The following is a 72,089-nucleotide window of genomic DNA, read 5'->3' on the forward strand; positions in this document are numbered from 1 at the left end:
ATCATTAGCCATCAGGGAAATCCAAATCAAAACCACACTGAGATACCACCTTACACCAGTTAGAATGGCAAAAATGGACAGGGAAAGAAACAACAAATGTTGGAGAGGTTGTGGAGAAAGGGGAACCTTCTTACACTGTTGGTGGGAATGCAAGTTGGTACAGCCACTTTGGAAAACAGTGTGGAGGTGCCTCAAAAAGTTGAAAGTAGAGCTACCCTATGACCCAGCAATTGCACTCCTGGGTATTTACCCCAAAGACACAGATGTAGTGAAAAGAAGGGCCACATGCACCCCAATGCTCATAGCTTCAATATCCACAATAGCCAAACTGTGGAAGGAGCTGAGATGCCCTTCAACAGATGAATGGATAAAGAAGATGTGATCCATATATGAAATGGAATAGTATTCAGCCATCAGAAAGGATGAATACCCAACTTTTGCATCAACACAGACAGAACTGGAGCGGATTATGCAAGTGAAATGAGTCCAGCAGAGAAAGACAATTATCATATGGTTTCACCCATATGTGGAACATAAGGAATAACATGGAGGACATTAGGAGAAGGAAGGGAAAAATGAAGGGGGGTGGGACTCAGAGGGAGAGATGAACCATGAGAGACTATGGACTCCAGGAAACAAACTGAGGGTTTTAGAGGGGAGGGGGTAGGGAGGATGGGTTAGTCTGTTGATGGAAATGAAGGAGGGCAAGTATTGCATGGAGCACTGGGTGTTATACGCAAACAATGAATCATGGAACACTACCTCAAAAACTAATGATGTAATGTATGGTGACTAACATAACATAATCATAATGAAAAAAAAGCTCTGGCATTCAATGTCCTCCATCAAAGGGTCTCCCCCCGCCCAGTCATCTAGAGTCATGGACCCTCCAAAACTTCTTCATTGCTCCCGTCACATCCTTGTTCCTCAGTGTATATATGACAGGGTTGACCATGGGGGTGACGATGGTGTAGAACAGAGAAATGATCTTGCCCTGATCCTGGGAGTAGTTGTTCCTGGGCTGGAGGTAAGCATAGATGGCCATACCATAGAACAGGGAGACCACTGTGATGTGGGACCCACATGTCCCAAATGCTTTCCTCTGCCCTGCAGATGACTTTATTCTTAAGACTGCCCTGACAATCTGACCATAGAAGATGATTAATGTCACAGGTATGAAGAAAATGATCACACTGACAAAGAAGAGCTCAGACTCATTCACAGTGGTGTCAACACAGGCAAGCTTGAGCAGTGGGGGGACCTCACAAAAGAAATGGTCTATTTTATTTCTCCCACAAAGTGGTAAAATGAAGATGAGCACTGTCTGTAATGAAGAGTTGGCAAAACCAATGAACCACGATGCAGAAGCCATGAGGGCACAGAGACAGGGGTGCATGATCACTGTGTACTGCAGGGGCCTGCAGACGGCTGCATAGCGGTCCAATGCCATGACCCCTAAGAGAATGCATTCTGTGGATCCCAACCCTAGAGAAATGAAGAGCTGAGCCACACAGCCACCAAAGGAGATAGACTTGTCAGCTCCCCTGAGATGAACCAGGAGCTGTGGGACAGTGCTGGTCATGTAACACAGGTCCAGAAAGCTTAGGTTGGAGAGGAAAAAGTACATGGGAGTGTGAAGATGTGGGTCCAGGTGGGACAAGGCAATGATGGTGGTGTTTCCCAGCAGAGTGAACAGATAGAAGATCAGAAGAACCACAAAGAGGACTAGCTCCAGTTGAGGCCGGTCAGAGAAACCCAGCAGGATAAACCCAGTGAAAGAACTGCCATTTTTCTGTTCCATCCTCTGTTAGCACATGTTTCCTGCTGTCAGGACCAAGCATTTAGCAATTTTTAAAAATTGCTAAATTTTTTGCTAAAAATTTGAAGAAAACTTAACAAAAAAGTTGGCATGGGGTGGATCTATCATGTTTTAAAGTAATGGCCATGGGATTTTACCAGTAACTATTTCAATAAATGATGTACTCATTGAAATTACATAGTTTATACAAATATAGGTCCACATTATCACAAAAAGTAAATCATTATTATTTAATATAAGAAAAATCACATAAAGGACCTTGTATTGACATCAGTTATAGGTACAAAAGGTCTTTCAGTCTGAGCTAATAATAAAGTACTGTAAATACATAGGTACATTTTTAAATTTTTTATTATGTATTTAAATTCAATTTAGTTAGCATATACTGTATTATTACTTTCAGGGGTAGAATTTAGTGATCATTTGCATATAACATCATCCCATAATGCATCCTCCTTAATGTCCATCATCCATTTACCAATCCTCCAGCTACCCTCAGTTTATTTCCTAGAGTTAAGAGTCTCTTATGGTTTGCCCCCTCTCTATTTTCATCTTATTTTATTTTTCCTTCCCTACTCCTATGTTCATCTGTTTTTTTTCTTAAATCCCACATATGAGTGAAATCATATGGTATTTGTCTTTCTCTGACTTATTTCGTTTAGCATAATACCCTCTAGTTCCATCCATGTTGTTGCAAATGTCAAGATTTCATTGTTTTTGATGGCTGAGTAATATTCATATCTATATCTATATCTATATATCTATATCTGAGCCCCATCTTCTTTATGATTCATTTGTCAATGGACGTCTGGGTCTTTCTATATTTTGGCTACTGTGGACATTGCTGTTATAAACATTGGGGTGCACTGCTCCTTCAAATCACTATGTTTCTATTCCTCAGATAAATCCCTAGTAGTGTAATTGCCAGGTTTTAGGGTAGCTCTACTTTTAACTTTTTGAGGAACCTCCATACTGTTTTCTAGAGTGGCTGCACCAGTTTGCATTCTGACCAACAGTGTAAGAGGGTACCTCTTTCTCTGCATCCTCGCCAACATCTGTTGTTAATTTTATCCATTCTGACCAGTGTGAGGTGGTATCTCATTGTGGTTGATTTGTATTTCCCTGATGCTAAGTGATATTGAGCAAATGGGAATATTTTCCATACTCAGGGATTGAAAGATTAATATTGTTAAAATGTCTACACTACCCAAGACAATCGACACATTAAATGCAATCCTATCAACATACCACCAGCATCTTTCACAGAGCTGCAACAAACACTCCTAAAATTTGTATGGATCCATAAAGACCCCAAATAGCCAATGGACTGTTGGAAAAAAAACAAAAACCAAAACCCAAAGCTGGAGGGATCACAATTCTGGACTTCAAGTTATATTACAAAGCTGTGATCATCAAGACAGCATGATATTGTCACAAAAACAGACACATAGATTAATAGAACAGAATAGAGAACCCAGAAATGGACTCTCAACTCTACGGTCAACTAATCTTTGACAAAGCAGGGAAGAATATTCAATGGAAAAAAGGCCGTCTCTTCAACAAATGGTGTTGGGAAAATTGGACAGCCACATGCAGGAGAATGAAACTGAACCATTTTCTTACACCATACACAAAGATAAACTCAAAATGGATGAAAGACCTCAATGTGAGACAGGAATCCATCAAAATCCTAGAGGGGAACCTGGGCAGCAAGCTTTTTGACCTCTGCTGTAACAACTTCTTACTAGATGTGTCTCCTTGGGCAAGGGAAACAAAAGTAAAAATTAACTATTGGGACTTCATCAACATAGAAAGCTTCTGCACAGGGAAGGAAACAACAAAACTAAAATTCAACCTATAGAATGGGAGAAGACATTTGCAAATGGCATATGTGATAAAGGGTTAGTATCCAAAATCTATAAAGAATTTATCAAACTCAACATCCAACAAGTAAATAATCCAGTTAGAAAAGGGCAGGAGACATGAACAGACATTTCTCCAAAGAAGACATCCAGATGGCTGACAGACACATGAAAATATACTCAACATCACTCATCATCAGGGAAATACAAATCAAAACCTCAATGAGATATCACCTCGCACCTGTCAGAATGGCTAATACTGACAACATAGGAAACATCAAGATGTTGGCAGGGATGTGGAGAAAGGGGAACCCTCTTACACTGTTGGTGGGATAGCAAGCTGGTACAGCCCCTCTGGAAAACAGTATGGGGTTCCCTCAAAAAGTTAATACTAGAACTCCCCTACAACCTAGCAATTGCACTACTATTGATTTACCCAAAGTTACAAAAAAACTGATTCGAAGGTTGTTTGTAGCAACATCATCAACAATAGCCAAATTATGGAAAAAGCCCAAATATCCATTGAATGGCAAATGCATAAAGAAGATGTGGTATATATATACAATGTAATATGATCGGTCATCAAAAAGAATGAAATCTTGCCATTTGCAATGATGTGGATGGAGCTAGAGTGTATTATGTTAAGTGAAATAAGTCAGTCAGAGAAAGACAGATACCATATGATTTCACTCATATGTAGAATTTAAGAAACAAAACAGATGAACATAGGGGATGGAGAAAAAAAAGAGAGATTGGGATGGGCTAGATGGGTGGTGGGTATTAAGGAGGGACTTGTGATAAGCACTGGGTGTTATATGTAAGTGATGAATCACTAAATTCTGAACTTGAAACCAAATTTACAATGTATGTTAACTAACTAGAATTTAAATAAAAACTTGAAATCAAAAAAGAAAAAGAAAAAATGAGTGTTCCATTTCCATCACATGTCACTGGTTAGACACACAGTACATTTGTAATTCTTCTAAGACTTCTCAAAACTGACTTGGTTTTGGGGGTAGAAACACTGTTGTGTGGGAGAAATTGGTGCAATGTTCATAAAATGTTCATGAAATCTGAATAGAGGATGTAGCATTTCACACTATTTTATACCGCCTTTGATTTCCTATAAAGATGTGATCAGTAGTATCCGCACATAAGAATCTATGCAGAAAAAATTTCTTAATGGAAATGATTATAAAGGTATTTGAGACAGTCTAAATGTGCTCAGAAGACCAAATAAAACAAACCATGGTTCAGTCTCATGCACACACACACAAATACAGATACTTATCTGAAATAAATGGCTACAAATTTTTAATGTGCCTCATATACCCAAACAATGAATCATGGAACACTACATCAAAAACTAATGATATTCTGTATGGTGACTAACATAACATAATAAAAAAATTATTTTAAAATGTGCCTCATAAAGGACACACTCAAAGGAGAGCAAACATAAAATGCTAACTCATCCACGGAAAACACTAATATAATAATGCACCATAGAAAAAAATAATGATATATTTTAACATTATCCTATCCTATCAATAAGGACTAAGAAGGCAGTTGAGCAAAGATAAAACTCTGGTGAGATAAACTTGTAAATATGATTTCCTGCTTTACAGGATTGTATATGTATGTGTGTGCGTATACATAAAGAACGCCGAATGACTGCCTATCTGACGGATATAAAAATGTATTGATTTTAAGTTGAAAAATAAAATATCAGGCGAAGAACATGCCCACCAAAAGAGAAAAAGGATGTGATTGCGTCTCTATGTTAGGATTGCTTCCATTGCCTTCCTGGACAGCACACTAGGGGGGAGCTAGAATTTGAATATCATACCTTTATTTTTTTTACATTGCATTCAGGAAAATTATTATCTTTTGGTAAGACTGGATATGGGAAAGATCAGGCTGCATAATTCATTCTCCCATCGATTCTCGAGTATGTTCTGCTGATCTGGGTCACTTTGTTCTCTTCCTCCTCCCCTCCTCGGCATCCATCCATCTTAAAGCTGTGTGCACCACCACGGAAGGAAATCTTTCCTGAGAAAGGTATGTTTAGACTAAGGTTAGGGAGGAAATTTCCTTTCACTTCCTTCTTACAAAATAAAAAGAATTGTATAATGAGACTAAGCATCAACATCTATGTGTAGGTAAGCGTCAAATGAGTAAATGCAGTAAGAGACATTGATTCCTTTTAGACAAACTATGTAAATAATACTGGCTGGAAATATTGAACACATCCATCCTAGGTCTAGAGCAAAGAATGGTGTCTCTAGTAACTATCATGATACAATAAGATACAGGAAAATGCAGTTATAAAAATAACACACAAATTATTCCTTTACATACAAAAAAATAAATCCTTGAAAAAAGCACAGGTTATATCAACAGAGAAAAACTTTTATTAGGTAAAATAAAAATAGATTCCACAAAACAAAAAAAAAAAGATAGCATTCTATATATTAATTACCATCCAAAAAAATAGAATGGGAAATGACACATTTTTACAGAATTTTACAATAATAATTAAGAGAACAGGTATCAAATGAAAAAGGTTAAATGCTTAGTACCAGCACATGAAAGCTGATAGAGCAATTAAAATAACTGTTCAATGCTGACATATAACCCTAAAAGTTTAAGTGGAAGAATACATCTTTCCACAAAACTAGAGGCTCAGTATGCAATTTTTACCTTTTAAAGACCAAAGATCTCAAGATAATGTCTGTATTGAAGATAGTTCAAATATATAACAGTCACTGATAAAGCTGACATACAAACCCTGCCCTATCCAGTTCCTGAATGAATCCTGAAATAATGTTGGCAGTGGTAGGAATTAATCACTACTGCTTTAATAATGCATCTGTCTCCTACGTCTGAGCTGACCCCAGATATACTAGAACAAGCCCCTGAGGGCAATGCAGGATGAGCTAATGAGGGGGAATGCAGCTATCCTAACACTGGAAATGACAGGTCTAATGAACATGGACAGTGTTTTCAGCCAGGTTCCATGGGAGAGGAGGATCAAGTAGGAATTGCACTCCATGTTGTTTGTTCAGGGAATGCTCTCAGGATAAAGGGGATGAGGGAAGCAAAACAGAGCAGAGAACATTGCTAAGCAAGAATGTGGTCTTAAGTGGAATATGGCATGAGCCTGATCCCATAAGAAGCTAGAGCACAACTCTCCCATGCACATATCTATCTGTGCTGGTAGAAATACTCAGTCCTCACTGTCTAATACAGTAGCTGCTATCCACATGTCACTACCTGAGCATTTAAAATGGTCTAGCTGAGAATGGATAAAGATGTGGTCCATATATACAATGGAATATTACTCAGCCATCAGAAAAGATGAATACCCAACTTTTGTATCAACATGGGTGGGACTGGAGGAGATTATGCTAAGTGAAATAAGTCAAGCAGAAAAAGTTAATTATCATATGGTTTCTCTTATTTGTGGAACATAAGGAATAGCATGGAGGACATTAGGAGAAGGAAGGGAAAAATGAAGGGGGGAAATCAGAGGGGGAGATGAACCATGAGAGATTATGGACTCTGAGAAGCAAACTGAGGGTTTTAGAGGGGAGGGGAGTGGGGGGGATGGGTTAGCCCCGTGACAGGTACTAAGGAGGGCAAGTATTGCATGAGCACTGGGTGTTACACGCAAACAATGAATCATGGAACTCTACATTAAAAACTAATGATGTGCTGTATCATGACTAACATAACATAACAAAAAATAAATAAAATAAAATGGTCTAGCTGAGAAACTGAATTTTGTATTTTATTTAATTTTAATTAATTTAAATTTAAATGACTTCCTGTGGCTACTTACTTCTGTATTGGACAGCACAGCTCTGGAGCATGAATTGCATCGGATTTTGTCCTGCCTTGGCATTGGCAGCCTTTTGTCTATCCCATGAGTCTGTCACTGGCTGTGAGCTGCCCCCACCCTGTTCCTGAGACCACCTGGCAAAGTGGCTCTCTTTCACTTGAGGGCAAATCTCTGAAGAAGGAAATGGCTGTGAACCTTGCAGCCCATATTCCTAACACATAGGGAGTGGATTGGATCAGCAGCCGGGTAGAGAGCATCTGAGCAGGTCATCAACACCATTCATACAAGAGTCCATTCAGGATCCTGGGCAAGGATAGAAGGATGAAACCCAGTGTACCTTACACATCACCTCAGTGCAATTACACACACACACACACACAACTTGTCATTTGCCTAATTCATCAATTAAACACTCAGGATTCTTCCTACCTTTTGTCTTCAGATTGGTATTTGTACTCACTTGAATGATCATCATTTCTTATTAAAATAATGTCAAAATAGAGAAGCACTGACACAATATTCACAAAATGGAACGTCTGTTGTAAATGTCAACCTAGCATTTTTAAAACTCTATACATATTTTAGATATTTTGGTAATGCATAAGGGAGAAACTGAACATTTAGAAACAATAAATAGTGACAATGAGTTAAATGCATAGAGAACAAATATTATCTAATGTCACAGACAATAAGGACAAATGGGAAAGCATGGAAGCATATAGTCTAATACTTTTACACATATGCATACTCTTATTCTACTACTGAAGGGCATATTTTATTACCATTAAATATGCATATTTAAAATTTTTTTCCACATGTGCATACTGAATGTACTACAGTAGAATGAAATGTCTGGGAACGACATCAGTGGAGTCTATAATGAACAACTAAATTTAGTTCTTATATTTGGTGAATTTCCATGGTCTGTTCCTTTAGACAATGGACCATATATGCAAACCAATACAGCTCTTCTGTTTCAAGAACAGTTGCAACTGAAAAGAAACTAACTTCCAATTCCTAAAGCAACACAGCAACCAAGTTCCATTTCACTCACCTTTGTTCACCCTCTTTGTGGGCTAAGCTATTTCCCTACCTCCTTTCCAAGTCACTGCCTAAAGACAGTCCTGGGGATTGGCACTTGGACATGTAGAATCAGTTGTATGCAGTAAATGCAAAGGTTGACTATACCAGCACTGGGTTATCCATAGATTTTTCCTAATCAAAAGGATGCTCTCTCATGATGATTTCATGAGTCTTCAGGTGGTACAGAGATCTCACTTTACCTCTAGGAGGTACAAAGGGAAGTCCATTGCAAACTCTCACTGTGGTTTCCTGAATACGATGACCTGCCTGTATGACAGGGAGACCCTTATGAGCACAGGAGAGGGTGCTGTGACGCTCAGCTGTGGCTGGGCTGGCACTGAGAACCAAATGTATTTCCCTGGCTGACGTCTCTGGGGTGCAGATGCCCACACTGTTAATGAGCTCCTGTCCCTGAGCTGTCCAGAGATGGCAGTCCTCAGGGAGAAGGATGATCAAGGACAAAGCCAGAGGAGACCTCATCTGTCTCTTTTATTATTTCACATATTTCACACAGGACAAATAACCCCCTAGAACTCCCCGGCTACCCATCTGTGAATGACCCAGATGTTTTACAAAACACTTAAGACTATTTTGTCACAATTACCCAAATATTTACATATAAATATATAAGTAAGAGTCCACTCAATTACTTAATTTTTAATGTAAATAAATTCTTAATTTCATTCATAACCATCGTGTATGGGATCACAGAGCTAATAATTAGGTACATTCTTATCTTTACCATGAATATAAAGGAAGGCAACCAAATTCTACTGAACTTCTAACACAACAAAGGGAAAACAAAATCTCAAATTCTCTAGAACACTGTTCAGTTTATATTGATAGGTTTTAATGATGTACTCAAACAATTTAAAAAATTATCTTTTTAAATTAAAACATACATGATTTATTTAATTTCAACTAGTCTTTGCATTTAAGTTCCAAATGGTTTTGACTTTACCAGGATAGTTAAAATAATCACTACAGAAAAATGGAAGGAAGTTTTTGGGTGGTTTGTAGCTGTTTCTCTTATACCTGTATGTTCCAGCTTCATTAATCACGTTCAGCCTAAAGAGATAAACTACTTCCTGCTACATTCTTAATTTGAAATTTCTCACTTATTCCCACACCAGTTAGATTCCATCCTGAGAGTTAGAGGGAGAACTGGCAAGGACACTACACATCCCTTGAAAGAATGATTAGGAGGAGGAACTCTCAACAAAGAAATGAACCTAAGACAATGTCCTTTGCCACAGAAGTAATGGATATGGATATAAGCAAGATGTCAGGGATAGAATTCACGATAGCAAGCATAAAGTCAATAGCTAGGCTTCAAAAAAGCCTTAGTGACAATATAGAATCTCTAAGAGCTGGAATGAGATCTAATCAGGCAGAACTAAAAAATGCTATGAACGAGAAGCTGTCCAAACTGGATACTCCAGAGTAAATGAGGCAGAAGAGAAAATCAGTGATCTAGAAGAAAAGCAGATTTAAAGGAAGGAAGGTGAGGAAAAGAGAGACAGGGGAAGTAGTAGCCCATGAAAATAGACTTAGATTAATGATGCCATGAAATGTTCCAACGTCAGAATTATTAGGATTCCCGACGGGATAGAGAGAGAGAGAGAGAGGACTAGAAGGTATATTTGAACAAATCAGAGCTAAGAACTTCCCTAATCTGGGGAAGGAAACAAGTGTTTGTGTCCAAGAGGCAGAGAGGACCCCTCCCAAAATCAATAAAAACAGATCAACACCCTGACATATAATAGTGAAGCTTGCAAATCTTACAGCCAAAGAATCTATCCTGAGAGTAGCTAGGGAGAAGAGGTTCCTTACATATGGAAGGAAAACATCAGACGTATCCACAGAGACCTGGCAAGCCAGAAAGCGCTGGCAAGACATATTCAGGTACTAAATGAGAAGAACTTGCAGCCAAGAATACTTTATCCAGCAAGGCTCTCATTCAGAACAGATGAAGACATAAAGAGCTTCCAGGACAGGCAGGAAATGAAAGAATATGTGACCACCAAGTCAGCCCTGCAAGAAAGATTAAGGGGGATTCTGTAAGCGAAGAGAGACCCCAAGAGTAATACAGAGCAGAAATTAACAGAGACAATCTACAGATACAGGGACCTTACAGGCAATACAATGGCACTAAATTCATATCTTTCAATAGTTACTCTGAATGTAGATGGGCTGAATGCTCCCATGAAAAGACACAGGGTTTCAGATTGGATAAAAAAGCAGGAGCCATCCATATGCTGTCCACAAGAGACTCATTTTGAACCTAACGACACCTCCAGATTGAAAGTGAGGGGTTGGAGAACAATTTACCATGTCAAAGAACCTCAAAATAAGGCTGGGGTATCAATCCTCATATCAGACAAATTAGATTTCAAACCAAAGACCATAGTAAGAGATGTAGAGGGACACTATATTATATTTAAAGGATCTATCCAACAAGAAGATCTTACAAATGTAAATACCCTTGCCCCCAACATGTCATCTGTGAAGATTATGTATAAACCAATTAATAACCAATTATATAAACCAATTATATAAGCCAATTAATAACCAAAATAAACATATTGATAGTAATACATTAATAGTGGGACACCTCAACACTCCACTTACAGTAATGGACAGATCATTTAAGCCAAAAATCAATAAGAGTTTTGAATGACACATTGGACTAGATGGACTTTGTAGATATATACAGAACATTCCATCCTAAAACAAAAGAATACTCATTCTTCTCGAGTGTGCATGGAACTTTCTCCAGAAGAGATCACATACTGGGTCACAAATCAGGTCTCAACCTATACCAAAAGATTGAGATTATTCCATGCATATCTTGAGACCACAATGCTTTGAAACTGGAATTCAACTACAAGAAAAATTTGGAAGGAACTCAAACATTTGGAGGTTAAAGAGCACCCTGCTAAAAAATGAATGGGTCAACCAGGAAATTAAAGAAGAACTTAAACAATTCATGCAAACCAATGAAAATGAAAACACATCAGCTCAAAACCTATGGGATACGCAAAGGCGGTCCTAAGAGGGAAGTACATAGCCATCCAAGCCTCTTTCAAAATAAAAGAAAAATCCCAAATGCACAAGCTAACCATATACCTAAAGGACCTGGAGAAAGAACAGCAAATAAAGCCTAACCAAGCAGGAGAAGAGAAATAATAAAGATTAGAGCAGAGATCAATGAAATAGAAACCAGAAAAACAGTAGAACAGATCAATGAAACTAGAAGCTAGTTCTTTGAAAGAATTAATAAGATCAAAGAGAGAGAGAGAGAGAGAGAGAAAGGACCAAAATTAATAAAATCATGAATGAAAGGGGAGAGATCACGACCAATACCAAGGCAATAGAGACAATTATTAGAACTTATTACCAGCAGCTATATGCCAAAAAACTAGGCAATCTGGAAGAGATGGATACATTCCTGGACTTATAAACTACCATGACTGAAACAGGAAGAAATAGACAATCTGAACAGACCAATAACCAGCAAGGAAATTGAAACAGTAATCAAAAATCTCCCAAAAAAACAAGAGTCCAGGGCCAGATGGCTTCCAGCAGAATTCTACCAAATATTTAAAGAAGAAATAATACCTATTCTACTGAAGCTGTTTCAAAACATAGAAACGGAAGGAAAACTTCCAAACTCATTCTATAAGGCTAGCATTACCCTGATCCCAAAACCAGACAAAGACCCCATCAAAAAGGAGAATTATAGATCAATATCCCTGATGAACATGGATGCCAAAATACTCAACAAGATCCTAGCCAATAGGATCCAACAGTACATTAAAAGGATTATCCACCATGACCAGGTGGGATTTATTCCTGGGATGCAAGGGTGGTTCAACATTCACAAATCAATCAACGTGATAGAGCACATTAACAAAAGCAGAGAAAAGAACCATATGATCCTCTCAATTGATGCAGAAAAAGCATTTGACAAAATAGCATCTTTTCCTGTTTAAAACTCTTCAAAGTATAGGGATAGAAGAAACATACTTCAATATCATAAAAGCCATCTGTGAAAAGCCCATAGCGAATATCATTCTCAATGGGGAAAAACTGAGAGCTTTTCCCTTAAGGTCAGGAACACGACAAGGATGCCCACTCTCACCATTTTTGTTCAATATAGTACTAGAAGTCCTAGCCTCAGCAATCAGATAACAAAAAGAAATAAAAGACATTCAAATTGGCAAAGAAAAAGTCAAACTCTCTCCCTTCGCAGATGACATGATACTTTATGTGGAAAACCCAAAAGACTCCACCCCAACTGTTAGAACTCATACAGCAATTCAGCAACGTGTCAGGATACAAAATCAATGCACAGAAATCAGTTGCTTTTCTATACACTAACAATGTAACAGAAGAAAGAGAAATTAGGGGATCGATTCCATTTACAATAACACCAAAAACCATAGGCTACCTAGGAATAAACCTAACCAAAGAGGAAAAGGATATATACTCTAGAAACTATAGAACACTTATGGAAGAAATTCAGGAAGACACAAAGAGTTGGGAAAACATTCCATGCTCATGGATTGGAAGAATAAACATTGTGAAAATGTCTATGCTGCCCAGAGCGATCTACACTTTCAATGTAATCCCTATCAAAATACCATCAACATTTTTCATGGAGCTGGAACAAACAACCCTAAAATTTATATGGAACCAGAAAAGACCCCGAATCACCAGGGGAATGTTGAAAATGAAAACCAAAGCTGGGGGCATCACAATGCCTGACTTCAAGCCCTAGTACAGAGCGGTGATCATCAAGACAGCATGGTATTGGCACAAAAACAGACACATGGATCAATGGAACAGAATAGAGAGTCCAGAAATGGACCCTCAACTCTGCGGTCAACTAATCTTTGACAAAGCAGGAAAGAATATCCAATGGAAAAAAGACAGTCTCTTCAATAAATGGTGATGGGAAAATTGGAGAGCCACATGCAGAAGAATGAAACTGGACCATTCTGTTACACTATACAAAAAGATAAACTCAAAGTGGATGAAAGACTTCAATGTGAGACAGGAATCCATCAAAATCTTAGAGGAGAACAGAGGCAATAACTGCTTTGACATCGGCCACAGCAACTTCTTTCAAGACACGTCTCTAAAGGCAGGGAAACAAAAGCAAAAATGAACTATTGGGACTTCATCAAGATAAAAAGCTTCTACACAGCAAAGGAAACAGTGAACAAAACTAAGAGGCAACCCACAGAATAGAAGATATTTGCAAATGACATAACAGATAAAGGGCTGGTATCCAAGATTTATAAAGAACCTCTCAAACTCAACACCCAAAAAACAAATAATCCAGTCAAGAAATGGGCAGAAGACATGAACAGACACTTCTCCAAAGAAGACTTACAAATGGCTAACAGACACATGAAAAATGTTCAATATCACTAGCCATCAGGGAAATACAAATCAAAACCACAATGAGATACTACCTTACACCAGTTAGAATGGCAAGAATTAACAAGACAGGGAACAAGTGTTGGCAAGGATATGTTGAAAGGGGAACCCTCTTCCACTTTTGGTGGGAATGCAAGCTGGTACAGCCACTTTGGAAAACAGTATGGAGTTTTCTCAAGAAGTTAAAAATAGAGCTACCCTATGACCCAGCAATTGCACTATTAGGTATTTACCCAAGACAGATGTAGTGAAAAGAAGGGGCACATGTACCCCAATGTTCATAGCAGCAATGTCCACAATAGCCAAACTATGGAAGGAACTGAGATGTCCCTCAACAGATGAATGGATAAAGAAGATGTGGTGCATATATATAATGGAATATTACTCAGCCATCAGAAAGGATGAATACCTACCTTTTACATCGACATGGTTGGAACTGGAGGGGATTATGCTAAGTGAAATGAGTTAAGCAGAGAAAGACAATTATCATATGGTTTCACCCATATGTGGAATATAAGGAATAGCGCAGAGGACCACAGGGGAAGGGAGGGAAAACTGAATGGGAAGAAATCAGAGAGGGAGACAAATCATGAGAGACTCTGGCCTCCAGAAACCCAACTGAGGGTTACAGAAGGGAGGGGGATGAGGGAGTGGGGTAACCAAGTGATGGGTATTTGGAGGGCACGTGTGGTGATAAGCCCTGGTTTTTATATGCAATAAATGATTTGTTGAACACCACATCAAAAACTAATGATGTACTATATGTGGGCTAATTGAACATAATAAAAAATGTGGTATTTTGCTGTACTGGATGAAATGTTCCATATATGTCTGTGATATTTGTCAGTCTAAAGTATGGCTGAAATCCAATATTTCCCTGTTGATTTTCTGTCGAAACAATTTATCCATTGTTAATATTAGAATATTGAAACTCCTATGATTCTTATATTGTTGTCTATTTCTGCCTTCATATCTGTTAGCATATTCCTAACTTATTTGGGTGCTCCCATGTTAGGTCCCTTTATATTTACCATTGTTATATCTTCTTGATGAATTGACTCCTTTAAATTATAAAGTTTTTTTTGTCTCTTGTTACCATTTTTGGCTTAGTGTATTTTGTCTAATATAAGTATTGTTACTCCTTCATGCCCAAACATTTAGAAAACAATGAGTACCAGTCCTTCCCAAATTCTTCAAAAAACTTGAAGAGGAAGGACACTACCGAATTCATTTTATAAGGTTATCATTAGCATAATACAAAACACAGATGAATACTACAAAGAAAAAGAAAGAAAGAAACACCTATATCCCCGACGAATATTAATGTAAAATTTCTCAACAAAATATCAACAACCCAAATTCAACAGCACATTAAAAGCTTCATATACCATGATCAAGAGGAATTTATACTAAGGATACAGGATGAGCCAACATACACAAGACAGTAAATGTGATACACCGCATTAGTGGAATGAAAGATAAAAACCACATGATTATCTCAATAGATGCAGAAAAACATTTAACAAAGCACATTTTTTTCATGGTAAACACACTTGACAAATTAGGTGTAGAAGGAATGTGCCTCAAATAATGAAAGCCATATATGACAAGCCTATGGCTAACATGTGCAAAGGCAAAGGCGGAAGCTTTTCTTCTAAGATCAAAAATAAGACAAGGATGCCCACAATCACTACTCTTATTGAACACGGACTGGAAGTCCTAGCCTGAGCAATTAGGCAAGAAAATAAATAAGTGGCATCCCAAAACAAAAAGGTGTATAAACTTCTTTGTTTATAAATGATACGATCTCATATAGAGAAAATCCTAGACACCACAAAAAAACTGTTAGAACTAATCAACAAGTTAAGTTGCAAAACAGAAACTCGACATACAGAAATGAATTGCTTTCCTATACAATAGCAACAAAATATGTGAAAAGACTTCTTCATCCCATTCATGATAGCATCAAAAACAATGAAACACTTAGAAATAAATTTAACCAACAAGATTAAAGATCTATAATCTTGAAATTACAAGATTTTCATGAAAGAAACTGAAGAATTAAAATATCCTGTATTCAGGGCTCCTGGGTGGCATAGTCAGTTGGGTGTCCAACTCTTGGTTTCCCCTCAGGTCATGATCTCAGGGTTGCAAGATCGAGCCCTGTGTCCGGCTCCATGCTCAGCATGGCATCTGCTTGAGATTCTCTCCCTTTTCCTCTACCCCTCCCCTCACTTGCACACACTCTCTCTCTAAAATAAAATAAATAAAATCTTAAAATATATATATAAAATAAAATAAAATATCCTGTTTTCATGAATTGAAAGAATACAGCTAAAATGTTCACACTAGTCAAAACCTTTATAGATTCAAAGCAATCCCTATCAAAATTTGAGTGATCTAGAAAAAACAATCTTAAAATTGGATTTTACCTTAAAATAGGTATGGAACCATAAAAGTCCCCAATTGCCAAAGCAACCTCAAGAAGAACAAATCAGGTGGCATCCCACTTCATGATTCAAACTATACTATAAAGCTCTAGTAATCAAAACAGTACAGTACTGGCTGAAGAAATAGACACAAACATCAAAGGAATGGAATGAAAAAGCCCAGACATAAACCTACCCATGTACAGACAACTAATATTTGACAAAAGAGTCTAGAATATTCATGGGGAAACAGTCTCCTTAATAAGTGGTCCTAGGAAAATTAGATAACTACATACAGAGAAATGAAATTGGAGCTTTATATTACACGACTCACAAAAATTTACTTGAAATGGATTAAGATGTAAACATAAGACCTGAAATTTCAAAACTCCTAGAAGACAATATAGAGGAAAGATTCTTGACAATGGACACATTGAGAGTTACCAAATGAGTGTTCTAGCATTATCCTATCTACAAGCACAGCCCATTCTTTGTGATCCAAATTTTAACCAGAGCCTGAATATGTCACCAAAAGAACTACCAACAACAGCAAAAATAAATAAGAGGGACTACAACAAACTAAAAAGCTTCTGCACAGTAAAATAAACAATCAACAAAATGAAAAATCAACGTATAGAATGGGAGAAAATGTTTTTACATCTTCTATATGATAAGGGGCTGATATCCAAAATGTATAAGGAACTCATGCAACTCAGGAGCATAAAAACCAATGATACCATTTTTTCAAAGGAAAGAGGTACTGAATGGATATTTTTCCAAAGACATACAAAGGGCAAACAGATACATGAAAGGTACTACACATCACTAGTCCTCAGGAAAATGTAAATCAAAACCACAATCAGATATTAGTCACAAATGTTAGAATGGCTATCATCAAAAAGACAAAAGATAACAAGAGTCGGTGAGGGAACACCTGTGCACAGTTGGTGGGAATGTAAACTGATACAGCCTCTATGGAAAGCAGTACAAAGATTCCTCAAAAAATTAACAATGGAACTGCTATTGTACCCAGCACCAACTTCTAGGTACACATCCAAAGGAAATGAAATCAGGATATTACAGAGATATATGCCCTCCCATATTCATTGCAGCATCATTCACAATGGCCAAGATGTGGAGACAACCTAAGTGACCACACAGATGAAAAGGGTAAAGACGATGTGGCATAAGTATCTAAAGGAATATTATTCAGCCAGGAGAAGAAAGGAAATCTTGCCATTTGTGACAACATGGATGGACCTTGAAGGCATTATGCTAGGTGAAACAAGTCAGAAGAGAAAGACAAATACTATGTGATCTCACGTAACTGTGGGATCCAGAAAGGATGAACCTGTAGATACAGAGAGTAGAATGGTGGTTACCAGGGGCTGAGAGGTAGGAGAAGTGGGAGAGTTGGGCAAAGGGTACCAACTACCAGTTATAAAATGATTAAGTCCTGAGGATTTAATGTACAGCATGGTAGTTAGAGTTCATATGATTTTATTATAGACTTGAAAGTTGCTAAGAGAGCAGATTTTAAATGTTCTCATCAAGAAGAAGATATCATAATTATGTGATGTGATAGAGGTATTAAGTAACACTATCTTGGCAAAAATTACATTTTATGTATATATAATTTCATTATATATAGAATATATATACACATATATATAGAAAGAATAGATATATGGTAACATTTTATGCTCTCTTCTCTCTTTCTCTAAAATAAATAAATAAATAAGGGCACCTGGGTGGTTCAGTTGGTTAAGTGTCTGCCTTCGGCTCAGGTCATGATCCTGGGGTCCTGGGATCGAGCTCCCTGTCAGGCTCCCTGCTCAGAGGGGAGCCTGCTTCTCCCCCTCCCTCTACAACTACCCCTGCTTGTGCTCATGCTTTCTGTCTTTGTTAAATAATAAATAAATAAATAAATAAATAAATAAATAAATAAATAAATAAATCTTAAAAAGGAGGGGGTGTCTGGATGGCACAGTCAGTTGAGTGTCCGACTCTTGGTGTTGGCTCAGGTGGTGATATCAGGGTAATGAGATGGAACCCCTCTTTAGGCTCCGTTCTCAGCTCAGAGTCTGCTGAATTTTCTCTCACTTTCCCTTGCCCTTCCTCACCCCTCCTCTCTCTCTCTAAAATAGATACATAAATCTTTTTTAAAAAGACAGAAAACTAAACAACTTCGCTCTCAAAAGAGGTTAAAACTATCCTCAGAGGATGCAGAGAAAGGGGAACCCTCTTATACTGTTGGTGGGAATGCAAACTGGTGCAGCCATTCTGGAAAACAGTATGAATGTTCCTCAAAATGTTAAAAATAGAACTATCCTATGACCCAACAATTGCACTATTAAGTATTTATCCAAAGGATAGAAACATAGTGATTCGAAGGGGCACATGCACCCCATTGTTTACAGCAGCAATGTCCGCAATAGCCAAACTATGGAAAGAGCCCAGATGTCCATTGACAGATGAATGGATAAAGAAGAGGTGGTGTATATATATATATACAATGGAATATTAGTCATCAAAAATGATGAAATCTTCCCATTTGCAATGACATGGATGGAACTAGAGGGTATTATGCTAAGTGAAATAAGACAGAGAAAGACAAATACCATATGATTTCACTCCTATGTGGAATTTAAGAAACAAAACAGAGGATCATAGGGGATCGGAAGGAAAAATGAAATAAGATAAAAACACAGAGGGAGGCAAACCATAAGAGATCTTAACTATAGGGAAGAAACAGGGTGGCTGGAGGGGAGGGGAGTGAGGAGGATGAGGTAATTGGGTGATGGGCATTAAGGAGGGCACGTGAAGTGATGAGCACTGGGTGTTACATGCAACCGATGAATCACTGAACTCTACCTCTGAAACTAAAAATACACTATATGTTAACTAGATTCAATTTAAATTAAAAAAATATTAGAATGTGCCTAAATATCAGCTCTGTGATCCCATATATGTTTGTTATGAATGAAATTAAATTAAGAATTTATTCACATATTTATATTTAAAATTAAGTAACTGAATGGACTCATCTATTTATATGTAAATATTTGGGCAGTTGTGAGGTAAAAAAATCTTAGGTGTTTTGTAAACATCTGGGACATTCACAGATGAGACTAAGGTAGCTGGGGAGTTCTCAGGAGTTATTTGTCCTCTGTGAAATATATGAAATAACAAAAGAGACAGATGAGGTCTCCTCTGGCTTTGTCCTTGATCATCCTTCTCCCTGAGGACTGCCATCTCTGGACCGCTCAGTGACAGGGGCTCATTAACAGTGTGGGCATCTGCTCCCCAGAGACGTCAGCCAGGGAAACACATTTGGTTCTCAGTGCCAGCCCAGCCACAGCTGAGCGTCACAGCACCCTCTCCTGTGCTCATAAGGGTCTCCCTGTCGTACAGGCAGGTCATCGTATTCAGGAAACCATAGTGAGAGTTTGCAAGGGACTTCACCTCCTGCCTCCTAGAGGCAAAGTGTACTCTGGTACCACATGAAGACACATGAAGTCATCATGAGAAAGCATCCTTTTGCTCAGGAAATATCTATGAATAACCCAGTGCTGGTATAGTCAACCTTTGCATTTAGTGCATACAACTGATTCTACATGTCCAAGGGCCAATCCCCAGGACTGTCTGTAGGCAGTGACTTGGAAAGGAGGTAGGGAAATAGCTTGGAACCCACAGAGAAGGTGAACAAAGGTGAGTGAAATGGAACTCAGTCTGTGTGTTGCTTTAGGAATTGGGAGTTAGTTTCTTTTCAGTTGCAATTGTTCTTGAAACAGAAGAGCTGTATTGGTTTGCATATGTGGTCCATTGCTCAGGTAGTGACATGTGGATAGCAGCTACTGTATTAGACAGTGAGGACAGAGTATTTCCTCCAGCACAGATGGACACTTGTATGGGAGAGTTCTGCTCCTGCTTCTTATGAGATCAGGCTCATGCCATATTCCACTTGAGACCATATCCCTGCTTAGCAACGTTCTCTGCTCTGTTTTGCTTCCCTCACCCCCTTTATCCTGAGAGCATTCCCTGAACAAACAACATGCAGTGCAATTCCTACTTGATCCTCTTTTCCCATGGAACCTGGCTGAAAGCACCGTCCATGTTCATTAGACCTGTCATTTCCAGTGTTAGGATAGCTGCATTCCCCCTCATTAGCTCATCCTGCATTGCCCTCGGGAGCCTGTTCTAGTGTATCTGGGGTCAGCTCAGACCTAGGGGACAGATGCATTATTAAAGCAATAGTGATTCATTCCTAGCACTGCCAACACTATTTCAGGATCATTCAGGAGCTGGATAGGGCAGAATTTGTATGTCAATTATATCAGTAAAGGACATATATTTGAAATATCCTCAATACAGACATTATTTTGAGATCTTTGGCCTTTAAAATGTGCTGTGCACACTGAGCATCTAGTTCCATGGAAAGATGTATTCTTCCACTTAAACTTTTAGGGTTATATGTTAGCATTGAACACTTATATCAAAGTGTTGGCTCTATCAGCTTTCATGTGCCGATACTAAGCATTTAACCTCTTTCATTTGATGCCTGTTCTCTTAATTATTACTGTAAAACTGTGTAAAAATGTGTCATTTCCCATTCTATTTTTATTGGATGGTAATCATTTCATAGAATGCCATCTAATTTTGTTTTGTGGAATCTATTTATTTTTATTTTACCTAATAAAAATTTTTCTCTCTATATATAACCTATGCTCTTTTTGAATATTTATTTTTTTGTGTATAAAGGAATAATTTATGTGTGATTTTTATAACTACATTTTCCTGTATCACACATATCAAGATAGGTACTAGGGACACCATTCTTTGCTCTAGACTTAGGATGGATGTGTTCAATATTTCCAGCCAGTATTATTTACATAGTTTGTCTAAGAGGAATCAATGTCTCTTCCTGCATTTAGTCATTTGATGCTTACCTACACATAGACGTTGATGCTTAGGCTAATTATACAATTCTTTTTATTTTGTAAGAAGGAAGTGAAAGGAAATTTCCTCCTTAACCTTAGTCTAAACATACCTTTCTCTGGAAAGATTTCCTTCCGTGGTGGTGCACACAGCTTTAAGATGGATGGATGCCGAGGAGGGGAGGAGGAAGAGAACAAAGTGACCCAGATCAGCAGAAAATACTCTTGAGAATCAATGGGAGAATGAATTATGCAGCCTGATCTTTCCCACATCCAGTGTCTTCTTTGGACAAGTGTCTGTTCACGTCTTCTGCCAATTTTTTGACTTGATTATTTGTTTTTTGGGTGTTGAGTTTGAAAAGTTCTTTATAGATCTTGGATATCAGCCCTTTATCTGTAGTGTCATTTGCAAATATCTTCTCCCATTCTGTGGGTTGCCTCTTTGTTTTGTTGACTGCTTCTTTTGCATTAAAATTTTTTTTTAATTTTTTAAAAATATACCTACATATTTACAGTACTTTACATACCATTAAGCTCAGACTGAAAGACCTTTTGTACACCAAGGCCATTATGTGATTTTTCTTATATTAAATAATAATGATTTACTTTGTGTGATAATGTGGACCTATACTGGTATAAGCTATGCCAATTTCAATGAGTAAATCACTTATTGAAATAGTTACTGATAAAATCCCATGGCCTTTACTTTAAACATGATAGATCCACACACATCCCCCCTTGCCGCCAAATGTTTATTTTCTTGAAGATTTCTTTTAAAAATTGCTAAATGCTTGGTCCTGACAGGAAACATGTGCTAACAGAGGATGGAACAGAAAAATGGCAGTTCTTTCACTGGGTTTATCCTGCTGGGTTTCTCTGACCGGCCTCAACTGGAGCTAGTCCTCTTTGTGGTTCTTCTGGTCTTCTATCTGTTCACTCTGCTGGGAAACACCACCATCATTGCCTTGTCCCACCTGGACCCACATCTTCACACTCCCATGTACTTTTTCCTCTCCAACCTAAGCTTTCTGGACCTGTGTTACACGACCAGCACTGTTCCGCAGCTCCTGGTTCATCTCAGGGGAGCAGACAAGTCTATCTCCTTTGGTGGCTGTGTGGCTCAGCTCTTCATTTCTCTAGGGTTGGGATCCACAGAATGCATTCTCTTAGGGGTCATGGCATTGGACCGCTATGCAGCCATATGCAGGCCCCTGCAATACACAGTGATCATGCACCCCCATCTCTGTGCCCTCATGGCTTCTGCATCGTGGTTCATTGGTTTTGCCAACTCCTTATTGGATACAGTGCTCACATTCCTTTTACCACTTTGTGGAAGAAATAAAATAGACCACTTCCTTTGTGAGGTCCCCCCACTGCTCAAGCTTGCCTGTGTTGACACCACTGTGAATGAGTCTGTGCTCTTCTTAGTTGGTGTGATCATTCTCCTCATACCTGTGGCATTAATCATCTTCTCCTATGGTTGGATTGTCAGGGCAGTCTTAAGAATAAAGTCATCTGCAGGGCAGAGGAAAGCGTTTGGGACATGTGGGTCCCACATCACAGTGGTCTCCCTGTTCTATGGCACGGCCATCTACGCTTACCTCCAGCCCAGCAACAACTACTCCCAGGATCAGGGCAAGTTCATTTCTCTGTTCTACACCATCGTCACCCCCATGGTCAACCCTGTCATATATACACTGAGGAACAAGGATGTGACGGGAGCAATGAAGAAGGTGCTTTGGAGGGGCCACGGCTCCAGATGCCTAGGAGGGAAGACCCTATGATGGAAGACTTTAACTGCCAGAGTTTTTAAGATGATGGTGTCCACCCCATATCATCTAAATGTTCCTCTGACATCTCTCAAGGGAAATTCCTACCTGATGCTTGAATGCAAGTGAGTGCTCAAAATCTAAGTTCATGGATTCATGCGGCCTCCAGAGATGATGCCTTAGTGTTTCTAGAGCATCTGCATCCTATTCTCATTTTAAAAAAGCTCCACAGGTTTTTCATATTTCCCCCTCATTTGGGAACACTATTCCATTCCTTCGTGCAAGAAGACACGCACATACCATAAAGTCATAGGGAAAATAAGAATACAAATGACTAAAACACTGTAAGAAATATTAACCTTGTGGCATTTTTCTAGGAAACTGTTGGAGGCATGTCACTTATTCTTGCATTGTGATCATGGCTCTATTACGAGGTCCGTAGGTTGACTGTATCACAGCTTTTTCATAGAAGTAGGTGGGCAACTGTGGGAAAAACAAATTTTTAGCTCAGAGAAAAACCTATTAACATCGATCCTGATAAATCCATTCAGATATCAGGCCCTAGTATGACGACACCAGTGTGACGTGGTTTTATGTAACCTTCAAGTCACAGACATAGAGGGTGTGATGCATTACCGCCAGGGACAGTGGGGGCACCGGCTGGTGATACGGCAGGGGTGCTGATGTGTAAGTCTGCGCATGGCCGGAGAAGCACAACGGGAGGTCTGCGAGCTGTTTCTTTTAAGCTTGTGAGCCACCTTGTGAGTTAAAAAGGACTGTTGAGGACAGTGTCATATCTGAACAGTACATGACACAAGTCCTATTTTATATTTGATCTATTTTACCTACAGCAATGCAGCAGAAGTTCCAAAGGGTAAAATACATTTAGATCCTCTCTTCATGCCATTTTATAAATTCTTTGATCCAGACGTCAACTGATCAATGCTTTTGTATCTCACATCTACCAAGAGCCCCATATATTTCCATGCAGTAACATAGTATAAAAATATAGGAAATGACCACGATGTCACAAGAAATGCCATGCTCTGTGGAGCTTGCTTAAATGTAAAGGATGGAATAAAATGTATATTAATTATTAAACATCTCCATATGTCTAAACTTTACAAATAGCCATCTCGTTATGAACTGTCATACAATTCTGAATTAGGAGTAATAAATATAAACATCCCAGAACAATTGAATCTGACATTGTAGCCCTTCAATCTTAACTCAAGCTCAGTTTGCACATAAATGTGTTTTGGGGTATGGATCTGGGTTTTTGTATATGTGTATTGTCACGAACAGTGTATTTTCCCACGGAGGCTGGAGCTTTGGCAATGCCATCTTCATAGAAATGTTTCTGAGTTTTGGTAGGTTTTCCCAACAAGTAGCCCAGTGTAGGTAATGTGTTTGTGTCTTGGACTGGACACATATACATAACAAGTGTACTTACTGTTCCCTATCCTGACAGCTAACCAGCATCCTCCAGGGCCTTGAACCCCCTGAGCTGGTCATGCTCATGACAAGTGATCTTTGTATAGAGACAGCATGTGGAGGCTGGAAATGCCAGCCAGGGGAGATTATGCACACGGTCAGGTTCTCTCTGCATCGCTAGCAGCATCACATGTTCCCACTTGAACACCGGGGATATAGCTTGACACCATAGTGATGTTTCATGTATGCCAGTAGAAAAACAGTTTTGTAATACTGTTTATCCCTGATGGTGACAAATTTCCCACTCTCCATTATGTTTCAACCACATCCTGAGTGTTATACCCAAATAGTCACTTTAAAGTCCCTCAAATCGAAGATGGCGGAGGAGAAAGGGACCCTGTTTCAACCAGTCCCCTGAATTTAGCTGGATATCTAGGAAGCCGTTCTGAACACCCACGTAATCAGCATGAGGAGTATATATATTGATCTCTACAAGCAGAAAAGCGACTGCTTTTTGCAAGGTACGACGTGGGGAGTTGTGTCTACTGAGAGATATCAGAAGATGAACAGAAGGGGGAGTGAGCCTCCATCAGCTGGCTCCTGGAAAGTGATATAATACCGCAGCACAAAAGCGGAACCCTTGGAAATCTGCTCCAGGGAGCGACATCCCTCTCTGAAAGGGGCTCTGGAGCTGAAAAGGCAGAATTCTACGTAGAGCATTGTGGTCTCAGAAGAGGGGAAGCCTCAGAGCCAAGGGGGCTCCCTGGACCGGCAGAGTGCCTGAGCAGTGCAGCCAGGAAGCAGGTAGGGCCAGCGAGCCCAGGAAGGCTCTCTCAGCTTGGATGGCCTTAAACTGCAAGCCCCGGCAGTTGAGAATCGCTCTTCTCTTGGGCAGCCTGAAAAAATCAGGGGCATGTGCCGGGATGGGGCAAAACCTCGCAGAGTGGTAGTGGCGGGGAAAGGGCTTCAGAGCAGCGCCCAGACGGGATCCAGGAGCTGCGCGTGTGCTTGAGGGAGCCCGCCGCTGCTCGCGGAGTTAGAAGCATAAAAGGCAGGGACGCTCCCGGGCGGGCTCCTGGTTCGACCTGGGAGTCCCTGTGGGTGCGCACCGTGGGAAGCTGTGGTTTTCCGTGGCGCATATAGAAACGGAGCCTATGTGTACCGAAGGGTTTAGTGAAGACGCACACTGCGATTTCTCTGCTCTCAGCCAGAGGTTTGGGCGTGGCCATTTTTGCTCTGACACTCTGAAGAGGTGCAGAAAGCTGCGGAAGAAAAGCCACACAGAGGACCAGTTTCCACTGAGCCCATCCCCCCTATAGGGGGCAGGGCAATTCCGCCCACGCAGAGTTGCCTGAGAATCAGCATGACAGGCTGCTACCCCAGAGGACAGGCTGGAAGAACAAGAAGATGACAACCCTATGGACCCCATAAGACTGTAAAATCCTAACACCAGGGGAAAAGAGTATATTGAGCTCCAGGCGTTGCTTCCCGGCTTGTTTTTGTTTTTTTTGTTTTTGTTTGTTTGTTTTCCAGATACAACTCTTTTTCTTTTTATTCTTTCATGTTTTTTCTCTGTGTTTTCTTTTTACCTTTTCCTCATTTCAACTAGATGTTTATTATATAAACTTATATTTCACAGTAGCTTTTTAACTTGTACTTTTTCACACCTATATATTTTTTATAGATATATGCTTCAATGTAGTCCTTTTTTCCCTATCCAATTTTACCTTTATATATATATACAAGTTTTACTTTCCTTGTAATTTTCGGACATAGTGTCCTCTAACAAACAGACCAAAATACACCCAGGAACAACTGAAACACCCTGCTTTGTCCACACTGAGAGATTATAGTCCCCCTTCCCCTTCCCCGCCCTTTTAAACATTTTTAAAATTTTTATAAATTTTCTTATGTGCTTCATTTTGGCTTTGTTTTTTTGGTGGTAGTTTCTGACCACTCTGGATTTTCCTAGGGTGCATTTTGCTTGGGTCCTTGTTGATATTTTGGACTCCGCTGATTCACTCAGCCATCACTCAGCAGAATGACTAGGAGGAGGAACCCTCAACAAAGAAAAGAAACAGAGACAATGTCATCTGCCACAGAACTAATGGATATGGATATAAGCAAAATGTCAGAGATAGACTTCAGGAGAGCAATCATGAAGTCAATAGCTAGGCCTGAAAGAAGCATTAGTGACAATATAGAATCTCTAAGGGCAGAAATGAGATCTAATCAGGCCGAACTAAACAATGTTATGAATGAGATGCAGTCTAAACTGGATACTGTAACAGCCAGAGTAAATGAGGCAGAAGAACAAATTAGTGATCCACAAGACAAGCTGATAGAAAAGAAGGAAGTGGAGGAAAACAGAGATAAGCTTCAAGTAACACATGAGAAAAGGATTGCAGATTAATGATGCCATGAAACGTTCCAATGTCAGAATTATTGGGATCCCTGAGGGGGTGGGGTGGGGGGTGGCTAGAAGGTATATTTGAGCAAATCCTAGCTCAGAACTTCCCTAATCTGGGGAAGGAAACCAGCATTCGAGTCCAAGAGGCAGAGAGGACCCCTCCCAAATTCAGTAAGTATAGATCAACACCTCGACATATAACAGTGAAGCTTGCAAACTGTACAACCAAGGAAACACTCCTGAGAATAGCCAGGGAGAGGAGCTTCCTTACATATGGAGGGAGTAACATCAGAATAACATCAGACCTATCCACAGAAAGCTGGCAAGCCAGAAGTGGCTGGCAATACATATTCAGGGTACTAAATGAGAAGAACATGCAGCCAAGAATACTTTATCCAGCAAGGGTGTCTTTCAGAATGGATAGAGCGATAAAGAGCTTTCAGGACAGGCAGAAACTGAAAGAATATGTGACCACCAAGCCAGCCCTCAAAGAAATATTAAGGAGGTTTCTATAAATGAAGACAGACCCCAAGAGTCACATAGACCAGAAAGAAACAGAAAATCTATAGAAACAGGGACTTTACAGGCAATACAATGGCACTAAATTCATGTCTTTCAGTAGTCACTCTAAATGTAAATGGGTTAAATGCTCCTATCATATGAAACAGGGATGCAGATTGGATTAAAAAACAGGACCTATCTATATACTGTCTACAAGAGACTCATTTTGATCCTAAAGACATCTCCAGATTGAAAGTGAGGGGATGGAGAACCATTTACCAGGCTAATGGACCTCAAAAGAGAGCTGGGGTAGCAATCCTCATATCATACAAATTAGATTTTAAACCAAGACAGTAACAAGAGACGTGGAGGGACACTATATTATACTTAAAGGGTCTATACAACAAGAAGGTTTAACAATTGTAAACATCTAGGCCCCCAACGTGGGAGCAGCCAATTATATAAACAAATTAATAACCAAAATAAAGAAACATATTGATAATAATACATTAATAGTAGGAGACTTCAACACTCCTCTCTCAGCAATGGACAGATCATCTAAGCAGAAGATAAACAAAGAAACAAGACCTGTGAAGGACACATGGGACCAGATGTACTTCATAGATATATACAGAATATTGCATGCTAAAACAACAGAATACTCATTCTTCTCAAGTGCACGTGGAACTTTCTCCAGAATAGACCACATCTGGATCACAAATCAGGTCTCAACCAATACCAAAAGATAGAGATTATTCCCTGCATGTTATCAGACCACAATGCTTTGAAACTGGAACTCAACCACAAGAAAAAAAATTGGAAGGAACTCAAACACTTGGACATTGAAGTGCATCCTGGTAAAGAATGATTGGGTCAACAAGAAATTAAAGAAGAACTTAAAAAATTCATGGAAACTAATGAGAATGATAACACAACTGTCCAAAACCTATTAGGATACTGCAAAGACAGTCCTGAAGGGGAAGTACATAGCCATCCAAGCCTCTCTCAAAAAGGTATTAAGAGGGCACGTACTGCATGGAGCACTGGGTATTCTACAAAAACAATGGATCGTGGATCACCATATCAAAAACCAATGATGTATTGTATGGTGACTAACATAACATAATAAAATTAAAAAAAAAGAACCATCACCTTCAAAACTCAAAAAAAAAAAAAAGGTAGAAAAATCCCATATGCACAAGCTCACCTTACACCTAAAGGAACTGGAGAAAGAACAGCAAATAAAGCCTGAACCAAACAGGAGAAGATAAGTAATAAAGATCAGAGCAGAAATCAATAAAATAGAAACCAGAAAAACAGTAGAAGAGACCAATGAAACTAGAAGCTGGTTCTCTGAAAGAATTAATAAGATCCATAAACCTCTGGTGAGACTTATCCAAAAGAAAAGAGAAAGGACCCAAATTAATAAAATCATTAATTATAGGAGAGAGATCATGACTAATAACAAGGATATAGAAATAATTAATAGAAATTATTACCAGCAACTATATGCCAACAAATTAAGCAATCTGGGAGAAATGGATGCATTCCTGGAAACTTATAAACTACCAGGAGAAATAGACAATCTGAACAGACCAATAACCAGCAAGGAAATTGAAACAGTAATCAAAAATCTCCCAAAAAACAAGTCCAGGGCCAGATGGCTTCCCAGGGGAATTCTATCAAACATTTAAAAAGAAATGATACCTACTCTACTGAAGCTGTTTCAAAACATAGAAATGGAAGGAAAACTCCCAAATTTGTTCTATGAGACTAGCATTACCCTGATCCCAAAACCAGACAAAGACCCCATCAAAAAGGAGAATTACAGACCAATATCCCTGATGAACATGGATGCCAAAATACTCAACAAGATCCTAGCCAATAGAATCCAACAGTACCTTAAAAGGATTATCCACCACAACCAGGTGGGATTTATTCCTGGGACGCAAGGGTGGTTCAACATTCACAAATCAATCAACGTGATAGAGCACATTAACAAAAGCAAAGAAAAGAACCATATGATCCTCTCAATCGATGCAGAAAAAGCATTTGACAAAATAGCATCTTTTCCTGATTAAAACTCTTCAAAATATAGGGATAAAGGGAACACACCTCAATTTCATAAAAGCTATCTATGAAAAGCCCACAAATTTTTATTCATTCATTCTCAATGGGGAAAAACCGAGAGCTTTTTCCCTTAAGGTCAGGACCATGACAGGGATGCCGACTCTTACAACTTTTGTTCAACATAGTACTAGAAGTTTTAGCCTCAGCAATCAGACAACAAAAAGAAATAAAAGGCATTCAAATGGGCAAAGAAGAAGTCAAACTCTCTCTCTTCGCAGATGACATGATACTTTATTTGGAAAACCTAAAAGACTCCACCCCCAAATTACTAGAACTCATACAGCAATTCAGCAACATGTCAGGACACAAAATCAATTGCACAGGTATCAGTTGCTTTTCTATACACTAACAATGTAACTGAAGAAAAAGAAATTGGGGGATCGAGTCCATTTACAATAGCACCAAAAACCATAGGATACCTAGGAATAAACCTAACCAAAGAGGTTAAGAATCTATACTCTAGAAACTATAGGACACTTATGAAAGAAATTGAGGAAGACACAAAGAGATGGAAAAACATTCCATGCTCATGGATTGGAAGGATAAACATTGTGAAAATGTCTATGCTGTCCAGAGCAATCTACACTTTCAATGCAATCCCTATCAAAATACAATCAACACTTTTCACAGAGCTGGAACAAACAATCCTAAAATTTGTATGGAACCAGAAAAGACTCCGAATCACCAGGGGAATGTTGAAAATGAAAACCAAAGCTGGGGACATCACAATGCCTGACTCCAAGCTCTATTACAAAGCTGTGATCATCAAGACAGCATGGTGTTGGCACAAAAACAGACACATAGACCATGGAAGAGATTAGAGAGCCCAGAAATAGACCCTCAACTCTATGGTCAATTAATCTTCGACAAAGCAGGAAAGAATATCCAATGGAAAAAAGAGTCTCTTCAATAAATGGTGCTGGGAAAATTGGACATCCACATGCAGAAGAATGAAACTGGACCATTCTCTTACACCATACACAAAGATAAACTCAAAATGGATGAAAGAACTCAATGTGAGACAGGAATCCATCAAAATCCTAGAGGAGAACATGGGCAGTAACCTCTTCAACATCGGCCACAACGATTTCTTGCAAATCACATCTCTAAAGGCAAGGGAAACGAAAGCAAAAATGAACTTTAGGGACTTCATCAAGATAAAAATCTTTTGCACAGCAAAGGAAATAGTCAACAAAACTCAGAGGCATCCCACGGAATGGGAGAAGATATTTGCAAATGACATTACAGATAATGGGCTGGTATCCAAGATCTATAAAGAACCTCTCAAACTCAACACTCAAAAAACAAATAATCAATTAAGAAATGAGCAGAAGTCATGAACATACACTTCTCCAAAGAAGACATGCAAATGGCTAACAGACATATGAAAAAATGTTCAACATCACTAGCCATCAGGGAAATACAAATCAAAACCACAATACTACCTTACACCAGTTAGAATGGCAAAAATTAACAAGACAGGGAACAACAAGGGTTGGCAAGGATGTGGAGAAAGGGGAACCATCCTACACTGTTGCTGGGAATGTAAGCTGGTACAGCCACTCTGGAAAACAGTATGGAGGTTCCTCAAGATGTTAAAGATAGAGCTAATCTATGACCCAGCAATTGCACTACTAGGTATTTACCCCAAAGATACAGATGTAGTGAAAAGAAAGGCCACATGCACCCCAATGTTCATAGCCTCAATGTCCACAATAGCCAAACTGTGGAAGGAGCCGAGATGCCCTTCAACAGATGAATGGGTAAAGAAGATGTGGTCCATATATACAATGGAATATTTCTCAGCCATCAGAAAGGATGAATACCTACCATTTGCACCAATATAGTAGGACCTGGAGCGGATTATGCTAAGTGAAATAAGTCAATCAGAGAAAGACAATTATCATATGGTTTCACTCATATGTGGAATATAAGGAATATCTAGGAGGATGATAGGGGAAGGGAGGGAAAATGAAGGAGGAGAAATCATAGAGGGAGACGAACCATGAGAGACTATGGACTGCGGGAAACAATCTGTTTCAGAAGGGAGGGGGGTGGGCGGATGGGGCAGCCAGTTGATGGGTATTAAGGAGGGCATGTGTTGTGATGAGCACTGGGTGTTATATGGAACTAATGAATCACCGAACACTACATCAAAAACCAAAGATGTACCGTACAGTGGCTAACTGAACATAAAAAAAAAAATTCCACTTAGAATTTCTTCCTAACTAAAGCTCCCAAACACTTGTTTTCTTTATCCTGTAATTCCTCACACATTTCTTGTCTCTGTATTAAAGGTATAAAAACTGCCTGCCTTGATCATTTCTTTGAATCTCAATTACTTTATTGGGCCTCCACATGCAGGTAATAAAACTTTGGGTTTTTTCTCCTGTTACTCTCTGTCATCTCCATTTAATTCCAAAACATTAATTAAACTCCATTTAATTCCAAATGGCAAGAATTCATTCTTCTTTATGACTAGTATTCCATTGTGTGTGTGTGTGTGTATACACACATATATATATCACATCTTCTTTATCCAGTCATCTATTGATGCACTCATGAGCTGCTTCCATAGCTTGGTTATTGTAAATAATGCTGCTATAAACATAGTGGTGCATGTATCCATTTGAACCCTGGGGTAGGGAAGAAGGAAATGTGTCCCTCCCCAAAGCAAGTGTCCTGTCCCTAAGGCCATCTCAGGGATCCCATCCCCTGACCCCTCTGATCAACAGTAATTCATCCTCTCATTTCTGCATTTACACAGAGCCCACCTTCCCAGCAAACCACATTTCCATACACAGTGGTTCCCAGAGTCTGCAGGACCAGGTCTGAAATATGCTACAATACCACAATGATGAAAGAAGCTCTCACCTGTGTTACAAAACAAGCATCTTAAAAGAAGTCACCTGCAAAGGAAAGGGTTCACAGGGATCTATAACCTGTTCATCCCTCCTCAGTGAGCCTGGACAGAGCAGAACTCTGGCAAAGAGTAACCATGAAATGCACAGACTATGAGATACATGAGGGTCTTACAGGGGTGGGTGTACTCTGATTACTGATCTAGTAGTAATTTCATCATGATGTAGAGGGTCTGTTTAGAACTTACACTCGACACACTGCAGATATGCTACCAAATGACAGTCCTAAAGCCAGAACAGCCTACGAAGGTAGGGACACATAATCTGAGAATCCCCCAAGCCTCTCTGTGCTGACTTGTACTACAGTAGAGATGGTGGGGGGATGGGTTACATAGGTGACGGCAAACAAAGAGTAAATTTGTGATGACGTAAGTGTGGAATCAGTATATTATACACCTGAAACTAGTATAGCACTCTGTTAACTATACTGGAATTAAAAATTAAAAGATAATAAAGTAACTTCAAAACAGTTTTTAGGAAAAAAAGAATTGTGATTCAAAACAAAAAGAAAGTCTATGGAATAGGAGAAGATATTTATGAATGACATATCTGATAAAGGGTTAGTATTCAAAATATGTAAAGATCTTATATATACAACACCCAAAAAACCAAAATAATCCAATTTTTAAAATGGGCAGAAGACATGAACAGGCATTTCTGCAAAGAAGACATACAGATCTCAATAGATACAGAAAAGATGCTCAACATCACAGTTCTTCAGAGAAATGAAAATGAAAACCACAAGGAGATATCACCTCACACTTGTCAGAATGGCTAAAATCAAAAACACGAGAAGAAAGTGTCAGTGAGGATGTGGAGAAAAAAGAACCCTCCTGCACTGTTGGTGGGAATGCAAACTGGTGCAGCCACTGTGGAAAAGAGTATGGAGGTTCCTCAAAAAGTCAAATATAGAACAAACCTAACATCAGGTAATGCACTACTGGGTATTTACCTAAAAAAAGATCTTTCAAATGGATACATGCACCACTATGTTTATAGCAGCATTATTTACAATAACCAAACTATGGAAGGAACTCATGAGTGCATCAATAGATGACTGGATAAAGAAGATGTGATATATATATGTATACACACACACACACACACACACACACACACAATGGAATATTAGTCATAAAGAAGAATGAATTCTTGCCATTTGGAACGTCATGGATGGAGCTAGAGAGTATTATGCTAAGTGAAATAAGTCAGTCAGAGGAAGATAAATACCATATGATTTCATTTGTGGATTTAAGAAACAAAACAAATGAGGAAAGGAAGAAAAGAGAGAGAAAGACAAACCAAGAAACAGGACAACTATATAGAACAACATAGGGGGGGGATGGGTGAACTAAGTGATGGGGATGAAGGAGGGCACTTAAATTGAGCACTGGGTGTTGTATGGAATTGTTGAAATATTATACTGTAGACCTGAAATTAATAATATACTGTATGTTAACTATACTTTAATGGAAATAAAAACTTCATTAAAAAGCTAAAATAAAATATATAAAGTAATTTCAAACCAACAAAAACAGTTGAAACAAAAAAAGGAATTGTGTTTCATGCAAGTTGGAGATTTTGGGTCTCTGCAATCACCCATTACCTGAGCTGATGATATGCACCCTGCGTTCCTCAGAAAGCAAAAGAGCTGGAAGAAGAGCTAGAGCATAATGATTGTCCTGACAGCCGGATGTTAAAGACGGATGGAATAAAATAATTTAGCTAAGCCTTGGATACAATCCCACAGTCATGCCACAGTTATTGATGAAAATTCAAAAGGAAACAGTTCAAATAATATTGGTGACAATTTACACAACCTGGAATCTGTTGTAGACAAAGCATGGAGTGTGTGGGGAGGCAGATTCCTAACATTAGAAAAATGTTATGGAACAATTGTGAACTTGTGTTTGGACTTTCAAATAATTTTTTTTATTTTAGCATGGATCCCAGAGAACTTTGTTCTCTATAATTTATTCCCATGTAACAGAAACATCCAAATGCCATTCAAACATTCATTAAATGAAATAAATCTGTTTCACCCCAGGGCTCTGTGTGTCCTTAAGAGCAGAGAAGTAGATGCTCACACAGAACAATAGGCTGTGTGGTTTCATGAGACCTGGAGGGTTTTTGCACCAAAGAGAGTTCATCTGAGGGATTTTAAAGTGACCATTTTGATATAACTGTCAGGATGTGGTTGAAACATAATGGAGAGTGGGAAATTTGTCACCATTGGGGATAAACAGTATTACAAAACTATTTTTCTACTGGCATATATGAAACATCACTATGGTGTCAAGCTATATCCCAGGTGTTCAAGTGGGAACACTGTGATGCTTCTAGAGATGCGGAGAGAACCTGACCGTGTGCATAATCTCCCCTGGCTGGCATTTCCAGCCTCCACATGCTGTCTCTATACAAAGATCACTTGTCATGAGCATGAGCAGCTCAGGGGGTTCAAGGCCCTGGAGGATGCTAGCTAGCTGTCAGGATAGGGAACAGTAAGTACACTTGTTATGTATATGTGTCCAGTCCAAGACACAAACACATTTACCTGCACTGGGCTACATGTTGGGAAAACCTACCAAAACTCAGAAACATTCCTATGAAGATGGCATTGCCAAAGCTCCAGCCTCCGTGGGAAAATACACTGTTTGTGACAACACACATATACAAAAACCCAGACCCGTACCCCAAAACACACTTACGTGCAAACTTAAGTTAAGATTGAAGGACTACAATGTCAGATTCAATTGTTCTGCGATGTTTATATTTATATTTATTACTCCTAATTCAGAATTGTATGACAGTTCATAACGAGATGGCTATTTGTAAAGTTTAGACATATGGAGATGTTTAATAATTAATATACATTTTATTCATCCTTTACATTTAAGCAAGCTCCACAGAGCATGGCATTTCTTGTGACATCGTGGTCATTTCCTATATTTGTATAGTATGTTACTGCATGGAAATATATGGGGCTCTTGGTAGATGTGAGATACAAAAGCATTGATCAGTTGCCGCCTGGATCAAAGAATTTATAAAATGGCATGAAGAGAGGATCTAAATGTATTTTACCCTTTGGAACTTCTGCTGCATTGCTGTAGGTAAAATAGATCAAATATAAAATAGGACTTGTGTCATGTACTGTTCAGATATGACACTGTCCTCAACAGTCATTTTTAACTAACAAGGTGGCTCACAAGCTTAAAAGAAACAGCTCGCAGACCTCCCGTTGTGCTTCTCCGGCCATGCGCAGACTTACACATCAGCACCCCTGCCGTATCACCAGCCGGTGCCCCCACTGTCCCTGGCGGTAATGCATCACACCCTCTACGTCTGTGACTTGAAGGTTACATAAAACCACGTCACACTGGTGTCGTCATACTAGGGCCTGCTTTCTGAATGGATTTATCAGGATTGATGTTAATAGGTTTTTCTCTGAGCTAAAAGTTTGTTTTTCCCGCAGTTGCCCACCTACTTCTATGAAAAAGCTGTGATACAGTCAACCTACGGACCTCGTAATAGAGCCATGATCACAACGCAAGAATAAGTGACATGCCTCCAACAGTTTCCTAGAAAAATGCCACAAGGTTAATATTTCTTACAGTGTTTTAGTCATTTGTATTCTTATTTTCCCTATGACTTTATGGTATGTGCGTGTCTTCTTGCACGAAGGAATGGAATAGTGTTCCCAAATGAGGGGGAAATATGAAAAACCTGTGGAGCTTTTTTAAAATGAGAATAGGATGCAGATGCTCTAGAAACACTAAGGCAGCATCTCTGGAGGCCTCATGAATCCATGAACTTAGATTTTGAGCACTCACTTGCATTCAAGCATCAGGTAGGAATTTCCCTTGAGAGATGTCAGAGGAACATTTAGATGATATGGGGTGGACACCATCATCTTAAAAACTCTGGCAGTTAAAGTCTTCCATCAAAGAGTCTTCCCACCCAGTCATCTGGAGCCGTGGCCCCTCCAAAGCACCTTCTTCATTGCTCCCGTCACATCCTTGTTCCTCAGTGTATATATGACAGGGTTGACCATGGGGGTGACGATGGTGTAGAACAGAGAAATGAACTTGCCCTGATCCTGGGAGTAGTTGTTGCTGGGCTGGAGGTAAGCGTAGATGGCCGTGCCATAGAACAGGGAGACCACTGTGATGTGGGACCCACATGTCCCAAACGCTTTCCTCTGCCCTGCAGATGACTTTATTCTTAAGACTGCCCTGACAATCCGACCATAGGAGAAGATGATTAATGCCACAGGTATGAGGAGAATGATCACACTGACAAAGAAGAGCTCAGACTCATTCACAGTGGTGTCAACACAGGCAAGCTTGAGCAGTGGGGGGACCTCACAAAGGAAGTGGTCTATTTTATTTCTTCCACAAAGTGGTAAAAGGAAGATGAGCACTGTCTGCAATAAGGAGTTGGCAAAACCAATGAACCACGATGCAGAAGCCATGAGGGCACAGAGACGGGGGTGCATGATCACTGTGTACTGCAGGGGCCTGCAGATGGCTGCATAGCGGTCTAATGCCATGACCCCTAAGAGAATGCATTCTGTGGATCCTAACCCTAGAGAAATGAAGAGCTGAGCCACACAGCCACCAAAGGAGATAGACTTGTCAGCTCCCCTGAGATGAACCAGGAGCTGCGGGACAGTGCTGGTCGTGTAACACAGGTCCAGAAAGCTTAGGTTGGAGAGGAAAAAGTACATGGGAGTGTGAAGATGTGGGTCCAGGTGGGACAAGGCAATGATGGTGGTGTTTCCCAGCAGAGTGAACAGATAGAAGACCAGAAGAACCACAAAGAGGACTAGCTCCAGTTGAGGCCGGTCAGAGAAACCCAGCAGGATAAACCCAGTGAAAGAACTGCCATTTTTCTGTTCCATCCTCTGTTAGCACATGTTTCCTGCTGTCAGGACCAAGCATTTAGTAATTTTTAAAAGAAATCTTAAAAAACAAAAAAGTTGCTGGGGAGGTGAATCTATCATGTTATAAGACATGGCCATGGGATATTACACGTAACTATTTCAATAAATGATTGAAATTGAGATAGCTATACCAATTTAGTTCCACATTATCATGAAAAGTAAATCATTAATATGTAATATAAGAAAAATGAAATAATGGACCTTGTGTTGGCATCAGTCATAGGTATGCAAGATCTTTCAGTCTGAGTTTAAAGAGACTTAAAGTACTAGAAGTATGTACATACACTTTAGAGAGAATGGGGATAAGGGAAAAAGAGGGAGAACAATCAGAAAGTATCAGAAAGAGATGCAGACAGAGGGAGAGACGTTATTGTAAATGTGTTTCTCATGATTGTACACAACTGGATTTGTACACACCTCACATGCAATAGAATATAATACAAAATAAACTTGAAAATGCATTCAGATATAGGAATTTAAGACCTAGAATGTACTTATACAAATAATTCAATTACATTCAAAATATCACTAATAGTTCTGCATATAAACATTGTGTCAGAATTAACTCTCTAAGATACTATATTTATGAAAGCTACACATCTGTGGAGATTTTTTTGTATGGTATAAAACCACTAAACAATCAGAGAGAACCTGAAAACATCACCATTCAATTACAGTGCTTAACTTTTGCCCTAACAATGCTTAAAATCACCATACCAATATAACCGGAACTCTGAAAATTCCTTGGCCTTGCATAGTCAGGTGGAATCAGAACTCTAAAATCCACTGGCCATGAATTTCCTCTTCCATCTGCAGATTTCTGCTCCACACATTACCAACCAGAGCACATGAAATACCTGAAAAAGGTAGGATTATCCACTATCAACATTCTACTCAGAATAAACATTTTAAAAAGCTACCCAACTGTGTAATCTATGAACAAAGTGTAATGCTTTACATGACTCCCTATGATAAAATAGTTAAATAGATAAATACATAGAGATAAGGACAAATATATTCTCAAAGCAATGACAGGTAAAAGCACTATGGTGGAAATCTTTAAGTACTACACAGAAAGTCATAAAAAAGGATATGTTGGTATTATATAAAATCTCAGACATCCATTGACATTAGGTTAATTATTAACTTCTGGAAGCTATCTTGCAGCAGAGTTAATGATGCTGAACCAGACACGTTGCCAGCTCTCAGGTGAGTCTGATGACCCTGTTCATCCAGCTGCTTAGTACTGAAGAAGCATCCTTAAAAACCAACCAAAGAGGCATCAGAAAATGAGCATTTCAGTTCTATCTCGTTCAAATGGTGAGGCATACAGTACGTTTTTAGTTCTTCTAAGACTAAAAATCTGAATCAGGTTTCAGGGTAGACCCATTGGTGTGTGAAAGAAATTGGGACAAAACTGGCATAAAATAAATATTTAAGATATCGGAATAGAGAATATAAGATTTCACACTATTTTATACTTCCTTGGATTTCCTGTGGAGATGCATTCAGTGGTATCCACAAAAAGAATCTATGCACAAAAAATTTCTTAATGGAATTAATTATAAAACTATCTGAGATGGTGTAAATGTGCAACAACAGGGAATGTGCCCAGACTCACACCTGCTCAGAAGAGCGAATAAAAACAAACCACGGGTCAGTCTCATGTACACACACACAAATATAGATAAATTATCTGAAATCAATTGCTGGTGTTTTAAAGGTGTCTAATAAAGGAATTACTCACCAAAGTAAGGAGGACAAAAGTGAAATGCTAACTCATCCAAGGAAAACACCAATATCATATTGTATCATCAGAATAAATAATGATATATTTTAATATTATCCTAACAGTAAGGACTAAGAAGGCAGGTAAGAGAAGATAAAACTCTGGTGAGCTGAACTGTACAAATGATTTCCTTCTTTTCTGGATTATATATGTATGTGTATGTGTGTATACATATATATAAAGAATGCTGAATGGCTTCTATCTGACAGGTATAAAAATGAATATGATTTTAAGTTAAAAAATTAAATATCAGGCAAAGGAGATGCCCACTAAAAGAGAAAAAAGAATGTGATTGTCTCTGAATGTTACAATTGTTTCCAATGTCTTCCTGGAGAGCACACTGGGAGGGAACTAGAATACTCTTGTCATAGTCTACCATCTTTTTTTTTTTTTTTTAGCATTGAATTCAGGAAAATTATTATACTTGAGTAACACTGGATATGAGAAAGATCAGGCTGCATAATGCATTCTCCTGATCTCAACAGTATGTTCTGCTGATCTGGGTCACTTTCTTCTCTTCCACCTCCTCTACTCAGCATTCATCCCTCTCCCATCTGTGGGCAACACCACAGCACACAATCTTCCCAGAGAAAGGATATATTTAGACTAAGGTTAAATGAGAAATTTCATTTCATCTACTTCTTACCACATTTAAAGACTTGTGTAAGTCGTCTAAAAACCATCATCTATATGTATGTAGGTATCAAATGACTGAATGCAGTAAGAGAGATTGATTCCTCTTAGACAAAGTATGTAAATAATACTGGCTGGAAATAGTAAACACATCCGTCCCAGGTAAGGAGCACAGAATGGTGTCTCTAGCAAGTACCATGATATGATATGTTCCAGGAAAATCCAGTTACAAATCCACACATAAATTATTACTATGCATACAAAACAAAACAATAAATACTTGAAAAAGGCACAGGTTATATACTGAGAGAGAAAAACGTTATTAGATAAAATAAAAATAAATAGATTCTACAAAACAAAAACAATGGCATTCTATGTAATAATTGCCATCTAAAAAACAATATAGTGGGAAATGACATCTCACAAAAGTACAATTCTATGGTAAAAATTAAGAGAACAGACATCAAATGAAAGAGGTTAAATGTTTAGTATAGACACGTGGAAGCTGAAGGAGCCATTACCATAAATGTTCCACGCTGGCATATACGTCTAAAAGTTTAAGTGGAAGAGTAGATATTTCCAGAAAACCAGATGCTCAGCATGCAAACTACACATTTTAAAGCTCAAAGATCTCAAGAAAATGTCTGTACTGAAGATATTTCAAATATATAACAGTCACTGATAAAGCTGACATACAAACCCGCCCTATCCAGTTCCTGAATGAATCCTGAAATAGTGTTGGCAGTGGTAGGAATTAATCGCTATTCCTTTAATAATGCACCTGTCCCCTAGGTCTGAGCTGACCCCAGATACACTAGAACAGGCCCTCGACGGCAATGCAGGATAAGCTAATGAGGGGGAATGCAGCTATCACAACATGGAAATGACAGTTCTAATGAACATGGACAGTGCTTTCCACCAGGTTCCATGGGAGAAGAGGATCAAGTAGGATTTCCACTGCATGTTGTTTGTTCAGGGAATGCTCTCAGGATAAAGGGGGTGAGGGAAGCAAAACAGAGCAGAGAACGTTGCTAAGCAGGGATGTGGTCTCAAGTGGAATATGGCATGAGCCTGATCCCATAAGAAACTAGAGCAGAACTCTCCCATATAAGTGTCCATCTGTGCTGGTAGAAATACTCAGTCCTCGCTGTCTGATATAATAGCCATATCCACATGTCACTACCTGAGCATTTAAAATGGCCTCACTGAGAAACTGAATTTTGTATTTTATTTAATTTTAATTAATTTAAATTTAAATGACTTCCTGTGGCTACTTACTTCTGTATTGGACAGCACAGCTCTGGAGCATGAATTGCATCAGATTTAGTCCTGCCTTGACATTGGCAGCCTTTTGTTTATCCCATGAGTCTGTCACTGGTTGTGAGCTGCCCCCATCCTGTTCCTGGGACCACCTGGCAAAGTGGCTCCCTTTCACTTGAGGGCAAATCTCTGAAGAAGGAAATGGCTGTGAACCTTGCAGCCCATATTCCTAACACATAGGGAGTGGATTGGATCAGCAGCCAGGTAGAGAGCATCTGAGCAGGTCACCAACAGCATTCATACAAGAGTCCATTCAGGATCCTGGGCAAGGATAGAAGGATGGAACCCAGTGTACCTTACACATCACCTCAGTGCAATCACACACACACACACACACACACACACACACACACACACACCTTCATCCATTAACTAAACGTTCAGGTTTCTTCCTACCTTTTCTTCTGCAGATTGGTATTTGTACTCTCGAAATATCATCATTTCTTGTTAACAATAAAGTCAACATAAAGATGCATTGACAAAATATTCCCAAAATGGAATTTCTCTGTTGTAATTTTCAACATAGCATTTTTATTTTGCTTTTCAAATTTTTATTTAAATTCTAGTTAGTTATTATATAGTGTAATATTGGTTTTAGGACTAGAGTTTAGTGATTCATCACTTACATATAACATCCAGTGCTCAACGTAAGTGGCCTCCTAATGTCCCTTCCCCCACCCACACCCTCCATAAACCCTCACTTTGTTCTCTACGGTTAAGATTCTCTTATGGTTAGTGTCTCTACTTTTTCCCTTTCCCATAAGTTCATCTGTTTTGTTTCTTAAATTCCAAATATGAGTGAAATCAAACAACATAGCATTTTTAAACTCCATACATATTTTAGATATTTTGGTAACCTATTAGTGAGAAAATGAGACTTTAGAAGGTATAACTACTGGCACTGAGTAAGCATTGAGAACAAATATTGTCTAATTTCACAGGCAATAAGGACTAAAGGGAAAGCATGGAAGCATATAGTCTAATATTTTCACACATATGCATAGAGGGCATATTTTATTACCACTGATATACACATGTTTAAATTATTTTCTACATGTGCATACACAGGCATAATGAATGTACTACAGTAGAATAAAATGTCTGGGAATGACTTGGTGGAGTCTATAATGAACAACTAAACTTAGTTCCTATGTTTGGTGACTTTCCACAGTCTTCCTTTAGACTGTGGACCATATATGTAAAAAAATAGAGCTCTTCTCTTTCAAGAACAATTGCAACTGAAAATAAACTAACTTCCAATTCCTAAAGCACCACACAGACTGAGTTCCATTTCACTCACCTTTGTTCACCCTCTCTGTGGGTTCTAAGCTATTTCCCTACCTCCCTTCCAAGTCACTGCCTACAGACAGTCCTGGGGATTGGCCCTTGGACATGTAGAATCAGTTGCATGCAGTAAATGCAAAGGTTGACTATACCAGCACTGGGTTATCCAAAGATTTTTCCTGAGCGAAAGGATGCTTTCTCACGATGACTTCATGAGTCTTCAGGTGGACAGAGATCAACACTTTGCCTCTAGGAGGTAGGAGGTGAAGTCCCTTGCAAACTCACTATGGTTTCCCAAATACGATGACCTACCTGTACGACAGGGAGACCCTTATGAGCACAGGAGAGGGTGCTGTGATGCTCAGCTGTGGCTGGGCTGGCACTGAGAACCAAATATGTTTCCCTGGCTGACGTCTCTGGGGAGCAGATGCCCACACTGTTAATGAGCCCCTGTCACTGAGCGGTCCAGAGATGGCAGTCCTCAGGGAGAAGGATGATCAAGGACAAAGCCAGAGGAAACCTCATCTGTCTCTTTTGTTATTTCATATATTTCACAGAGGACGAATAACTCCCTAGATCTCCCCAACCGCCTTGGCTCTCATCTGTAAATGACCTACAGGTTTTACAAAACACCTAAAATTTTTATCCTCACAACTGTTCAAATATTTACATATAAATAGATAACAGTCAATTCACTTAATTTTAAATGTAAATATGTGAATAAATTCTTAATTTAATTTCATTCATAACCACCGTAGGTGGGATCACAGTGTTAATATTTAGGCACATTCTTATCTTTACCGTGATTATAAAAGAAGGCAACCAAATTCTACCAAACTTCTAATACAGCAAAGGGAAAACAAAATCTCAAATCGTCTAGAACACTGTTCAGTTTATATTGATAGGTTTTAATGACATATTCAAACAGTTTAAAAAATCATCTCTTTTTAATAAAACACACATGATTTATTTAATTTCAACTAGTCTTTGCATTTAAGTTCCAAATGATTTTTACTTTACTGGGATAGTTAACACAATCACTACAGAAAAATGGAAAGAAGTTGCTGGGTGGTTTGTAGCTGTTTCTCCCAGATCCATAAGTTCCAATTTCATTTATCATGTTCAGCCTAAACAGATAAACTACTTCCTGCTACAAGCATTCTTATATTTGGATTTTCTCAGTTATTCCCAAACCAGTTAGATTCCATCCTGAGAGTGGGAGGGAGAACTGGCAAAGACACTACATTCTGGGTGTCCCGAAGAGAGAAGGAACCACAGACCTGCTATTAATGCTTTGCGTCCCAGACCACACTCAGTGCTGCCAGCCTTACACGCTCAAATGGCTTTGATAATAGTGAGGCATTATCTACTGATGCTGACCCACACTCACATCCTAGATACAATATTATCTAGGACAATGCTCACTCACCTGCCCCAAGACACACGTATAAGTACACTCCACAGCAGCGTCCTTGGTATCAACCAAAACCTGGACAAATCCAAATGCCCATCCACAGTAAACTGATAAATTGTGACCTCTTCATACAAAAGAGTACTCTACAACAGTATGAATAAAACTACAGCTAAACAAATGGAAACAATGTTTTTCACACAAGGTGCTGAGGAAAGGATGCAAGTTACAAAGTAATCGATCCCTCTACATGAGTTCAAAAACAAGTAAACTGTTTTTGATGAACTCACACAACTAAAAATGGTATCAAAGGGCTGATTATAACAAAGTCAAGATCAAAATAGAAAGGTATGCAGCTGGGTAGAGGTCAGCTGAGGTTCTGTCCAGGTTCTAGTCAACAAGGGAGGCAATATCATGACCATTCTTTTTTTTTTTTTTTTTAAGATCTTATTTATTTATTTGAGAGGGAGAGAGCACAAGCAGGAGGGAGGAGCAGAGGGAGAGAGAGAAGCAGACTCCCTGCCAAGCAGGGAGCCTGACATGGGGCTTAATCCCAGGACTCTGGGATCATGACCTGAGCCGAAGGCAGACACTTAACTGACTGAGCCACCCAGGTGCCCCAATGAGGACAGTTCATCTGAAAGATCCAAATTGCCACCCACTCAGTACATTCTCCAACAGGCTATTTCTGGTCTCTGAATTGTTCCCAGCTCTCAGATCTTCTTCCTCATTACTTGTCCCCCATCTGAGGGAAGCAGTGGGAACAGCCCAACCTTCCTACTAAGTGAGATTCCACCACTCCAGCACCGCTGCCTTGTGTTGGGATCTGTGGTTACCACTGGATAAATGGATAAAGAGCCTAAATGGGGAAAATGAAAATGAAATGCCTCCAAAAAAAGGGAGAGACAAAGAAGACAAATCCAGAAGGACAAATAACAGAAGCTGAAAGAGACAGGACATATACACAGAGATTCCAGTTACACAGAAAACGGACATCCAGATGGCTAACAGACACATTAAAAAAATGCTCAACGTCACTCGGCATCAGAGAAATGCAAATCAAAACCACAATGATATATCACCTCACACCTGTCATAACGGCTAAAATTAACAACAGAGGAAACATCAGATATCGGGGAGGAGGCAGAGAAAGGGGAACCCTCTTACACTGTTGGTGGGAATGCAAGCTGGTGCAGCCACTCTGGAAAACGGTATGGAGGTTCCTCAAAAAATTAAATATAGAGCTACCCTACAACCCAGCAATTGCACTATTAGGAATTTATCCAAAGGATACAAAAATACAGTCTCAAAGGGATATATGCACCTCAACGTTTATAGCAGCATTATCAACAATAGCTAAATTATGGAAAGATCCCAAATGTCCATCGACTGATGAATGGATAAAGAAGATGTGGTATATATATATATATATATATATATATATATATATATATATAATGGAATATTACTCAGCCATCAAAAAGAATGAAATCTTCCATTTGCAATGGTGTGGATCAAGCTAGAGTGTACTATGCTAAGTGAAATAAGTCATTCAGAGAAAGACAAATACCATATGATCTCATTCATATGTGGATTTAGGAAAGAAAACAGATGAACATATGAGAAGGGGAAAAAGAGAAAAAGGAGAGTGGGAATGTAGCCATAAGAGATTCTTAATGACAGAGAACAAACTGAGCATTGATGGAGGGAGGTGGGTAGGGGATGGGTTAAATGGGTGAAAGGTATTAAGGAGGGCTCTTGTGAAGAGCACAGGGCGTTTTATGTAAGTGATGAATCACTGAATTCTACTCCAGAAACCAATACTGTACTGTATGTTCACTACCTAAAATTTAAATAAAAAAAAAAAAAGACACATTTTTCCCTCATGGTTCTGGAAGCCAGTCCAAAATCAGGTGTCATCCAGGTACCCTCTTTCTGAAGGTTCTAAAGGAGAATGTGTTCTAGGTCTTTCTTTTAGCTTCCTGTTGCCAGAAATCCTTGGTGTTCCTTGGTTTGTAGATTCATCATTGATGAATCATTGCTCCAAATTTGCCTCTGTGGTCACGTGGCATTCTCCCTGTGTATGTGTCTGTGTCTCTGTTTTCCCTTCTCATAAGGACACTGGCCATTCTGGATTAAAGCCCACCTTCATCATGGATGACTTCATCTTCATTTGATTACATCAGCAAAGACTCTTTTCAAACAAGTCACATTCATATGTACAAGGCGTTAGGATATGACCACATCTTTTGTCAGGACATAATTCAACCCAAAAAGGAGCTTTGTTTCTTGGCTTCTCAACTTCTAACAAAGGGATCAGCTGACCTCTCAGTCACCCAATACTCGCATCCATAATGATACTGGGATATCCTGATAATTCCCCTATAGTCACTCATTATATGCTGCCCTGTCTTATGCTGCCCTCAAGCTCCATAAGCTGATCCAGAATTAAAAGCAGAATTGATATACCATAGCATATATTTGAAAATTGCTAAGAGGATAGATCATAAAAGTTCTCATCCCTAGAAAAAAGAGGTAACTATGAGCGGCAATAGATGTTAACCAGACTTATTGTGGTGATGATTCCACAGTATACACCAGTATTGAATCATTACCTTATATGCCTAAAACTAATACAAATGTTATGTGAATAATGTATCTCAAATTTAAAAAGGAATTTAAATACTAGAGGAAAAAATATTGTGTCTAAACTATTAAACAGTATTGGTAAATGGAAGTTAAGTAGAGACAACAGTTTCACTCCCAGTCAATTTGGCAGGAAGAGATTGACTACCTGTTGATGTCACCTCTCCGGAGCCTTCCTTTTTGGCTGCCTTTGGGGAGCCAAACTCTGAATACTTCAGCTGAGGTTAATGAGTTACATGGGACAGGACACTACTGGGACCACTAAAAACACACACATCTTCAGTCCCTAAAGCATGTACTTTCACTCTGGTGACATAAAAATATCCCTCAGATATAATAGTAGCCCTTTTCTTCATGGGCGGATACCATAGAATTCACAGATTCTAACTTCTCTTTAGCTGCAGACTCAGTTGTCCACTGTAATTTATCCTTGCTACCCCTTTTGGATTAAACTGTATTTTGTCTAATATAGGTATATCTACTCTTTCACTCCCAATCATTTAAGAACCAGAAGATAGGGGCGCCTCGGTGGCTCAGTCGGATAAGCGGATGCCTTTGGTTCAGGTCTTGATCCCAGGGTCCTGGGATTGAGCCCCCTGTTGGGCCCCCTGCTTGGTGGGGAGTCTGCTTCTCCGTTTCCCTCTGACACTCCCCCTGTTTGTGCTTTCTCTCTCTCTCTCTTTCTCTCAAATAAATAAATAAAATCTTTAAAAAATATATTAGCAAACCTAATTCAACAGCAGATTAGAGGTTCATACACCATGATCAAGGGAGATGTATAGCAGGACACAGGATAAGCCAACATATAAAATCAATAGATGTGGTACACCACATTAGGAGAATGAAAGGGAAAAATCATATGACTATCTCAATAGATGCAGAAAAGCATTTAACAAAACACAACATCTTTTCATGGTAAACACGCTCAACAAATCAGATGTAGAAGGAATGACCTCAACATAATAAAGGCCATATACGACAAACCCATGGCTAACATACTCAATGGCAAAGTGTGGGAATCTTCTCTTCTGAGATCAGAAACAAGACAAGGATGCCACCTTCACTACTCTTACAGAACACAGGAAGTCCTAGCCTGAGCATCTGGGGGGAAAAACAGAAATAAATGGCTTACAAATTTTTTTAAAAAGTGAAATCATCTTTGTTTGGAAATGATATGATCTTATATAGAGAAAATCTTAGACACCACCAAAACACTGTTAGAACTCACCAATAAGTTTAGTAAAGTTGCAGAATAGAAACTCAACATACAGAAATGAGTTGGCTTTCTATACAATAGCAACAAAATATGGGAAAAGATTTTTTCATTCCATTCACTCTAGCACCAAAAACAATAAAACACAGGAATGAGTTGATCCAAGGAAGCAAAAGATCCATACACTTCAAACTACAAGATTTTAATGAAAGAAATCAAAGAAGAATTAAGATATCCTGTATTCATGACTTGAAAGATTTAATACTGCTAAAATGTCCACACTACTCAAAACCATCTATAGATTCAATGAAATCCCTATCAAAATTTAAGTGGTATTTTTCACAGATAGAGAAAAAACAATCCTAAAATCTGTATGGAGCCACAAAAGTCCCCAATTGTCAAAGCCACCCTGACAGAGAAGACCAAAGCAGGAGGCATCCCACTTCATGATTCAAACTATATTATAAAGCTCTAGTGATCAAGACAGTATGGTACTGGCTGAAGAAAGAGTCACATACAACAAAGGAACTGAATGAAGAGCCCAGACATAAACCCAACAAACATAGAGACAACTAATATATGACAAAGAAGTCGAGATATTCATGGAGAGGGCGCCTGGGTGGCTCAGTTGGTTAAGCGACTGCCTTCGGCTCAAGTCATGATCCTGGAGTCTCTGGATCGAGTCCCGCATCGGGCTCCCTGCTCGGCAGGGAGTCTGCTTCTCCCTCTGACCCTCCCCCCTCTCATGTGCTCTCTCTCATTCTCTCTCTCTCAAATAAATAAATAAAATCTTAAAAAAAAAAAAAAGATATTCATGGAGAAACATAGTCTCTTTAATGAATGGTCCTGAGAAAACTGGGTAAGTACATGCAGAGAAATGAAATTGGAGCTTTATACTCTACACCTCACAAAAATTAACTTGAAATGGATTGAGATGCAAATGTTAGACCTGAAATTGTAAAACTCCCAGAAGACAACATATGAGAAAAGGATTCGTGACATTGGACATGTTCACATTTATCAAATGAGGGTGCTCTAGCATTATCCTATCTACAAACTCGCCCACTCTTTGTGATCCAGTTTCAACCCTAAGCCTGAATACGACACCAAGAGCACTAGCAACAAAAGCAAAGCATTAATAGGTGAAACTACGTCAATCCAGAAACTTCTGCACAGCAAAAGAAACCATCAACACAATGAAAAGTCAACCTATGAAATGGGAGAAAATACTTACACATCTTCTACCTGATAAGGGGTTAATATCCAAAATATATAAGGAACTCATGCAACTCAGTGGCATAAAACCAACAATTCCACTTTTTTAAAAGGACAGGAGAACTGAATAGACATTTCTCCAAAGAAGACATACAAATGGCCAAGAGATACATGAAAGATATTCAACATCACTAATTGTCAGGAAGATGCAAACCAAAACCACAATCAGAATCATTCACACCTGTTGGAATGGCTATCATCAAAAAGACAAAAATAACAAGACAAATACTGTGTGATTTCATGTAACTGTGGGATCCAGAAAAGCTGAACCTATAGATACAGAGAGTAGAAATGTGGTTACCAGGGGCTGAGGGGTAGGAGAAGTGGGAGATGTTGGGCAAAGTGTACCAACTACCACTTATAATATGAATAAGTCCTGAAAAGCTAATGTACAGCATGGTCCATGGTACATGTAGTTAATATGATTGTATTACAGACTTGAAAGTTGCTAAGAGAATAGATCTTGCATGTTCTCACCACAGAGAAGATAGGGTACTTATGTGATGGGATGGAGGTGTTAGCTAACACTGTGGTGGGAACAACTTTGTTATACATAGATACTCACATTTTCTACTCCTAAAATTTGCTCAATGTTACAAGTCAGTTCTATCTTAGTATATCTGGGGAAAAATAAATAAACACAAGAGATATCATTCCATTTTTTCATCCCACTTCTTATTCCTCTCCTAAGGTCAGATTTTTCCTGCTATTTAATACAAAAATCCCTCTACAGGGGTGCCTCGTGGTGCAGCTGGTTAAGTGTCAGACTCCTGGTTCTGGTTCAGGTGGTGTTCTCAGGGTACTGTGATCAAGCCCCCAGTAGAGCCCCGCTCTCAGTGCAGAGTCTACTTAAGTTTCTCTCTCCCCCCTTCTCTGCACCTTGCCCCTAAAATAAATAAATATATATATTTTTAAAAATCTCTCTACAAAGTTAATTAATGAGAGTATTCTAGAATTATCTTATGTAAAAACACAGCCCACCATTTCTGATCCAATTTTAAATCCAGAGAATGAAGGAATGCCATTTCTAAATTTTTTAATCTGTGTCTGTCTATTATGACAGCAAAATGAGTATAGTTTGTTCTATTCTGCTCTTTAGTGGTGTGAGATTTTATCAATAACAGATACCCCCACCACCTTCTGGTAAGTGGTTTTTTCTTTGCAATGTGACCTGAAGGAATAAACTGTCAACACACACACTTGGGTATATTTGTACACATTTCAGAACACATTGGAAATACATCATTTATTATCCTGTCACATCAAAGTAATACAAGCTAAAGAAAACATATTTTCTTCTATTATTCATCTTCACCAAAAGATTAAGAGATTAACCTACAAGAGATTGCAGGCGGAGTACATTTATTTGTGCACATGCATATCTGTGTGTGTGTGTGTAATAATATACTAATATATATGTTACTTCAATCTAAGTGCAAGCCAAAATGTAACATGTTGTGGTGGAATTTGAGGAGAAACATTCTTTGGGAACTATACGATGGTTTTTCCAAGAAAGGCAATGAATCAAAGGAGAGGATGGTTTCGTGCTAAAAACAACACATTGTAGCCAAGATATTTAAATACAAAAAAACAAGAGTTCTCATTTCCATAAATTAATAAAGAAGCTTTCCCAAAAGAATCTTGCAAAACTATTTCAATGTTTCTAAATGCTTGAAATGGGGACTGAAAAGTACATGGAAAGCACTGTTTATGACCTGCTACCACAGAATCAGGAGGAGCTCCTGAGAAAGGCTTTGACAACTGATCACGACATCCCATTGATCATGAGGATCCCAAATAACCCAACCATTAGACATGTCCAGGATGCTTCACTGAGACTAAAGACACAGGTCAAGAACGGAACATCATTCTCAAAAGAGCTTAAAACTATCCACAGAAATGTTGCCTAAGCAGAAGAACTCACACTTATTAAAGACCTCGTAGATTTCAACCAGTTCACAATGGTTAAAAAAAATCCAAAGTGTAAATCAATGGAATTAAAAAATTTTTTTTAATTTTATTATGTTATGTTAGTCACCATACATCACATCATTGGTTTTTGATGTAGTGATCCACGATCCATTGTTTTCGTTTAACACCCAGTGCTCCATGCAGTACGTGCCCTCCTTAATACCCATCACCGGGCTAACCCATCCCCCTTCCCCCCTCCCCTCTAAAACCCTGTTTGTTTCTCAGAGTCCATAGTCCCTCATGGTTCATCTCTCCCTCCAATTCCCCCCCCCTCATTTTTCCCTTCCTTCTAATGTCCTCCATGCTATTCCTTATGTTCCACAAATAAGTGAAACCATATGATAATTGACTTTCTCTGCTTGACTTATTTCATTTAGCATAATCTCCTCCAGTCCCATCCATGTTGATGTAAAAGTTGGGTATTCATCCTTTCTGATGGCTGAGTAATATTCCATTGTATATATGGACCACATCTTCTTTATCCATTCATCTGTTGAAGGGCATCTCGGCTCTTTCCACAGTTTGGCTATTGCGGACATTGCTGCTATGAACATTGGGGTGCATGTGGCCCTTCTTTTCACTACATCTGTGTCTTTGGGGTAAATACCCAGGAATGCAATTGCTGGGTCATAGGGTAGCTCTATTTTTAAATTTTTGAGGAACCTCCACACTGTTTTCCAAAGTGGCTGTACCAACTTGCATTCCCACCAACAGTGTAAGAAGAACCCCTTTCTCCACAACCTCTCCAACATTTGTTGTTTCTTTCTCTGTCCATTTTTGCCATTCTAACTGGTGTAAGGTGGTATCTCAATGTGGTTTTGATTTGGATTTCCCTGATGGCTAATGATGATGAACATTTTTTCATGTGTCTGTTAGCCATTTGTATGTCTTCTTCAGAGAAGTGTCTTTTCATATCTTCTGCCCACTTTTTGACTGGATTATTTGTTTTTTGGGTGTTGAGTTTGAGAAGTTCTTTATAGATCTTGGATACCAGCCCTTTATCTGTAGTGTCATTTGCAAATGTCTTCTCCCATTCTGGGGGTTGCATCTTTGCTGGGAAAATTGGACAGCCACATGCAGAAGAATGAAACTCGACCATTCTCTAACACCATTCACAAAGATAAACTCAAAGTGGATGAAAGACCTCAATGTGAGACAGGAATCCATCAAAATCCTAGAGGAGAACATAGGCAGTAACCTCTCTGACATCGGCCACAGCAACTTCTTTCAAGATACATCTCCAAAAGCTAGTGAAACAAAAGCAAAAATGAACTTTTGGGACTTCATCGAGATAAAAAGCTTCTGCACAGCAAAGGAAACAGTCAACAAAACAAAGTGGAATTAAATTTTTATAAAGGAGCAAGTGTAGAGGCCCAGGGCAGATCCCCAAACAGGCCTCAAGGGCATATTACTTGTTCTGAATGGAAGCTACTTGGGAAACAGCAGGTGCAAGTACATCACACCCTCCTCTGTGCCCCTGAAAGCAGGAAACAAATTCCCCCATGAAAGGCACCCAACAATCACTACGAAGTAAAAGACATTGTTATCACCACAGGTAGGGACCTGAAAGTTGAGAGCGCTATAGAAATAAACTTTGCTATTTTTTTATGAATCTACTGCCTCAGCCCAAATTCCAATTAGAATTCCTTCCTAACTAAAGTTTCCAAGCACCTGTTTTCTTTATCCTGTCAATTCCCCACACATTTCTTGTCTCTGTATAAATGTATAAAACTGCCTGCCTTGATCATTTCTTTGGGTCTCAATTTCATTATTGGGCCTCCATGTGCAGGTAATAAATAAATCTTCAGGGTTTTTTCTCCTGTTACTCTCTGTCATCTCCATTTAATTCCAAAACAGCTGGAAGAACTCTGGGGGAAAGAAGGAAATGTCTCCCTCCCCAAAGCAAGTGTCCTGTCCCTAAGGCCACCTCAGGGACCCCATCCCCTGACCCCTCTGATCAGCAGTCATTCATCCGCTCATTTCTGAATTTACACAGAGCCCACCTTCCCAGCAAACCACATTTCCATACACAGTGGTTCCCAGTCTGTAAGACCAGGTCTGAAATACGCTACAATACCACAATGATGAAAGAAGCTCTCACCTGTATTACAAAACAAGCATCCGAAAAGAAGTCACCTGCAAAGGAAAGGGTTCTATAACCTGTTCCTCCCTCCTCGGTGAGCCTGGACAGAGCAGAACTCTGGCAAAGAGTAACCACGAAATGCACAGACTACGAACACATGAGGGTCTTACGGGGCTGGCTGTACTCTGATTACTGACCTAGTAGTAATTTCAGCACCATGCAGAGGGTCCGGTCAGAACCTACACTCTACGCACGGCAGATATGCTACCAAATGACAGCCCAAAAGCCAAACAGGGCTATGAAGGCAGGGACACAAAATCTGAGAATCCCGAAGCGTCTCTGTGCTGACTTGTCCCACACTAGTTCTGCCTCACATTTGAGAAACAAACTGCTTTCCATTGCAGTGAGGGGGTCTCCGAAGCTGTCTGACGGGTCTGGGGCCTCCTGCATGTACTCTTGCCATTTTGTGTCCTTTGATAATTGGTGATATATCATCTGCTGGTTAAGAATTGTGTTTCATGTGAGCCCGACTGACATTTTGGGTCTCTGCAATCACCCATTACCTGAGCTGAGGGTGTGCACCCTGTGTTCCTCAGAAAGCAAAAGAGCTGGAAGAATCCATGAATTGCTCTAGAGCATCATGATCACCCTGACCTCCATGTGCTAAAGACGGATGGAATAAAATAATTTAGCCAAGCCTTGGATACAATCCCACAGCCATGCCACAGTTATTGGTGAAAATTCAAAAGCAAACAGTCCAAATAATATTGGTCGCAATTTACACAACCCTGTAGTCTGTTACAGCCAAAGAATGGAGAGCACGCGGTGGCAGATTCTAACATTAGAAAAATGTTACAGAATGATACTGAACTTGTGTTTGGACTTCCAAATAATTTCTTTTTTATTTTAGCATGTATCCCAGAGGTCTTTGTTCTCTATAATTTATTCCCATGTAACATAAACATGCAAATGCCATTCAAACATTCTCTTAAAGAAAATAAATGTTTCACCCAGGGCTCTGTGTGTCCTTAAGAGCAGAGAAGTAGATATTCATCCAGAATAATAGGCTGTGTGGTTTCATGAGACCTTGAGGGTTTTTGCACCAAAGAGAGTTCATTTGAGGGATTTTAAAGTGACCATTTGGGTATAACCCTCAGGATGTGGTTGAAACATAATGGAGAGTGGGAAATTTGTCACATCAGGGATAAAGAGTATTACAAAACTGTTTTTCTACTGGCATACATGAAACATCACTATGGTGTCAAGCTATATCCCAGGTGTTCAAGTGGGAACATGTGATGCTGTTAGCGATGCAGAGAGAACCTGACCGTGTGCATAATCTCCCCTGGCTGGCATTTCCAGCCTCCACATGCTGTCTCTATACAAAGATCACTTGTCATGAGCATGACCAGCTCAGGGGGTTCAAGGCCCTGGAGGATGCTGGTTAGCTGTCAGGATAGGGAACAGTAAGTACACTTGTTATGTATATGTGTCCAGTCCAAGACACAAACACATTACCTGCACTGGGCTACATGTTGGAAAAACCTACCAAGACTCAGAAACACTTCTATGAAGATGGCATTGACAAAGCTCCAGCCTCCATGGGAAAATACACTGTTTGTGACAACACACATATACAAAAACCCAGATCCATACCCCAAAACACATTTATGTGCAAACTGAGCTTGAGGTAAGATCTTTGGGCAAGAATATCAGATTCAACTATTCTGGGATGTTTATATTTATTACTCTTAATTCAGAATTGTATGACAGTTCATACCGAGATGGCTATTTTGAAGCTTAGATACATGGAGATGTTTAATAATTAATGTACAACTTATTTTTTCCTTAAATTTTCTCCTGGTGAATCTGGTAAGCTCCACAGTAAATGGGATTCCTTATGAAATAAGGTCATTTCCCATATTTTTATAATATGTCACTGCATTCAAATTGTATGGGTCCTTTGGCAGATGTGAGATATAAAAGCCTTTATCAGTTGATGCCTCAATCAAAGAATTTATAAAATGGTATGGAGACAGTATCTAAATGTATTTTACCCTTGAAACTTTTGCTGCATTACTGTAGTTAAAATGGATAGAATATAAAATAAGATTTGGGTCATATACTGTTCAGATATGAGAATGTCCTCAAAAAGTCATTTTTAATGAACAGGATGGCACACAAGCAACTTGTGTCCCTCACACTGGTGCTTGTCCTGCTGTGTACAGAATTGCACGTAAGCACCGCCTAGTGCATTACCAGCTGAAGCTCCCAATGTCGCTGGCAGGCATGCCTCACGCTGTCCCCCTTTTGTGACAGAAGTCTACATAAAACCATTGTTACACTAGTGACATCACGCTAGGGCCTGATATCTAAATGGTTTTGTCAGGATTCATGTCAGCAGGCTTTTCTTTGAGCTGTTTGTTTTTCCCACAGTTGCCCACCTACTTCTATGAGAAAGCTGTGATACAGGCAACCTACAGACCTCGTAAAAAGAGCCATGATCACAAAATGCAAGAGTAAGACATATGCCTCCAACAATTGCCAGAAAATGCTACAATGTTAATATTTCTTGTAGTGTTTTATTGGTTCCTGTTCTTATTTTCCCTATGCCTATATAGGATGTGTGTGAATGTCTTCGTGCATGTAGAAATGGAATAGTGTTACCAAATGATTGGGGGCTGGTTAAGAAAAACCTGTGGAGCGTTTTAAAATAACAATATGATGCAGGCGCTCTGGGAACACTGAGGCAGCCTCTCTGGAGGCCTCATGAGTCTATGGACTTAGATTTTGAGCACTCACTTGCATAAAAGAATCAGGTAAGGAAAGTCCCTTGAGAGTTGTCAGAGGAAACTTTGGATGACATGGAGGGGGGGACACAATCATCTTAAGTGCTCTGGCATTGAACATCTTCCATCAAAGGGTCTTCCCTCCCAGTCATCTGGAGCCATGGCCCCTCCAAAGCACCTTCTTCATTGCTCCCGTCACATCCTTGTTCCTCAGTGTATATATGACAGGGTTGACCATGGGGGTGACGATGGTGTAGAACAGAGAAATGAACTTGCCCTGATCCTGGGAGTAGTTGTTCCTGGGCTGGAGGTAAGCACAGATGGCCGTGCCATAGAACAGGGAGACCACTGTGATGTGGGACCCACATGTCCCAAATGCTTTCCTCTGCCCTGCAGATGACTTTATTCTTAAGACTGCCCTGACAATCCGACCATAGGAGAAGACGATTAATGCCACAGGTATGAGGAGAATGATCACACCAACTAAGAAGAGCACAGATTCATTCACAGTGGTGTCAACACAGTCAAGCTTGAGCAGTGGGGGGACCTCACAAAAGAAATGGTCTATTTTATTTCTCCCACAAAATGGTAAAAGGAATGTGAGCACTGTCTCCAATGAGGAGTTGGCAAAACCAATGGACCACGATGCAGAAGCCATGAGGGCACAGAGACGGGGGTGCATGATCACTGTGTACTGCAGGGGCCTGCAGATGGCTGCATAGCGGTCCAATGCCATGACCCCTAAGAGAATGCATTCCGTGCCTCCCAACCCTAGAGAAATGAAGAGCTGAGCCACACAGCCACCAAAGGAGATAGACTTGTCTGCTCCCCTGAGATGAACCAGGAGCTGAGGGACAGTGCTGGTCGTGTAACACAGGTCCAGAAAGCTTAGGTTGGAGAGGAAAAAGTACATGGGAGTCTGAAGATATGGGTCCAGGTGGGACAAGGCAATGATGGTGGTGTTTCCCAGCAGAGTGAACAGATAGAAGACCAGAAGAACCACAAAGAGGACTAGCTCCAGTTGAGGCCGGTCAGAGAAACCCAGCAGGATAAACCCAGTGAAAGAACTGCCATTTTTCTGTTCCATCCTCTGTTGGCACATGTTTCCTGTCAGGACCAAGAATTTAGCAATTTTTAAAAGAAATAATAAAAAAATAATCAGTTGGAGGGGAGTGGATCTACCATGTTAAAGACAGGGCCATTGGATTTTATCAGTAACTATTTGAATAAATGAGGTACTCGTTTATATTGACATAGTTTATACCAATATAGGTCCACATTATCACAAAAAGTAATTATTTAATATAAGAAAAATCACACAAAAGACCTGTGTTGGCATCAGTCATAGGTACAAAAGGTCTTTCATTCTGAGCTTAATAAGACTTATATAAGTACTATAAGTATGTACATACATTTTAGAGAGAATGGGGCTGAGGGAAAAAGAAGGAGAGCAATCAGAAAGAATCAGAAGGAGATACAGACAGAGAGAGAGACGTTATTGTAAATATGTATCTCATGATTCTACACAATTTGATTTGCACACACCTCACATGCAATAGAATATAATACAACATAATCGCAAAAATGCATTCAGATACAGGAATTTAAGACCTAGAATGTGCTTATACAGAGAATACAATTTCATTCAAAATATCACTACTAGTTCTGCATATAAACATTTGGGCAGAATTGACTCTCTAATATATTTATGAAAGATATACCTTTTTATTTTGTATTGTAGCAAAACAATTAAACACTCCATCAAGGAGAACAACACCATCTAAATACAGTGCTTCACTTTTCCCTAAACATGCTTAAAATTACTGTACCAATTTGTCGGGAACTCTGAAAAGTCATTGGTCATTCATAGGTAGAATCAGAACTCTAAAATCTGGTGGCCAAAACTTTCCTCTTCCTTCTGCAGATTTCTATTTCACACATTACCAACAAGAGTTTTAAAATTCCTGAAAGAGGTAGGATTATTCCCTATCAACATTCTAATCAGAATAAACACGTTCAAGAGTTATCCAATTGTGTAATCTATGTACACAGTGTAATGCTTTACATCACTCCCTCTGATGCAATAATTACATAGATAATAACATAGAGATAAAAACAGATACATTCTCAAGGCAAAGCAGGTCAAAGCGCTATAAAGGAAACCTTAAATTAGTACAAGGAAAGGCATAAAGAAAAGGATATTTTGGTAGTATACAAAATGTCAGACATCCATCGTCATCAGGCTAATTACCACCTTTCTAGAAGCTATCCTTAAGGGTTGTACCCAACACATGCCAGGTCTAAGGCAAGTCTGATGACCATTTTCATCCAACTGCCTACTACTGAAGAAGCATAGTTCTAAACCAACTAAAGAGGCATCAGAAAATTATTCTAGCTCTATCTTATTCAAATGATTAGGCATACACTACACTTTTAGTTCTTCTAAGACTTTAAAAATCAGAATTGGGTTTGATTTTAGACCCATTGATGTGTGAAAGAAACGGTACGAAACTGGCATAAAATAAGTGTCCATAAAATCCAAATAGAGAATGTAGTATTTCACACTATTTTATACCTCCTTTGATTTCCTATAAAGAGGTATTCGGTGGTATCCACACAAAAAAATTCTTAATAGAATTAACATATAAAAGTATTTGAGACAGTCTAAATGTGTACAACAGGGTATATCCCCTGACTCACACCTGCTCAGAAGAGCAAAAAAACCAAACCATGGTTCAGTCTCCTGCACACATGCACATACACTTATCTGAAATAAATTGCTGGCATTTTTAAATGTGCATAAGAGGGGCACCTGGGTGGCTCGGTTGGTTAAGCGTCTGCCTTCAGCTCAGGCCAAGATATCAGGGTCCTGGGATCAGGCCCCATGTTGGGTTCCCTGCTCAGTGGGGAGTCTGCTTCTTCCTCTCCCTCCCACACCCCTCCACCCCACTCATGTGTTCTCTCTCTTACTCTACCTCTCTCAAAAAGAGAAATAAAAATAAACAAACAAACTAAATAAATAAATAAAATCTTTAAAAAAAAATAAAAATAAAAAATAAATGTGCCTAAGAAAGGAAACAGTCACCAAAGTGAAAGAAGGCAGAAATAAAATGCTAACTCATCCAAGAGAAAAACCAATCACATCATGTACCACTAGAATATAATAATGATATATTTTAACATTATTATATCAATTAGGACTAAGAAGACAGGTTAGAAAAGATAAAACCCTGGTAAAATGAACTTCTGCAAATGATTTGCTGCTTTACAAGATTATATATGTGTGTATTACCACCTCACAACAATCAGAATGGCTAAAATTAACAAGTCAGGAAATAACAAATGTTGGTGAGGATGTGGAGAAAGGGGAACCCTCTTTCATTGGTGGGAATGAAAGCTGGTACATCCACTTTGGAGAACAGTATGGAGGTTCCTCAAGAAGTTAAAAATAGAGCTACCCTAGGACCCAGCAATTGTACTACTGGGTATTTACCTCAAAGATACAAATGTAGTGATCCGAAGGGGCACGTGCACCCTGATGTTTATAGTAGTAATGTCCACAATAGCCAAACTATGGAAAGAGCCCTGCTGTCCATTGACAGATGAATGGATAAAGAAGAGGTGGTGTGTATATACAATGGGATATTATTCAGCCATCAGAAAAAAATGAAATCTTGCCATTTGCAACAGCGTGGATCGAACTAGAAGGGTATTATGCTAAGCGAAATAAGTCAGCCAGAGAAAGACAATTATCATATGATTTCACTCATATGTGGAATTTAAGAAACAAAACAGAGGATCATAGGGGAGGAGAGGAAAAAAATAAAACAAGATGAACCACAGAGGGAGACAAACCATAGGAGATTCTTAATCATAGGAAACAAACCGAGGGTTGCTGGACATTAAGGAGGGCACGTGATGGAATGAGCAATGGGTATTGTATAAGACTGATGACTCACTGAACTCTACCTCTGAAACCAATAATATATGTTAATTGAATTTAAATAAAATAAAAAAATTTAAAAAGATTATATAGGGGTGTGTGTGTGTGTGTGTATCTGAAGGAATGCTAATTGACTACCTATCTGACCAGTATGAAAATGAATATGATTTTAAGTTGAAAAATAAAATATCAGGCAAAGCAGATGCCCACCAAAAGAGAAAAAAGAATGTGACTGTCTGAATGTTACAATTGCTTCCAGTGTCTTCCTGGAGAGCACACTGGGAGGGAACTACAATATTCATGTCATAGTCTACCATCTCACTTCTATTTTTTTCTCATTATATTCATGAAAATTATTATCCTTTAGTAACACTGAATATGGGAAAGATCAGGTTGTACATTCATTCTCCCATCGATTCTCAAGAGTATGTTCTGCTCACATGAAAAATTGCTCAACATCGCTCGGCATCAGGGAAATCCAAATCAAAACCTCAATGAGATATCACCTCACATCAGTCAGAATGGCTAAAATTAACAAGTCAGGAAATGACAGATGTTGGCGGGGATGCGGAGAAAGGGGAACCCTCCTACACTGTTGGTGGGAATGCAAGCTGGTGCAGCCACTCTGGAAAACAGTATGGAGGTTCCTCAAAGAGTTGAAAACAGAGCTACCATACGATCCAGCAATTGCACTACTGGGTATTTACCCCAAAGATACAAATGTAGGGATCTGAAGGGGTATGTGCACCCCGATGTTTATAGCAGCAATGTCCACAATAGCCCAACTGTGGAATGAGCCAAGATGTCCATCGACAGATGAATGGATAAAGAAGATGTGGTATATATATACAATGGAATATTATGCAGCCATCAAAAGGAATGAGATCTTGCCATTTGCAATGATGTGGATGGAACTGGAAGGTGTTATGCTGAGCGAAATAAGTCAATCAGAGAAAGACATGTATCATATGACCTCACTGATATGAGGAATTCTTAATCTCAGGAAACAAACTGAGGGTTACTGGAGTGGTGAGGGTGGGAGGCATGGGGTGGCTGAGTGATAGACATTGGGGAGGGTATGTATTATGGTGAATGCTGTGAATTGTGCAAAACTGTTGAATCACAGATCTGTACCTCTGAAACAAATAAATTATATGTTAAAAAGAAGAAGAAGAAGAAGAAGAAGAAGAAGAAGAAGAAGAAGAAGAAGAAGAAAAGAAGAAGAAGAAGAAGAAGAAGAAGAAGAAGAAGAAGAAGAAGAAGAAGAAGAAGAAGAAGAAGAAGAAGAAGAAGAAGAAGAAGAAGAAGAAGATAGCAGGAGGGGAAGAATTTGAAGGGGGGGAAATCGGAGTGGGAGACGAACCATGAGAGACAATGGACTCTGAAAAACAAACTGAGGGTTCTAGAGGGGAAGGGGGTTGGGAGGATGGGTTAGCCTGGTGATTGGTATTAAAGAGGGCACGTTCTGCATGGAGCACTGGGTGTTATACACAAACAATGAATCATGGAACACTACATCAAAAACTAATGATGTAATATATGGTGATTAACATAACAATAAAAAAAATTTTTTTTAAAAAGTATGTTCTGCTGATCTGGGTCAGTTTCTTCCCTTTCACCTCCCCTACTCAGCATCCATCCCTCTCCAATCTGTGTGCACCACCACAGAACACAATCTTCCCAGAGGAAGGATATATTTTGATTAAGGTTAAATGAGAAATTTCATTTCATCTCCTGCTTACCACATTTAAGACTTGTGTAATTAGACTAAAAACCATCATCTATGTATAGGTAAGCATCAAATGACTGAATGCAGTAAGAGAGATTGATTCCTCTTAGACAAACTATGTAAATAATGCTGGCTGGAAATACAGAACACACTCCTTCTCTCTCCCTCTCTAAAAAAAAAAAATAATAATAAATAAAATAAAATGTTCTAGCTAAGAAATAGAATTTTAAATTTTATTTAATTTTAATTAATTTAAATTTAAATGACTTCCTGTGGCTACTTACTTCTATATTGGACAGCACAGCTCTGGAGCAAGAATTGCATCAGATTTTGTCCTGCCTTGGCATTGACAGCCTTTTGTCTATCCCATGAGTCTGTCACTGGTTGTGAGCTGCCCCCACCCTGTTCCTGAGACCACTGGCAAAGTGGCTCCCTTTCACTTGAGGGCAAATCTCTGAAGAAGGGAATGGCTGTGAACCTTGCAGCCCATATTCCTAACACATAGGGAGTGGATTGGATCAGCAGCCAGGTAGAGAGCATCTGAGCAGGTCACCAACAGCATTCATACAAGAGTCCATTCAGGATCCTGGGCAAGGATAGAAGGATGGAACCCAGTGTCCAAACAGAGATGCTTTGACAAAATATTCACAACATGGACTCCACTGTTGGATTTACAACATAACATATTTAAAATTCCATAATATTTTAGATAATTTAGTAATGCATAAGGGAGAAAATGAAGATTTAGAAATGATAAATAGAATGAGTTTTAAGCATAGAGAACAAACATTATCTAATTTCACAGACAATAAGGACCAATGGGAAAGCATGGAAGCATAGAGTCTAATACTTTTACATATATGTATATTCTCTTATTTTATTACTGAAGGCCATATTTTATTAACACTAAATATGCATATTTAAATTATTTTCCACATGTGCACACACAGGTATAATGAATGTACTACAGTACAATGAAATGTCTGGGAACAACTTGGTGGAGTCTATAATGAACAATTAAATTTAGTTCTTATATTTGGTGACCTTCCACAGTCTGTTCCTTTAGACAATGGACCATATATGCAAACCAATACAGCTTTTCTGTTTCAAGAACAATTGCAACTGAAAAGAAACTAACTCCCAATTCCTAAAGCAACACACAGACTGAGTTCCATTTCACTCACCTTTGTTCACCCTCTCTGTGGGTTCTAAGCTATTTCGCTACCTCCTTTCCAAGTCACTGCCTACAGACAGTCCTGGGGATTGGCCCTTGGACATGTAGAATCAGTTGCATGCAGTAAATGCAAAGGTTGACTATACCAGCACTGGGTTATCCATAGATTTTTCCTAAGCGAAAGGATGCTTTCTCCCGATGACTTCATGAGTCTTCAGGTGGACAGAGATCAACACTTTGCCTCTAGGAGGTAGGAAGTGAAGTCCCTTGCAAACTCTCACTATGGTTTCCCGAATACGATGACCTGTCTGTAGGACAGGGAGACCCTTATGAGCACAGGAGAGGGTGCTGTGACGCTCAGCTGTGGCTGGGCTGGCACTGAGAACCAAATGTGTTTCCCTGGCTGACGTCTCTGGGGAGCAGATGCCCACACTGTTAATGAGCCCCTGTCACTGAGCGGCCAGAGATGGCAATCCTCAGGGAGAAGGACGATCAAGGACAAAGCCAGAGGAGACCTCATCTGTCTCTTTTATTATTTCATATATTTCACAGAGGACAAATCACTCCTGAGAACTCTCCAGCTACCTTAGTCTCATCTGTGAATGTCCCAGATGTTTAAAAACACCTAAGATTTTTTTTCCTCACAACTGCCCAAATTTTACATGTAAATAGATAAGAGTCCCTTCAGTTACTTAATTTTAAATGTAAATATGTAAATAAATTCTTAATTTAATTCATTCATAATCAACATATGGATCACAGAGCTAATAATTAGGCACATTCTTATCTTTACCATGAATATAAAGGAGGGCAACCAAATCTACCGAACTTCTAATACAGCTAAGGGAAAACAAAATCTCATATCATCTAGAACACTGACCAATTGATCTTGATAGATTTTTTTTATTATGTTCAATTAGCCAACATATAGAACAGCATTAGTTTTTGATGTAGTGTTCAACGATCCATCAGCTGCATATAACACCCAGTGCTCATCAAAACACGTGCCCTCCTTAATAACCATCAGGTTTTAATGAGGTACTCAACAATTTAAAAAATTATCTCTTTTTAATTAGTCTTTGCATTTAAGTTCCAAATGATTTTGACTTTACCAGGATAGTTAAAATAATCACTACGTAAAAATGGAAGGAAGCTGTTGGGTGGGTTGTGGCTGTTTCTCTTGGATCCATAAGTTCCAGCTTCATTTATCATGTTCAGCCTAAAGAGATAAACTACTTCCTACTAAAAACATTCTTACATTTGAATTTTCTCAGTTATTCCCATACCAGTTAGATTCCATTCTGATAGTTATAGGGCAACTAGCAAAGACATTACACTCTGAGAGTCCTGAAGAGAGAAGGAATCACAGACCTGCAATGAACACCTTGCATCCCAGGTCAAGCTCACTGCTACCAGGCTTACTTGCTCAAATCACTTTGATAATAGTGTGGCATTATCTAGTGATGCTGACCCACAATCACATCCTAGATTCAATATTATCTAGAACAATGCTCAAGTACATACTCTAAGACATGCACATAAGAACACACCACAGCAGCATCATTGGTATTAACCAAAACCTGGACAAATCCAAATGCCCATCAACAGTAAAATGTGTAAATCATGACCTATTCATACAAAAGAGTACTCTACAACAATATGAATTAAACTACAGCAAAACAAATTGAAACAATGTTTTTCACACAAAGTGCTGAGGCAAAGATACAAGTTAGAAAGTAATTGATCCTTCTACGTAAGTTCAAAAATAGGGACAGCAAACTGTTCATGAACTCACATATGGGTGGTACAGTAGAGTTACAGACAAAATTATAGTCACAACTAAAAATGATGTCAAAATGCTGCTTATAACAAAGTCTCCATCAAAAGAAAGACAAAGGTATGCAGTTGGATAGAGGCCATCCGAGGTTCTGTCCAGGTTCTAGTTAACAAGGGAGGCAATATCATGACCCTTTACTTGTTAATTATTATTGAAACTGAACATATTTTTCTATGACACTGTTGTGCCCAATATTACACCAATGACAGTGAGAAAGCAGGAAACAAAGAGGCTAAATAACAATGGTATAAATGATCAGGAGTATTTTTTTAAAGGATGACAGTAGCTAATAAAATCACATTCAGAAGAGCTAAGTTTAGGCAAAAAAGAAACATTATTATGAATCTGTAAAGAATCAGACAGATGAATTAAAAGAAATACAGTTGAAACACGATGTTATAGAAAAGCAACATAACTGAAAAAGGAAGGAGCAGAAATGCTTCTCCAACAGGAGCCTGGACACCATCCTCTCTGCAAAGCTGGAATTGTGAGGACAGTCTTTCATCTCAAAGATCCAAATTGTCACCCGCTCAGTACATTCTCCAAGAGGCTACTTCTGGTCCCTGAATTGTTCCCAGCTCTCTGATCCTCTTCCTCACTACTTGGTCTACATCTGAGGGAAGCAGCCCAACCTTCTTACTTCCCACCACCCCTGCACTGCTGTCCTGCTTTGGGATCTGTGGTTACCACTGGGTAAACAGATGAAAAGTCTAAGTGGGGAACGTGAAAAGGAAAAGCCTCCCAAAAAAGGGGGTAATGACAAAAAAAAAGAGAAATCTAGAAGACCAAATGACAGAAGGTGAAAGAGACAGGACATATATACAGAGATTCCAGTTACACAGAGAATAGAGAATACTCCCTAAAAGTGAAAACAGAAGGAAAAATACAGAGAAAACAATAAAATGATGAGCATGACAACTCTCAAAGTTCAAAAAGCTCAGAATGGATTGAAGTCTTTGCAGTATCCCATAGGTTTTGAGCTGATGTGTTTTCATTTTCATTGCTTTGCATGAATTGTTTAAGTTCTTCTTTAATTTCCTGGTTGACCCTTTCATTCTTTAGCAGGATGCTCTTTAACCTCCAAATGTTTGAGTTCCTTCCAAATTTTTTCTTGTGGTTGAGTTCTAGTTTCAGAGCATTGTGGTCTGAAAATATGCAGGGAATAATCTCAATCTTTTGGTATAGGTTGAGACCTGATTTGTGACCCAGTATGTGATCTATTTTGGAGGAAGCTCAGAAAGCTCCATGTGCACTCAAGAAGAATGAGTATTCTTTTGTTTTAGAATGGAATGTTCTGTATATATCTACGAAGTCCATCTGGTCCAATGCATCATTCAAAGCACTTGTTTCTTTGTTGGTCTTCTGCTTAGATGATCTGTCCATTGCTGTGGGTGGAGTGTTGAGGTCTCCTATTGTTAATGCATTATTATCAATATGTTTCTTTATTTTGGTTTTTAGTTGGTTTATGTACTTGGCTGCTCCTATGTTGGGGGCATAAATATTTACAATTGTTAGATTTTCTTGTTGGATAGACCCTTTAAATATAACATAGTGTCCCTCTACATCTCTTAGTACAGTCTTTGGTTTGAAATCTAATTTGTCTGATACGAGGATTGATACCCCAGCCTTATTTTGAGGTTCTTTGACATGGTAAATTGTTCTCCATCCCCTCACTTTCAATCTGGAGGTGTCTTTAGGTTCAAAATGAGTCTCTTGTAGACAGCATATGGATGGCTCCTGCTTTTTTATCCAATCTGAAACCCTGTGTCTTTTCATGGGAGCACTCAGCCCATCTACATTCAAGTAACTATTGAAAGATATGAATTTAGTGCCATTGTATTGCCTGTAAGGTCCCTGTATCTGTAGATTGTCTCTGTTAATTTCTGCTCTGTATTACTCTTGGGGTCTCTCTTCGCTTACAGAATCCCCCTTAATATTTCTTGCAGGGCTGACTTGGTGGTCACATATTCTTTCATTTCCTGCCTGTCCTGGAAGCTCTTTATGTCTTCATCTGTTCTGAATGAGAGCCTTGTTGGACAAAGTATTCTTGGCTGCAAGTTCTTCTCATTTAGTACCTGAATATGTCTTGCCAGCCCTTTCTGGCTTGCCAGGTCTCTGTGGATACGTCTGATGTTTTCCCTCCATAGGTAAGGAACCTCCTCTCCCTAGCTACTCTCAGGATAGATTCTTTGGCTGTAAGATTTGCAAGCTTCACTATTATATGTCAGGGTGTTGATCTGTTTCTATTGATTTTGGGAGGGGTCCTCTCTGCCTCTTGGACACAAACGCTTGTTTCCCTCCCCAGATTAGGGAAGTTCCAGCTATGATTTGTTCAAATATACCTCCTAGGCCCCCCCCCCCCATCCCATTGGGAATCCTAATAATTCTGACGTTGGAACATTTCATGGCATCATTAATCTCTCTAAGTCTATTTTCATGGGCTACTACTGCCCCTATCTCTCTTTTCCTCAACTTCCTTCATTTACATCAGCTTATCTTCTAGATCACTGATTCTCCCTTCTCCCTCATTTATCCTGGAGTTTAGAGTATCCAGTTTAGACTGCATCTCATTCATAACATTTTTTTAGTTTGGCCTGATTAGATCTCATTTCAGCTCTTAGAGATTCTATATTGTCACTAATGCTTTTTTCAAGCCTACCTATTAACTTTATGATTGCTATCCTGAATTCTATCCCTGATATCTTGCTTATATCCATATCCATTAGTTCTGTGGCAGAGGACATTTTCTTTGTTGCGAGTTCCTCCTCCTAGTCATTCTTCCAAGTGATGGTTGAATGAATGAGTGGAGTCCAAAATATCAACCACGACCCAAGCAAGATGCACCCTAACAAAATCTGGAGTGGTCAGAAGCTACCACCAAAAAAACAAAGCCAAAATGAAACACAAGAATAAAATTTAAAAAATTAAAAAAATTTTTGAAAAGTGGAGGGAGGGGAAGGGGACCTATAATCTTTCAGTGCGGATAAAGCAGGGTATTTCAGTTGTTCCTGGGTGTATTTTGATCTGTGTGGTAGAGGACACTATGTCCCAAAATTACAAGGAAAGTAAAACTTGTGTGTGTATATATATATGTAAAATTGAATAGTGAAAAAAGGACTACAATTAAGCATATATCTATAAAAAATATAGGTGTGAAAAAATACAAGTTAAAAAGTTACCACTAAAAAAAGTTTATATAATAAACATCTAGTTGAAATGAGAAGGTAAAAAGGAAAAAAAAAAAAAAGCAAAAAACAGAGAAAAGGCATAAGAAGAAGAAAAAAAAGAAAAGGAAAATTGTATCCAAAAAATAAACAAGTCATGAGGCCACACCTGGAACTCAATATATAATTTTTCCCTGGTGTTGGGATTTTACAGTCTTATGGGATCCATAGGATTGTCATCCAGCTGTTCTTCCAGCGTGTCTTCTGAGGGGAAGGGGCCTGTGGCGCTGTTTCTCAGGTAACTCTGCCTGTGCTGATTTGCGCCCCCCTCCACCCACCTTCAGGAGGATAGGCTCAGTGGAAACCTTCTTCTGTGTGGCTTTTGTTCCCTGGAGGCTTTCCACTCCTCTTCAGAGGATCAAAGCAAAAATGGCCGCAGCCAAACCTCTGGCCCAGAGCAGAAAATTCACAGTCTACCCTTTCATAAACCCTCCAGGACAAACAGTCTCCACTTTTGTATGTGTTGCTGACATCAGTGTGCACCCAGAGCAACTCTCTCAGAGGTAGTCTCAGGGACCCAGGAGTGCCATGCCCTTTGTGATTCTAAAAGCACGAGCAGCCTCGGGCTCTCACATGCACCCGAAGCTCCTGGACCATGTCTGGGCACCACTCCAAAGCCCTTTCAGGGCTCCTACTGCTCTGAGTTTTTGCCCTGTCAAGGGTGCAGGTTCCAGATTTTTTTCAGGCTGCCCAAGAGAAGAGCGATTATCCACCACCCGGCTTGCGATTTCTGGCGATCTGAGCTGAGAGTTCCTTCCTGGGCTTGCTGACCATAACCTGCTTTCTGGCTCTTCTGCTCGGGGACCCTACTGGGTCAGGAAGCCCCTTTGGCTCTGAGACTTCTCCTATCCCGAGACCACAATGCTCTACCTAGAATTCTGCCTTTTCATTTCCAGATCCCCTTTCAGAGAAGGATGTCTCTCACTAGAGCAGGTTTCTAAGGGTTACAGTTTTGCGTTCCAGTGTTATCACTTTCCAGAAGCCAGCTTATGGAGACTCCATCCCCCTTCTGTTTATCTTCCAATATCTCCCCACAGATTCATGACTCCAAACATCCTACCCTGCAAAAAGCAGTAACCTTTCTGTTTGTAGAGATCCAGATAAATATTCTTACATCTCAGGCTGATTTCATGGCTGTTCCAAATGGTTTGGTAGATATCCAGCTAAATTCAGGGGACCAGTTGAGACGGGGTCCTCTATTCCTCCACCATCTTGCCTCCTCTCCCTAAGAATAATTTTTTTAAAAGATTTTATTTATTTATTTTTGAGAGAGAGCACAAGCTGGGGGAGTGGCAGGCAGAGAGAGAGGGAGAAGCAGGCTCCCTGCTGAGAAAGGAGCTCAACGAGGGACTCAATCCCAGGACTCTAGGATCATGACCTGAGCTGAAGGCAGATGCTTAACCAACTGAGCCACCCAGGCACACCCCCTGCCCCACTAAGTAATTTTAAAGATAATTGGTACTGTACTGCCTTTAACAGAGTCTGAGTGAGGAGTAATTTTGCCATTCACCATTTTCAAGGATTATCCTGTCCAAGGTTGGCATATTTTAAATACATGAACCTGGGTTTATTCTAAGGAGTCTGTTCTGTTTCATCACCTAACACTTTTCTTTTTTTCTTTTTCTTTTTTTAAGATTTTATTTATTTATTTGTTTGACAGATTGAGAGAGAGCACAAGCGGGGGAGCAGCAGGGAAAGGAGAAGCAGGCTCCCCACTGAGCAGAGAGACCAATGTGGGGCTCAATCCCAGGACCCCAAGATCATGACCTGAGCCAAAGGCAGACGCTTAACTGAGTGAGCCACCCAGGTGCCCCACACCCCCAGCACTTTTCTACAATTCCATGACCACACACCACTTGGCAATCACTGAGTGCATTAGCATTCATGGGGGACCAGCAGTCATGAGCTTTCATCAGCAGACATTCACTTTGCCATCAATATGCCAATCTCTTTGAGTCATAGAAATGTATTGATCCTTCGAAGGCCAACTTTCTTCTTCCAAGAGGTAGTTGGATATCTGTAATCTTTGATATTCTTCCTTGGAAGAAGATGCCATATTGATATCCTAACACCCATTCAAATGCTCCTAAGATGAGCTGAGGTTTTTCCCATTGCTCCTGATTCCGCAGACCCAAAAAGGTGTTGGTGTTGTCTGCAGAACTGATGTCTATGGGTGAGTTTGCTATTTCCTTAGAGTAACTTCTAGATGAAAGAGAAATCTGAAGTCCAGATTAGCTGACTACCAATTCACGAGAGAAGTGAAAAAATGTCAGTATTTTCTCCTCTAGCTCAAACCAAATCTAGGTGCTAGGTCTTACAAGTGTGCAATCTGTGTTTATGTTTCAGATCTGTGAAGTGTCAAACTATTTACTTTAAAAACATTGGGAATGAGCCAATAAGATATTAACATATACTATGATACTAAATACATTAAGATTTGTGTGCTTTTCACACTCGATCTGGCTTTATATTCCAAATGATCTATATGACTTCTTTCCAATATACTGAATGAGTAGAATCTAAACTGTTTTTGATATCCATGATATTTAGCCAATGAGAATGCACTTTACCTGGCTTTCCTTTGAAGACCTCAATCAAAGATCATTTGTACAGTGAGTTCTCATCTCGTCTTCCTTCCAGATTGATTCACTGTTGTTTTTCTGGTCTTTATTTCATATATTTCTGTTCTGATCTTTGTGCTTTCCTTCCTTCTGCTAAATTTGAGCTTTGTTTTTTACTAGCTCTTACAGGAGTGAAGTTAGGTTATTTATTTGAGAATTATTTTCCTAATGTAGGCTTTTATTGTGGTAAACTTTCCCCTTAGATTGCTTTTGCAGCATCCCATAAATTTTGTCAGTACTCTTTGTGTTTTCATTTTTTCAAGATATTTCTTGATTTCTCTTTGATGTCCTCTCTGACCCATTGGTTTTGGGGTGGGGGATGTTATTTAATTTTTACGTATTTGGAAATGTTTCAGCTTTCCTTTTATTATTGATTTTTAATCTCATACCATTGTGATAAAAAAAGAAGATACTTGCATGAGTTCAATCTTCTTAAATTTGCTGACTTGTTTTGTAAATTATCTTGTGATCTCTCCTGGACAATGTTCCTGTTGTGCTTGTCAAGAATGTGTATTCCACTGCTGTTGGATGAAGTGTTCCATATACTTCTGTTAAATTTTTTACTCTAAAGTGTTGCTCAAATCCAATATTTCCTTATTCATTTTTTGTCAGAATGATTCATCCAGTTAATATTAGAATATTGAAGTCCCTATGATTATTATATTGTTGTCTATTTCTCCCTTCATCTGTTAGCATTTGCTTAACATGTTTACGTGATTGAATGCCCATATATTTACCACTGTTATATCTCCCTGATGAAATGATCCCTTTGTATGAAGTTTTTTGTCTCTTGTTATCATTTTTGGTTTAAAGTCTATTTTGTCTAATATTAGTGTAGCTACTTCTTCACTCTCAAACATTTACAAAAAAAACTAGCACCAATTCTCAAATTCTTCAAAAAAAAAAAAAATGAAAAGTAGACATTCCCAAACTCATTTTATAAGATTAGTAGTATCCTGACACCAAACACAGGTAAATACTACAAAGAAAAAAAAAGAATGAATGAAACCTATAGGCCTATATCCCTAATGAATACAGATGCAAAATTTCTCAACCAAGTATCGGCAAACCAAATTGAGGAGCACATTAAAAGGTTCATACACCATGATCAAGAGGGATGTATAGAAGGGATACAGGATGAGCCAACATACACAGATCAATAAATGTGATAAACCACATAGTACAATGAAAGATAAAAATCACATGATTAAATAGATGCAGGAAGGCAGTTAACAAAATACATCTTCTCATGGTAAACATAATCAACAAAATAGTGAAGAAGGAATGACCTCAACATAATAGAGGCCATATATGACAAACCCATGGCTAACACTCAATGGCAAAATGTTGGAAGCTTTTTCTCTGAGATCAGAAGCAAGACAAGGATGCCCACCCTCACTACTCTTACAGAACACAGAACTGGAAGTGCCAGCCTGAGCAATCAGGCTCAAAAGAAATAAATGGCATCCAAACATTAAAAAAAGAAGTATAATTGTGTTTGCTTGGAAATGACATATATAATCATATACAGAAGATCCTAGATACCACCAAAAAACTATTAGAACTCATCAACAAAGTTTTAGTAAAGTTGCAAAACAGAAACTCAACATAAAGAAAT

General features: G+C 39.1%; 3 protein-coding genes and 1 pseudogene across 3 annotated transcripts; 1 reads left to right on the plus strand and 3 right to left on the minus strand.

The window, feature by feature from the left end:
- Window positions 1-868: 868 nt before the first annotated feature.
- Window positions 869-1,801, minus strand: LOC144379136 (olfactory receptor 2B8-like). The gene has a single exon (XM_078055827.1). The coding sequence runs from the start codon at window positions 1,799-1,801 to the stop codon at window positions 869-871; it is 933 nt and encodes a 310-aa protein (XP_077911953.1).
- Window positions 1,802-22,231: 20,430 nt separating this feature from the next.
- Window positions 22,232-23,206, plus strand: LOC144378941 (olfactory receptor 2B8-like; annotated as a pseudogene).
- Window positions 23,207-36,548: 13,342 nt separating this feature from the next.
- Window positions 36,549-37,610, minus strand: LOC144379133 (olfactory receptor 2B8). The gene has a single exon (XM_078055824.1). It carries the CDS (start codon window positions 37,485-37,487, stop codon window positions 36,549-36,551), a length of 939 nt encoding a protein of 312 aa, XP_077911950.1. The 5' UTR covers window positions 37,488-37,610.
- An 18,481-nt stretch (window positions 37,611-56,091) lies between these two features.
- On the minus strand, window positions 56,092-57,045 carry LOC118547494 (olfactory receptor 2B8-like). The gene has a single exon (XM_036111011.2). The coding sequence runs from the start codon at window positions 57,043-57,045 to the stop codon at window positions 56,092-56,094; it is 954 nt and encodes a 317-aa protein (XP_035966904.2).
- Between the last annotated feature and the right edge of the window lie 15,044 nt (window positions 57,046-72,089).

Source organism: Halichoerus grypus, chromosome 9 (genome assembly GCF_964656455.1).
Source record: "Halichoerus grypus chromosome 9, mHalGry1.hap1.1, whole genome shotgun sequence".
Taxonomy (NCBI): Eukaryota; Metazoa; Chordata; class Mammalia; order Carnivora; family Phocidae; genus Halichoerus; species Halichoerus grypus.

Bases quoted from the DNA above. Each gene is read 5' to 3' on its own strand.
- LOC144379136 (XM_078055827.1), bottom strand. From the start codon at position 1,801: ATGGAACAGAAAAATGGCAGTTCTTTCACTGGGTTTATCCTGCTGGGT.
- LOC118547494 (XM_036111011.2), bottom strand. From the start codon at position 57,045: ATGTGCCAACAGAGGATGGAACAGAAAAATGGCAGTTCTTTCACTGGG.
- LOC144379133 (XM_078055824.1), bottom strand. From the start codon at position 37,487: ATGGAACAGAAAAATGGCAGTTCTTTCACTGGGTTTATCCTGCTGGGT.